General features: G+C 45.3%; 3 protein-coding genes and 1 pseudogene across 4 annotated transcripts; 2 read left to right on the top strand and 2 right to left on the bottom strand.

The window, feature by feature from the left end:
* Positions 1 to 12,516: 12,516 nt before the first annotated feature.
* Positions 12,517 to 13,994, top strand: LOC123040285 (acyl-CoA--sterol O-acyltransferase 1). The gene has a single exon (XM_044463171.1). The coding sequence runs from the start codon at positions 12,635 to 12,637 to the stop codon at positions 13,676 to 13,678; it is 1,044 nt and encodes a 347-aa protein (XP_044319106.1). The 5' UTR covers positions 12,517 to 12,634; the 3' UTR covers positions 13,679 to 13,994.
* Positions 13,995 to 14,898: 904 nt separating this feature from the next.
* LOC123043359 (receptor-like protein 15) lies at positions 14,899 to 20,276 on the bottom strand. Its single transcript, XM_044465773.1, has 3 exons — positions 17,414 to 20,276; positions 17,176 to 17,322; positions 14,899 to 17,092 (listed from the first exon to the last, which is right to left on the bottom strand). The coding sequence occupies exons 1-3, from the start codon at positions 17,796 to 17,798 to the stop codon at positions 15,003 to 15,005; spliced, it is 2,622 nt and encodes an 873-aa protein (XP_044321708.1). The 5' UTR covers positions 17,799 to 20,276; the 3' UTR covers positions 14,899 to 15,002.
* A 12,203-nt stretch (positions 20,277 to 32,479) lies between these two features.
* LOC123040284 (uncharacterized) lies at positions 32,480 to 34,991 on the top strand. 2 transcript variants are annotated; one of them, XM_044463170.1, is made up of 2 exons: positions 32,480 to 33,721; positions 34,372 to 34,991. In XM_044463170.1, the coding sequence occupies exon 1, from the start codon at positions 32,533 to 32,535 to the stop codon at positions 32,926 to 32,928; it is 396 nt and encodes a 131-aa protein (XP_044319105.1). In that variant the 5' UTR covers positions 32,480 to 32,532; the 3' UTR covers positions 32,929 to 33,721; positions 34,372 to 34,991. The 2 variants fall into 2 exon arrangements, with proteins under 2 accessions (XP_044319105.1, XP_044319104.1); XM_044463169.1 differs by having other exon boundaries at positions 34,372 to 34,987.
* A 3,960-nt stretch (positions 34,992 to 38,951) lies between these two features.
* Positions 38,952 to 49,122, bottom strand: LOC123038906 (xaa-Pro dipeptidase-like; annotated as a pseudogene).
* Positions 49,123 to 58,129: the final 9,007 nt, after the last annotated feature.

Here is a 58,129-nt window from a genome sequence, read left to right as displayed (position 1 = left end):
CTGCCGCCCTCCTCCTGGGCGTCTAGCTCGTACCGCTCCTCGGCCGCCTTGAAACGACCGATGATTTCCTCGATCGACGTCGTGTCCAGGTCGACCAGGTTGTCGATGAAGACCGCGAGCTGCGAGTACTGCTTGGGGACGATTCGCAGCCATTTCTAGATCACACGCTTGTCGTTGATCGCATCTCCGAGTTCGCCGAGACGCGCGCACAGCCATGTAAGGCGCATGGCCAGATCATCAATGGACTCACCGGGTTTGTGGCGCAGCTGATCGAACTCCCCCCGCAGGGTCTGGGCCTTTGCGTCTCGGACACGCGCGGAGCCCGTGCGCATGGCGCGGATCGCCTCCCACAGCTCCTGGGAGGTCTGGTGCTTGCGCAACATGGGCAGCATCTCAGGCGGAACCGATTGGAGGATGAACTCCATCGCGCCCTTGTCGTTGCGGTACCCGTACTCATCATCGAGATCTTCCGCGCCCAGGATCGCGCGCCACATCCCGCTCGCCTGCATCCCGACCTCCATGAGGAGGCTCCACTCGGGGTAGTTCGTGCGGGTCAATGATGACACATTGGCGTGACCCGACACGACCGGAGCGAACTGCCTCGCCACCGCCAGCTCGCGCCCTTGGCCGGCTGCGGCTTTTGGCGAGCCTTTGCTGCCGTCATCGTCGGCGTCCCCCGCCATCTTCTTGCCATCATCACCAACCATCACAAGACCTAACAACGGGGCTCTGATGCCACTTGACAGACCTAAACGCTCGAGCTCACATGAGAGAGGAAGACGAAGATGTTTGTGCCGCGTGCAAAAACTGCAGCTTTTCTGCTCTTTTCCTTCCTTCTTATTCAGTCGTTACAGAAGCTAACATAAACCAAAAAACAGGGCACGAACGGGTCATGAGCGCTGCCATCCCAACGCTCCCCGCACGTCACCCGTGATGCGGCCGTGACCATCTCCCTCGTGTCATCCCACGATCAGGTCAAGGCCACTAAACGAGCTAACCAATCTACGCCCGAGTCGCAGCTCAGATTATTTGCAAACTGAAGAGAAAAGATAAACTCTGACGAAACTGACAGAGACTAACCTACACTAGAATCTCACGAAACTGAAAGTGCAGCAGCAGCTGGTTAACTAACACTCCCCCCTGCATCGCGGCCGCCGGCGGCGCGCTCAGCATGGAGATGGAGCCGCAGTTCCACCGGCCGTACCTGGCCGCGTCGCTGCGCGACTTCTGGGGCCGGCGGTGGAACCTCATGGTGTCCGCCATCCTTCGGCCGTCGGTGTACGACCCCGTGCGCGCGCGGGGAACGCCGCAGGCGTCCTGGCCTCGTTCGTGGTGTCCGGGCTGATGCACGAGGCCTTGGTGTGCTACCTCAGAGCCTGTGGTGGCCGCCCAGCGGCGGGATGGCCGCGTTCTTCGTCCTCCACGGCGTCTGCTGCGTCGCCGATGGGTGGTGCGCGCGGCGGTGGGCGACGAGGGGGTGGCCGCCCCTGCCGCGCCCCGTGGCCACGGCGCTGGTGGGGCTGTTCGTGACGGCCACGTCTTCCCGGCTCTTCTTCCCGGGGTCGAGGAGAAGCTGATGGAGGAGTAGGCCGCAGTGGGGGCTTTCTTCCTCCACGCCGGCGGGAAAGTTCAACGGAGCAAAAGTTAGAAAAGTCAACCCCATGTAATACTAATCGAATGGTCGACTTTTGTTGCATGGAGAAAAGCAATTCTGGGAGATCGATCCCATGCTTGCAGTAGTATTTTGTGTGTATATTCTATTATTTATTCTTTGTGAGTAAATCTCAAGAAATCATCATGGAGTATTTGTGGATCCTTGATAAGGAAAACCATCATGTTTCGTTTTTTGTGTGCAGAAACCCGTTATTATTGTGCTGACAATTTGTCGAACACTCATCGGTCACTAAACCCACGTTAACACCGTTCTTAAAGGATGGTGCCGGCTATAGGGGCTGATGTGGCAAAAAAATGTAAATCGTTTCCCTGGGTCATTAAATAGGGTGTAGGGCAAAGTTTTAAATAGCGCGCTAAGCATCTTAGCGCCGGACCTCTTTCAAATGCTATAGCGTGCTATAGCGGAGCTATAGCGCGCTATTTAAAATGTTTGTTCATTTGTTTGGACCAAAGTCTCTTAGCGCAAGGCCTTTTGTAAACGCTATAGCGTGCTATAGCGGAGCTATAGCGGGCTATTTGAAACAGTGGTGTAGGGCCCATCCGTCAGCGCGTGCGCACACACTCGTCTCCTCTTTGTACATTCGGCCGACCACCTCATGTGTTATAGCCCCTTGGGCGATGAGCAAGGGTCCATCTGGCTCTGCCGCCAGCTGGGAGAAGCAGCTCCCAATCCCACCCGACCTTGTTGCCGTGCTGCCGGAGCTCTACTCACCTCCTCTTGACTCTTGTCGTCGAGCTCCCCTTGCGTGCCGGTCATCCGTGGCCATGGTGTCGCCCGCCGCAACCCCTCACCCATCCAGCCACCGCGATACCTCAGTGTCAGCGAGGCCCTGACACCGCCCGACCTCTCCTCTCCTCCTCACATCCCGCAGGCACCCGCTGGTCGTCTCGAGCCGCCATGGCATGGCTGCCACGAGGCCCAGCTCGGAAAGCACAATGTTGTCGTTGTCCGGCTAACCAGCCACCATCGTTTCATCTATGCACTGTTCTAGTTGTCTTACGCAGCAGCCGAGGATAGAAACATCGAGTATTAGTCACCTGAGATTTATTCATGATGTTACCCTTCATCCATGCGACGATGCAAACGCCTCTTCTTAATTACATGTGCACTATACACGATGGGAGCGACCGGAACAAGAAGATCATCGTGATTGACACTGTTCTTCGCTCATTTTTGCGGGTCTTTTTTTTTCCATCAGTTTCCAAGTCATCCGAGTTGCTCGGTCGTTGGGTGCGGCGGATGCTGCTGGGGTGGACGCGACAGACTCCAAGTCGATAACCTCCTTCTCGACCTTCTTGAGGGTGCGCTTCCGGGCATGCAAGTTTTCCCGGGCAACGCTCGTCGTGTTCACTGCCGCAATGGCTGAGACCCCATTAACTCTGCAACCCAGGGGTCCATGGCGGTGAGCGGACGTCGATGGCTAGGACGGAGGAGCAGGGCAATGTCGAAGACGCAAAAAAAAGAGGACTTATGCAGTGAGGGAGGAGTGAGGGAGGCCGTCGATTGGGCAATTTGGGGTGGCCTTGGCTTGCCAGGTCCGACGTAGCGGACGCGGTTTGGGGTTTACGAGGTGCTAAACCGGATAAGTAAGTTGTGTTTGGAAGACATGATTATTATTTTTTGTCCGAGCAACGTTCGGCCTCTTCGCCCGGACAAAATGGTGGCTTTGATGGTTGAGTTTGCGATTATTCAACCCACCCACCCCCGCGTCGCCTCCTTTACCGGCTCGGGGGCAGCCCCGTCGCGCCGCCGCCGGGCCACCCACCCACACACCCATCCGCTTCGCCGCCGCCGGAGAGGACGCCGACGAAGCCGCGCGTGCCCCGGGGATGGTGGCGGCAGGGCTCCTTTGTGTCGGCGCTCGCCAGCTAGCGGCGGATCCATTCGACGGCGCTGCAAGATTCGGTACGGTGGGCCTCTTTGCCGGCGTCGGGGAGTGGATCCGGGGCTGCTCAGTCGGGATCCGGTGCGTGGTGGTGCGGGGCTGGTGGCGACGGGGTCGGGCGCGCAAGGTCTTCCTGCTGGTCCGGTCGTGCGGGGCTCGATCCAGCGAGGCTGGTGAGGTGTCTCGGTGGTCGGCTCGTCAAGGCTCGGTGGTGGGTGCTGGCTGGAAGAGGAGAGGCCCGGCACAGCTAGTTGGGTTCTCACGGGCAGGTTGGTGGCGGCGCTGTGATGGCTCGGCCAAGATGGAGTCTTGCAAGCAGCGAGCGGTCGGTCATCCCTGTGCGGCGTGGCGAGCGGCGGTGCTTTCCTGGTGGTGCTGGCCTGGGATTTTACCGTGGAGAGGCGGGTCTGATTGTCGCAAGGCAATCCCTTGGAGTGGGCGACGCCGTCGCGGGCAGTCCTGGACCTGGCTGGAGGTGGTGGTTGGCTGCAGACCCTCGTGCAGGCTGGGAGTGGATGGTGTGGCCGCGGTTTCCCTGCCGTGTGGTCGGCCGTTGGTCCTCGTCTATGCAGCTACATCGGCAAGTGTTGCGGTGGCGGCGGTGTGAAGCTTCTTGGCAGTGCTGCCAATCCCATGGAGGTGTGGAGATGGGCGAAGCACAGATGAAAATATTGCACGGCTTCTGCTAGGCCGGCGGTGATGGCACCCGTGGATGTCATTCCCCTCCTTGGAGGCATCGTCGAGCGTGTTCACCTCATCCCTCGCGCTCTTGGTGTTGGTGGATGTCTCCGGGCGAAAGCCTAGATTCGAGGTTCGGATCGGCACGATGGCGGTGTCCTCGACGCCGCTCCTCTGTTGGGAGCATTGTGTTTGGAGACACGACTAGTTCCTCATTCCTCTCCTCATGTGTTCGCCGCTATCCTTTTATGATCCTAGTGGCGCTATGTGTGTTTGTCATCGGTGAGTCCAAGGTGGTGTCTTCCCGAATTGGATCGAGTCCTGCCATTCATCTGCCACTTTCTCTTAGGCGCTCAGGGTGGATGGTGCGTCGTTCTGCGGAAGTGTGGTCTTCGGAGGTGTCCGGCGTCGGTCGAGACGCGGTTTTGTGTATCAATTTAGGATATGCTTTTTGCATTGTAGTTGGCCTAGTGGTGGTGTTTGTTTGTGGTCTTGCCAGGTGTGGTGTTGTTGCTACACTCGTTGTTCGCATCCAGCGGTAGCTTTCTTGTAACTAAATTCTGTCTTCTATAAAAAGCTATGATACACCTAGGCATACTCTCGAAAAAAAAATGATTGAGTTTACGAATGCACTTACCTTTTCGCACTTAGCGAGTGATTATACTATTTTCTCGACAGAGATTTATAAGGATAATTTTCTGGAGAGCAGCGATGCGGCGGACGAGCTCGCGTGCTCCTGGTTTTTGAACCAATAGTACAAAATAGTACAAGGTCACGTGGAAGAGGCAATTATGGACAGGGGGGCAATACGGCTTCGTATAGGAGGCGGAAAAGGTGAGATACGGGCGTGGGCCAGGAGGGACGTCGCGACGGAGCTGACTGTCGCCGTGACGGCCGCATGGATGGTTGGTGTGTGATTTGGCAGACCGCTAACCTGACGGGATAGCTAGCGAGGAGCAGCACGCAACGGTTCAGACTCTGAATATGGTTCAGAGTGAGTAGCTTCGGTCTCCCGTCTGCCTAATTCGTTTGCATGCGAACTAATTAAATGTTTTTCCCTGAATATGGTTCAGATTGCCAGCTGATCCCTCCCCGCAAAAAAGAGGCTCACACTTTGTTAGGCACAAATATGACATGCCCAGTTGCTTGCCTTGGGTGAACCAAGAATACTGTTATTTGGGCAACTTCATCGCGGATCATCAAATTTCTCGCAAATGTTACGATCAAACGGTCTGAACATTTTTTTATTACATCACATAGGTTTCTGAAAATGATTCTTGCCACGGGAGCTTTCATCACAATGCATATTTTTTGATAGTGAGTTTTGCCATGGCAAGTATATGTTACAACATGTTAGGTCTTGAACAAAATTTTCCATGGAACTTTTATTAGAGGCATATATGTTTCAAAAAAAAATCCATGGCAACTTTATCACTTTGAATATGTTTTCAAAATAAAATTTTGCCGTGAATACTTCACATATGTTTTATAAATGAATTTTTGCGACGACACGGATTTTTTAAACATGGTTCCACGCGCACTTTTTATGAATAGTAAATTTGAAAAAAATACTAGAAAAGACCAAAAAGTCTGTTTGTTTGTAATATACATAGTCAGCGTTATACTCGCATATGAAGTTTCACGAAGAAATCATAAACATGGTAATCTGGGCAAAAACGAGAAAATCGAACATATATTAAGAAACACTTTGATGAATAGTACGGTATCTATATGCATTTTCTTCACTAAGAATACCATGGGATTCAATACCATACAAACTTCACACAAGAATAGAATAGTCGACTAGGTTTGATACACCACGGTTTCAGATTTTTTTAATTTTTTTTCTCAATTCGCCATGTGACCATAATATATTTTCCAAATTTTGCCATTATTTTATAGGCTGAAATTCGTAGTTTTTTGCTATGTGACCATTACAAAGTTTCTAATTTTTCAGTGATCTTTAGAGAAACAATTATATGTTTGTGGCAAATGTTATCATCTAGGCATCACAATTTTTGTGGTAGTTTATTTATGTTAGAGCATGGTTAATTTTTTTTTTGTATTATAGAGATATCGATATATGAAAATTTTATATGTTTGTGGCAAATTTTATCATCTAGGTATGTCTATTTCTATTTTTTTTTTGCTATACGTATGCATTTTGAAATCCTGACTATTTGGTAGTTTACTTCCGCCGGCGCGGCCGTGGCCGGTGGCAGCACCCAGCTGCGCGATTGCATCTGACCCTCCGCGATGGATCAGGAAAAGTGAAGATGTGGTGGCAGCTGACATTCAGTAGAATATTCTGGTTGGTACATGATGTGGGCTGGCAACGTCGGCCGTTCTGTGCAAACGGCACCGCGCCGTTCCATGGGCCAACACAGTTTTCCCCTCGCACGGAATACTGTTTCATACGGGCCACATACCGCACCATACAGCTGTGCGCTTCGATTCCGATGCGAACTAGCGCATAGAGATAACATGAGCATGTCGCAAGCAAAAACACCACTTTATGTGTTTTTCCCCAAAACCCTAAAGGCTCTGGCGGCGCCCAAGGCGATTAGGGTTTCGGAGTGAAATTGGGATTCTGCCCGAGGACTCGTCGCCGGTGCGAAGAGAGAAGAGAACGAGGGAAGGCTTCGCAGATGGCGGGCCAGGGCGCCGTGGGGAGCGATCCCGAAGCGGGCGCTGATGTGAGGAAGAAGCTAGAGGAAGCCCTAGGAAAGCTTGATATCTCTGAAGAAGAGGCGACTCCTCTAGTTCTTGACGATCGGTTCGATGGAGGTCCGGCGAAGTGGCTGCTGGTGGGCAAGATACTGCACAGAAACCAGTTTCACATCCAGACGATCACCAACGCCCTTCAGCCGGCGTGGGGGAACCTGCGTGGTCTGCAATTCCGATCTACAGGTGTCAACGTCTTCGTAGCTGAGTTTGAAAATCAGCGAGATAAGGATCGAGTATGGGGTGGATCACCATGGCATATAAAGAAAAATGTTGTGGTTCTAGCCGAGCTTGATGAGTGTATGAGGCCGGATGAAGTTAAGTTTGATCGGCTGCAAGTGTGGGCTAGGGTTATAAACTTACCCTACAATTTGAGGGATGAGGCATGGTGGAAGCCAATAGCCCAGCAGATGGATAAGAATGCGCAGATGGTGAAGTTTGATCACAATGGAGGATATCTGCGTGCTAGGGTTTCCATTATGTAGCAAAACCAATCAGGAGATGGATACTAATAGACTCTGGCAGGAGAAAGAAGGTTGATTTGTATGATATCCAGTATGAACAGCTGCCCTACTTCTGCTTCTCCTGTGGTAGATTGGGACATTCAGACCTATACTGCCCAACCCCGGGTTCACGCGATGAGAACGGGGACCTGCCGTTTGGCCCTTCGCTTCGTGCACCGGATGAATTCAAGAAGCAAGCGTCCAATGAAAACTCCTCCGGGATCCAAAAGCAGGTGCCCATAGCAAGGCGACCACCAAAAACTCAAGCACCAATAAGGATTCGGGAGAGGAAGTGGTTTCTCCGCATAAGAGCAAGCAACCGCCAAAACGCAAAGAGGCTCCCACGCAGGTTTATAGGCCTGTGGCAAAGGACTTACTTCTTACTGATGGGAAAACATGTGCTGATGGTGAGGGAACAAGTTTGATCAGAGATGATACAACCTCAACTAGCAATGACACTGAGGGAGATGGACTGTTTCGTGAACCGAAGAAGAAGAAACCCACTCCAGAAAATTCGGCAGAGACCATGCTGCGGTCCTGCCGGGATCAATGAGCTGCTTGAGCTGGAACTGCCGGGGGCTTGGGAACCCCGAGGCGGTTCGTGAACTTCGTAGTATTGTGAAGTTGGAAGGACTCACTCTTCTCTTTGTAATGGAAACAAAAATTAAAGCAAAAAGAGTTGAGGATTTGAAGCATACGCTAGGTTTTAGTGGATGTTTTGCTGTAGACAGTGCCGGCCTTAGTGGCGGCATTGTTCTTTTTTGGTCGCAAGATGTAACAGTCGAGTTAAAGAACTATAGCTAAAGTCATATTGACGTGGTTGTCCAGTGCAATAATCAAGATTTGGCTTGGCGTTTCACTGGTTTTTACGGAGCTCCGCGAGCAGAAGATAGGCACCATTGCTGGCGGTTCTTGCGTACACTCATTCGTTACCACATGCAGCTTGGTTGAGCATGGGGGATTATAGTGAAACTCTGTACTCCTCTGAACACTTTAGTAGATCAGCGAGGTCTGAAAATAAGATGTGTGCGTTCAGGGAGGTCATAGATGAGATCTCTTTCCAAGATTTAGGCTGGTCCGGTACGGCTTATACATGGGACAATCATCAAGTTGGAGAATCGTATGTCAAACCAGATTGGATCGAGCTTTTGCTAATGAAGCTTTCAGGCAGATCTTTCAACATATACATGTCAGGCATATCCCCTCGGTGGAGTCTGATCATTGCTTTGTTTTCGCAGAGATTAAAGAGAGCTTGCCAGCGTCTCCACTGAAAAAGAAGCAGTTTAGATACAAAAACGTTTGGCATACTCATGCAGATTATGACCGCTTGGTTTGTGATACTTGGCAGGGCATACAGCGTACGCCAGGGCTCCGTGGTGTAGCGTCAGTGCTGAGCACCCTACAGGCTACGTTAGAACCCTGGGGAGCCAGGGAGTTCGGTAGTCTGACGCGCTCTGTCAGACAGCTTCAGAAGAGGCTGGATCGCCTTCGTTGCCGGTCTATTGGCACCGGTCCGACGGAGGAGGAGAAATCTGTTGTTAAGAAGTTAAAGGAGGCATTACACCAGGAAGACGTATGGCTTCGGCAACGTTCTCGAGTCCCATGGCTTCGAGACGGAGACCGAAATACTTCCTACTTTCAAGCTCAAGCAGCTCAACGCAAACGAATGAACAGAATATCAGGATTGAGACGTGCTGATGGCTCCACTTGTGCCAATGAAAGTGAGTACAAGGAAGAGGTGCAAACCTTTTATCAAAATCTGTATTGTTCCCAGGGTTTTGGTGACTCCAGCTACCTATTATCACATGTACCAGAAAGAGTCACCCCAGCCATGAACGATGAGTTGAACAAACCATACACGGGTGAGGAGATCAAGGTGGCATTGTTTCAGATGGCACCTTCAAAAGCTCCCGGGGTGGATGGTTTTACAGCAGGGTTTTAACAGCGGCACTGGGATTTATTAGGTAATGAGGTCATCTTGGCTGTTTTGGAATTTCTTAATGGAGGGGAATTACCTACGGGTCTGAATGACACTTCCATCACACTCATACCTAAGGTACTCCACCCCCAATCAATCACACAATATCGTCCCATAGCCTTGTGCCCGGTGCTATATAAGATTGCAGCGAAGGCCATAATGAACCGGTTGCGCAGCATGATGGATATAATCATTAGCGAGGAGCAAAGTGCGTTCGTTCCCGGATGACTCATCACAGACAATGTACTTGTTGCATATGAAAGTATCCACACGATGAAAAGGAGGAAGAAGGGAAAGAATTTTTCTTGCACGGTTAAGCTTGATATGATGAAAGCCTACGACCGTGTCGAGTGGCATTATCTCGAAGCAATATTGTCACGTTTGGGTTTCAGTATGGGCTTTGTCAGGTTGATAATGAAGTGTGTTTCCTCTGTTCGGTTTTCAGTCAGAATCAATGGGGAGCTACTTCCATATTTTACACCTACCAGAGGGTTTCGGCAAGGAGATCCAGTGTCTCCATATCTATTCTTGCTGTGTGCCGAAGGCTTGTCCTCATTGTTGAAATATTACAATGGTGGAACCATTGACAGAGGACTGCGGGTGAGCTACAGATCACCGTCGGTAACCCATTTGCTTTTTGCAGATTATAGCCTCATCTTCATCAATGCAAGTAATCCGAGCGCACTCCGGCTAAATGACATCTTGAGGATTTATGGAGAGGCCTCGGGTCAGTGCATCAATAAGGAAAAAATTTCTATTTATTTCAGTACAAATACACCCACAGATTTGAGGCAACTTTTGAAGACAACCTTGAACATCCAGGTTGAGGCTTTCAATGAGAAATATCTGGGTCTCCCTACCGCTGTGGGTCGGATCACGAGCGGGACATTCGAGCATGTCAGTGAGAGAGCCCGGGCGAGAATGAAGGGATGGTCGGAGAAGTTACTAGCTTGTGCGGGCCGTGATACTTTGTTGAAATCAGTGGTTCAAGCTATCCCCACCTACCCAATGAGTACTTTTTTGTTAACAAAGAAAGTTTGCAAGGGTTTGACGTCTCCAATGGCGAAATTTTTCTGGAGTAGTTCGCTTGACAAACGATCAATGCATTGGGTGTCTTGGAAGGAGCTTTCAACACCCAAGTGTAAAGGTGGGATGGGTTTCAGAGACCCGCATCTGTTTAATCTTGCCTTGTTGGGGAAGCATGGTTGGCGATTTCTGACAAATCCTAATTCCCTCTGTGCGAGAGTTTTGAAGGGGCGTTATTTTCCTGACACTGATTTTATGCATGTTGCTGTACCTAAGTCGGCTTCGGCCACTTGGAAGGCTATTATAGCAGGAAGAGAAGCCTACGATGTGGCTTGATCTCCCGTGTTGGAGATGGCAGCACCATTGACGTCTGGACCGATAAATGGATTCCAGGCACTATATCCATGTCACCTATATTCAGTCCTCAAAACACTGCTATTGAGAGGGAGGCAGATCTCATTGACACATCAAACTGGTCTTGGAAATATGAGGTGGTTAGGGAGACTTTCATTGCCCCGGATGCTGAAGCCATTCTTAATATTACTATTCGGCAAGGGGGAGGTGACGATTATCTTGCTTGGGCATTCGAAAAAACAGGCAACTACACTGTGAAGTCGGCCTACCGTGCTCTTATGAATCAGAACGAGCGTTTGGCTGTAAAGGAGGGGACGGCTACCGGTACCTCAAATGATGATCAACAGATGTGAAAAGCCTTGTGGAAATTGAATGTTATCCCAAAAGTGAGAGTGTTTTGGTGGAGAGTTCTTCGTGAGATTCTTCCAGATGAAGCTACTCTCAACTATCGACACATTGCAGAAATTCGCAGATGCAAAGTATGTCTAGCTATGGATGAGGATCTGGAACATGCATTGATTCATTGCTCGCGTGCTAAACGCTTCTGGGAGGAGGCGTGTGCATGGTTCGGACTCCGGCTACCTCGTCTACACCCGGACTCGTGGGCTCGCGACATCTTATTTGACCCACGTTTTACCGATGATGATCGTGCCAAAGTCACCACTATTGTGTGGTCTATCTGGCACTCAAGGAATCGTATCAAGCATGGTGATCAAGGAAGGGATCCTACAGCGACGATACAAGCTACTCCCTCCGTTCCCAAATAATTGTCTTTCTAGGCATTTTAAATGGACTCAACATACGGATGAATGTAGACATATTTTAAAGTGTAGATTCACTCATTTTGCATCGTATGTAGTCACTTGTTGAAATTTCTAGAAAGACAAGTATTTAGGAACGGAGGGAGTACTAAGGAAGCCATCGCATTACTTCACTTGCCGCGCAAGGACACGCTGGTATTGCCGGGCTTCGGGTGGCGGCCTCCTGATGAGGGTTTTGTAAAGATCACGACCGATGGAGCTCTCAATCTGGCTGATGGCAGGGTAGGAGCGGGAGGCATTGCTCGTTCTTCTTCGGCTCTACTCGGTGCCTGGTGCAAGCCATGTGTGGGGATCTCGGATCCCTTGATCATGGAAGGACTTTCTCTGCGAGATGGAGTTCGGTTCGCGTATCTTCGTGGATTCTCGCACGTGATAATGAAAGTCGACTGCTTGGAGTTGGTGACAGTCTGGACCACTCGCCACAATTTTTCATCTTTTATTATTCAACATGTAAACAGGTCAGCTAATCTTCCGGCTCACTTTGTGTGCAAGGCGTGCTTGCACACTTAACGTGACCGATAGTTGGCTTGACGAGACCCCTAACTTCGTGGTGTCCAGCCTCCTGGCTGATTGTCCCAAGAATGCGTTTACTCAATAAAGCTCTCTGAATTTTCCCGCAAAAAAAAAAGATAACATGAGCATGCGAGGACGAGCACGTCTACGAATTTCTGTAATTTTCTGCCCATTCTCTATGTTTCCCATGTATTATATGATATATTGATATTTCGTAAACTTCCCAAAATGATTATGTGGAGCATTTTTTGATAAGTGTGTGGCCATCTTGTCAAGTTGTCTTATCCAGAATTTAGTAGCTTATCACAACCTCACCTCATGTGGGCACGATCGACACCGTCGTTAAAATACACTGACAACTCCAGACCGCCACAGCGGCCGTGCCACTCAACATTATTGCCAGATCCATTCCTCCCGTGCGAGAGCGACAGGCAGACAGCGGCGGTGCAGTGCCGGTGGCGGCAAGCCACGACGACCATGGAGCTCCTACGGGACAGCATCCCCATGGTGTCCCTGGCCGCCGCGGCCGCCGCACTGTACGCGCGCATGGCCTCGTCGCTCCTCCGCCCCGGCCTCCCGCGCCTCGTCGCGCTGCTCCCGCTCTTCCCATTCCTCGCCGCCGCTCCCCTGGCCCTCACTTCCTCCGCCATCGTCCGGGCCACCGCCGCCTTCTTCCTGGCCTGGCTCTGCGCGTTCAAGCTCGCCCTCCTCGCCGCCGGCCGCGGCCCGCTCGACCCCGCGCTCCCCGTGCTCCCGTTCGTCTTCACCGCCCTGCTCCCCGTCAAGCTCCGCCCCGCCGGCGCCGGAGCGCCCAAAGCCAAGCCGCTGCCGTCGCTCCTCTCTTGCGCGGCCAAGGTCGCCGCCATAGCCGCCATCCTCCGTCTCTACCAGTACAACGCTCGGCTGCACCCCTACGCGCGCCGGGCCCTGTACGGCGTCCACATATACTGCTTCCTCGACCTCTTCTTCCCCTGCATCGCGGCGGCCGCCGGCGCGCTCGGCATGGAGACGGAGCCGCAGTTCGACCGCCCCTACCTGGCCTCCTCGCTGCGCGACTTCTGGGGCCGGCGGTGGAACCTCATGGTGTCGGCCATCCTCCGGCCGTCGGTGTACGACCCCGTGCGCGCGCGCGCCGGGAGCCCCGCCGGCGTGCTGGCCACCTTCCTGGTGTCCGGGCTGATGCACGAGGGCATGGTGTACTACCTCAGCCTCCGGCGGCCGGACGGCCGGATGACCGCCTTCTTCCTGCTCCACGGCGTCTGCTGCGTCGTCGAGGGGTGGTGCGCGCGGCGGTGGGCGGCGAGGGGGTGGCCGTCGCCGCCGCGGGCCGTGGCGACGGTGATTGTGGTGGTGTTCGTCGCGGGCACGTCGTTCTGGCTCTTCTTCCCGCCGCTGTGCAAGGACGGTGGCGAGGAGAAGCTGCTGGAGGAGTGGGCTGCCGTGGCGGCCTTCTTCCTCGACGCCGGCAGAAAGATTAATGGCGTTGTACGTTCAACGGACTCACTAGCAGTAGGAAAATAAATTTCAGATTGATTGGGACTCTAACCAAGCAACCAAACAGGATTGCATTGTCTTGTTTACCATGATAAAGTCTGAGAGATGAAACAATAAACATCGCCAGCTCTGATGATTCCCAGCCAAAAACAAGTCATGATCCACCAACCTTGGGAGTCGTCCTCAAACTGAGATTGTACTTTTACAGTGCCAAGTTTGCCAAAAAAGTTCAGTGTTAAAAGAGCTTTAAACCATAGACTGCCCTGCTATTCACGAAGACAAACTTCCTTCCATCTCATTAGATGGTACATCTTGCAAAAGGAAATCATGGGCTCTCAAGAAATCCAACCATCTCACATCCCCACCACTGACAGTTAGGATGTGTTTGTTAGGGTGCATGAGGGTAAATTTACTACTCAACCCACTTTTGGTTGATTGGTATCCTGCACAGGACCACCTCGTGCTTAGCCCAAATATACTCGTAGAATGCACGAAGAGAGAACACATCGGTAGCCGTTCATTGGTCAGCATGACTGTGCACGAGTGACGCGTGCGACGTCGTGTTTCAAAATATGTTCAGAAATTCAATTTTTTTTAATTATAAAAAATGTTCAGAATTTCAGAAAATGGTCAAATTTTCAAAACTTATTTACATTTTCAAAAAAAATCAAAAAATATGATAATTTCCAAAAAAACTAAATTGTTCAGCATTTCAAATTTTGAATAGATTTCCACAAAAGATTCAATTTCTTTAATTTTTTTAGAAAATGTTCAGATTTTAAAAAAATGGAAAAAAAATCAGAATTTCTCAAAATTTATTTAAAGTTTCAGAAAATGTTCATAATTCCAAAATAATTAAAAATAGAAAATATTCAAAGTTTTTGTTCACTTTTTCAAATTCTGTTCACCATTCAATTTTTTGGGGGGAATTCAAAAGTGTTCAACATGTTTAAACAGATACGGGCTATCAAACAAAGTGTCAGCTCAGCATGTCTCAACACCGCTACTAGACAACAACAAATGCATGTTCAACATGTATAAGGAGAGAACAACCATGCTAGGTTGAGAATGCTAACAAACACACCCTTAAGCACCATTCTACCCCAGAGGGCAGCATCTTCTTACCTCCTCAGCACCCCAGTCTCTTTTCAATAACAGGCTTACTCACATTCATATACAAGAACAAACTGGAAATATTCCTGCTGAGACAAAGCTTCTATAAAGCAACAAATGATAGCATAGTTTAGAACAGAACAGGAAAACATATTATTACAGCATAGTTTACAAATATTTCCGTTGTGTAAATCGTCGCCATTCACCAGTATTCACTAGCCCTCCGTCACTTTGCGTATTACAGTTTGAGTATAACACGCCGTCCAAGTGCGTGGCAAAATACGAATGCGACAGTGGCCCAAAATGCCAAGACGAATGAAACGGCACTGACCACGTAAAGTATCGGGTCAGAATCAACAGCCACACTTCCTGCAACACCATTTGGTGCCATGGGGCCTGAACTTGAAGTGCATGATCTAAGGTTGTTGTTCCCTTTGTAACTGTCCATATCGAATGTGCTAAACTGACCGCTGGCTGGTAGACACCCTGATAAATTGTTGTATGCCACAGAAAACACTGCTAGGGATGACAGCCGAGTTAACTGCCATGGCACTGATCCACTCAGCCTGTTTTCTGATAGGTCTAAGCTCTCAATCTCGCTCAAGTTTGCGAAGGTTGCAGGGATAGAGCCAGTAAAGAAATTGTTCGACAAGTTGAGAGACTTGATGCGGCTCAAATTCCCCATCTCCATCGGAATCTCGCCCGATAGCATGTTTGCAGACAAGTCAATGCCAGACATCGACATGAAGAAGTTGTGTCCGTATGTGTATGGGTTCCCTTTAGTGGTGAAGGTGAAGCCTTGCAGGTCATAATGACTATTATATGAGAAGTCCATATCATCGAACATACCAAACCCCCCTCCAAAGAAGTAACCGGAGGTTCTGGGCCAATAAAATGTATAAGCTTCAAGTTCATGGTCTTCAAATGGGATGCCACCAATACACCATGGTACAGAACCCGAGAGTCTATTATGAGAGATGTCAATTATGCTCAAGTATTGGAGACGACACAGATTTGATGAGATCTGTCCCTCAAACTTATTTCTTCCTAACAACAGTAGATCGATTCCAGAAAGATATTGTATCCACTCAAGGTTGCCTGTGAACTGATTCCGGCTGAGATCCAAAGCTCTAATGAAGGAGCTGTTGAAAAATGCATTCGGGGAGCCTGACAGTGAATTCCCAGATAAACTCAGAAACTCGAGTGGTAATGTACTGCTGCAGTGTGGTATAAGCCCTAGAAAATAGTTGTCCGATAGATCTAACAGCCGAAGACTTGTTAATTTGCAAATTTCTGGATGAATGTCACCGGTTAAACTATTTTTAGCTAGGCTCAAAGCTTCCAGTGAAGGAAGATTCCATAATGAAATGTCCAGTGCTCCTGACATATTGTTATCATGTAAATCCATGATTTGGAATTTACCAGACAGATTTCTAGGTAGAGTCCCTTCAAATTTGTTGTTGTCTAGGTATATTGCTGCCACAACTGACAAGTTACTAGCCCCATCAAGTATCACACCCCCGAGGTTATTGTTTGAAAGCTTCAATATCATCAAAGCAGAACAATCAGTGAACAAGCAAGATGGTACCTCTCCAGTAAATTTATTATTTGACAGATCCATAAGTTCAATGCTGCCAATGTTGCACAATGAAGATGGCACAACTCCAGATATATTATTATGAGAAACATTGAGAATCATCAGCTCGGGAAACATTGAACCTATATTGGCAAGCAGCTGTCCTTCAATACGGTTTAGAGCTATGTTCAGCAATCGAAGATTAGTTTGATTTTGCCAAATGGGGTATAATGATCCAACTAACGAGTTATTCGAAAGATCCAGGTAAACTAGTGTCGCTTCATTTGTGAACAGAAAATTGGGCATACTTCCCCGCAAATTATTGTTGGACAAATCAAGAAACTGTAGACGATGTTGTGTGTGTAGGAAATGTGGCTCTGTAATCATGCTCTTATCAAGGTTACACGAAGAAAGCATTAGTGTTCTCAACTGAAATTTAGGTGCCCAACCATGCATTTTCACTAGAACAACCAAATCAGTGTTCCTGGAAAGATCTATCTGTTTGAGATCAGTATAGTTTCTTAGCCAGAAGAAATCAAATTTACCGCCTAGCTTGTTTTTGGATAACCTGATAGTTTGAAGCAGTGAGGAACACTTCCAAGATGAATTTATAGGTATATGTCCTTCAAAGAGGTTTTCTGAAAGATCCAGGTACTCAAGGCATGGAAGGGCAAATACAGATGCTGGGAGGCTACCATTCAATCGATTGGATCCCAAATGCAATTCTCGCAGGTTCCGGAGATTTTCTAAACCTGCCATGTATACATGATTTATAGCAAGTAAAATTTAATTGCACCAAACTGAAAAGGGATGTTCAACCTATTCGTTTCAGTACCTATATTCTGAAGAGCCCCACTCATGTTATTTCCCTTGAGATTTATGACCTCCAGAGAAACCAAATTGCTGAGAGATTCTGGGATATTCCCTATGAAACTGTTGTCACTGAGGTTGAGATACTTGAGCTTACCCAATCCTTGTAGACCTGTGGAATTGCTTGATTCAAATAAAATTTTGCAATCAAACTTATTGGACGGATACTATAGAGTTGCATGCATGCAACAAATGTCACATACCGTCGAAATTGTGTAAACAAGCAAAATTTTGAGAGAAATCCAACAGCTGAAGCTTTGTCAAGTTCAAGTTCCAGCATGCAACTTCCATAGGTTCAACTGATGTAGAGCCATTACTATTGTGGATAGGGATTTCCTGGTAGAGATAGGAAAGGTCGAGACCCAATATTCGTCGTGTGGTATTGTCGCACGTGATCCTTTCCCACGAGCAGCAATCACCACCATGTCCCCACGAACTGGGAACCTCGGAGTTTGCGCTCATGAACCAAGAGCTAATTTCCATGAGGGCCGCCCTTTCCTCCATGAAGCAGCCTGAAGAACTCGGAAGCATGGAGTGGACTACGCACAGGACAAGGGGCAAGCATTCCCATGGCAAGAAGCGGCCCATTTGTAAGAGAAAAGCTTCTACTATATCTTTGTGTTCTAGGGTGTAGGCTTCAGAGCAAGCTCTTATTTTTCTGCTCCTTTATACACCTGCTATTCGAAATACAATACACTTGCTTGGTAAACAAAGTTGTGGTCCATGGTAGTAGAAGGTATGCTTGGACAGCAACTTTACCTATGGCCAAGGGCACTGTGTTGACTCACCGAGTAGCATTTTGTTCAAGTCTCCTTTGATCGGTAGCCATAGACATCAAATTAATGACAAAACATGGACCATGGATGCCAGCCAATAGGGGCAGAAACGCGCTATTTTGGAATTGAACGCTCTGGGTTGTCAGTCATGAAAAGAAAAGTTGCTGATGTGAACGTTTCTGAAAGAATATCATACGGAAACTAACATTCGGTGGAAACCGTTGAAAACCATATGAAGAAGATGTTTTGATGTTTCAAAATATTCTGAAAAAATACGGGATGTTACGAGGATGATGTTTTATTGGCACACAAAAATTCAAGTTGAAACACATTACGAGATGTGAGCTATGAAAAAGACAAATTCAGCCCTGAATAGTGACACACATCTCATAATGTGTTTATACTTCAAATTTTGCATGGCAATAAAACATCACCCTCTTAACATCTCGTATTATTTTTAGATTTTTTTAGAACTTTCATATATGGTTTTCACGAAGTTTTCGTTGAATATTGGTTTCCGTATGATCAGTGGCGGAGCTTAAACGAAAAAGTTGGGCGGGCCAGACTAAAGAAGAACACATTTTTTTCTAAATTCTGACACATAAGGACATATTACAAGCACCAAAGTACAGTTCAACCATGAGTCACTACTATTGGGCAAGCTAATACAAAAGTGTCTGCGACATTAGACATGGACCTACTCACATACAATGAACTCAACGATCCTTCTTGCTTATAAAATCTGCAATGACATCTTCGTGGTTGTAGTTTTCTAGAATTCCACCATTTATGTGAACTAACAAGTTATTAGCCAGATTCTCACCTTCCATCTTATTGTGCAATCTTGTCTTACTGATCTTCATACTAGATCAATTCTTTTCGGAGTCTTACTGATCTTCATACTAGATCAGGCTATTATTTATCACTAATCACTGCGTGTATGGAAATGAACAAAATCAGGTAATTGCTTAACAAATTCAGAATTTGCGGGGCAAATTTTACATGTGAAGTGTGCCTACGGCAAGGGGCTAAGTCATGGGGGCGCCAGCGACAGAATACAAAAGGAGAAGGGGCTGGCCCAGGTCATGCGCCAGATTTGGAGACTTGGAGTTGGAGGAGAACAAACGCAGGAATGGATGGCCGGCAGCACGCACGGCGCACTGGATCCCGGCGGATGACGGACGGCGGGAGGGAGCATTTACAGGGGCGAGACGAGATCCGGGCGGGCGTCGCCGCGGCGGTTGCTCCGAGAGATGGCGATCGGCGCGCTCAGGTGGACCGTGTTCCCTGTCCACGGCGGTGGTCGTCGGCAGCGTGGCTACATCCTACATGAGTCTCTTGGACTGAGAGGATGGGGAATTGGGGAAGGCACGAGTGTGCTTGTGCATGCAGCGTCCGTGAGACGAGGAGACGATGGCCAGTGCGTGTGTGGGCTAGTGGGCTGGGCTAAGACGACTAGTAGTAAAAAAATTTTTGTCAAATTCCTGGGCGGGCCATGGCCCGGGTCTGCCCCTACAGAGCTCCGCCCCTGCGTATGATATTCTCCCTTCTTGTTCAGTCAGTGTGAGCATTTTCTAAGTTTCAGTAGGACATACTAGCTGAATGCATGAGTGTGGCTAACTTACTGGAGCAGTATTCAAAATAATTTAGGCAGCACGATAATAACGATCTTAGCATGTTTTTTACTATGCACAAGCATCTGCCAGTTCAGGTACTGCTTCAGGCGTAGCTGCAAACGTCCTCCCCACATTACGATCCGGTGTAGAGCGTACTTACACGCCCCTGGAAGCCTGGATGGATTAAAAGGCCGGATTGTTCGCTGACACTCTGCGAATCTGCTGTTGCGAAATTTCATAACTCAATCCTGCAACTTGTTGGTCACATCAGATGGTGATAGAGAGGTGGAAGTGGCATATATACCAGCTAAGCAAGTCGTCCTTCTGCTCAGTCCGCTGTGGACTTTCTTCAGAAGCTTCAGTCCACCGTGACCTCCTGATGTGGCGTGGTGACCACCCGCTGCGAGAGATGATACTGAGGGCGGGCACTGGCGAGGGCGAGTGCGAGGGCGGGCAGTCGCCATGGTGCAGCTGGTGCTGAGGTCCGGCCAGGGCAGCGGCGACCGTCCACCCCGGCCGGCAGCTTTCCCCCCAGTCTTCATGACGATGGGATGCGGCTCTGTGAGGCACTGGCGGTGGCAGAGGCCAGAGCCATGGCGCCGGGGGGAAGCCGGGAAGGGGAAGGAGGTGAGCTGGGAAATCGGATGGGGAAGAGGGGATTGGTCTGGTGCGGCGCCATGGCTCCTTTTTTTAGATAGATAGAAATGGCAAACAGTGCTCCTGTGTACTTGCACGCCCGTCGTTGCGGCCAAACCTGGCCAGATGGGCCACAGGCCAGCCCGTGAGAACGCGTACTCGGCCCATCACGGGTCTGCCCTGGCACGTGTATAAACGGGCTTGTCTAAAAAAACGCATATAAACAGGCGGCATGAGGCGCGGGAGCTATATCTCAAAATCACTAACTTATTAATTAAGGTGTGTGATGGAAGGTGTCAGCCGTCTATAGACGACCCTCTCGCTTAGGGTTTTTGGCTCTGGCGGCGATTCCATCGCCGTCTAGAGATCTCATCGGATTACCTACCGCCGGCTGATTCCCTCGCTTAGATCATCTTCCTGATCGGCAGGGGGGAGTTGGGCGCGGTCCTCTGGCGTACTTTTTCCTGGACGACGAACCATAGATGGCGGACCGAGCGGAGTCATCAGCGGCGGGCGGAATGGGAAAAAATCTTGAGGAATTGCTGCAGCACCTGGATCTCCAGGATGACGAACTTGATGATATGGTTGTAGGGGAAGAAGAGGTGAAGAAGTATGAAGCGGATGCTAGGTGGCTGGCGATTGCGAAGGTGAACACTGTTGAAAATATGCCCTAGGGGCAATAATAAATAAGTTATTATTATATTTCCTTGTTCATGATAATCGTTTATTATCCATACTATAATTGTATTGATAGGAAACTCAGATACATGTGTGGGTACATAGACAACACCATGTCCGTAGTAAGCCTCTAGTTGACTAGCTCGTTGATCAATAGATGGTTACGGTTTCCTGACCATGGACATTGGATGTCATTGATAACGGGATCACATCATTAGGAGAATGATGTGATGGACAAGACCCAATCCTAAGCCTAGCACAAAGATCGTGTAGTTCGTATGCTAAAGCTTTTCTAATGTCAAGTATCTTTTCCTTAGACCATGAGATTGTGCAACTCCCGGATACCGTAGGAATACTTTGGGTGTACCAAACGTCACAACGTAACTGGGTGGCTATAAAGGTGCATTACAGGTATCTCCGAAAGTGTCTGTTGGGTTGGCACGAATCGACACTGGGATTTGTCACTCCGTGTAAACGGAGAGGTATCTCTGGGCCCACTCGGTAGGACATCATCATAATGTGCACAATGTGACCAAGGGGTTGATCACGGGATGATGTGTTATGAAACGAGTAAAGAGACTTGCCGGTAACGAGATTGAACAAGGTATTGGTATACCGACGATCGAATCTCGGGCAAGTACAATACCGTTGGACAAAGGGAATTGTATACGGGATCGATTGAGTCCTTGGCATCGTGGTTCATCCGATGAGATCATCGTGGAACATGTGGGAGCCAACATGGGTATCCAGATCCCGCTGTTGGTTATTGACCGGAGAACGTCTCGGTCATGTCTACATGTCTCCCGAACCCGTAGGGTCTACACACTTAAGGTTCGATGACGCTAGGGTTGTAAAGGAAGTTTGTATGTGCTTACCGAATGTTGTTCGGAGTCCCGGATGAGATCCCGGACGTCACGAGGAGTTCCGGAATGGTCCGGAGGTAAATATTTATATATGGGAAGTCTTATTTTGGTCGCCGGAAAAGTTTCACACTTTATCGGTATTGTACCGGGAGTGCCGAAAGGGGTCCGGGGGTCCACCGGGGGGGGGGTCCACCTGCCCCGGGGGGTCACATGGGCTGTAGGGGATGCGCCTTGGCCTATATGGGCCAAGGGCACCAGCCCCAAGAGGCCCATGCGCCAAGGAAACTTGGGGAGGGAAGAGTCCTCAAGGGGGAAGGCACCTCCGAGGTGCCTTGGGGAGGATGGACTCCTCCCCCCCCCCTCTTGGCCGCACCCCTTCCTTGAAGGAAGGGGCAAGGCTGCGCCTCCCCCCTCTCCCTTGCCCCTATATATAGTGGAGGGGAGGGAGGGCAGCAACACCTGAGGCCCTGGTGCCTCCCTCCCTCCCGTGACACCTCCTCCTCTCCCGCAGGTGCTTGGCGAAGCCCTGCAGGATTGCCACGCTCCTCCACCACCACCACGCCGTTGTGCTGCTGCTGGATGGAGTCTTCCTCAACCTCTCCCTCTCTCCTTGCTGGATCAAGGCGTGGGAGACGTCATCGGGCTGTAGTGTGTTGAACGCAGAGGTGCCGTCCGTTCGGCACTAGGATCTCCGGTGATTTGGATCACGACGAGTACGACTCCTTCAACCCCGTTCTCTTGAACGCTTCCGCTTAGCGATCTACAAGGGTATGTAGATGCACTCTCTTTCCCTCGTTGCTGGTTTCTCCATAGATAGATCTTGGTGACACGTAGGAAAATTTTGAATTTCTGCTACGTTCCCCAACAGTGGCATCATGAGCTAGGTCTATTGCGTAGATTCTTTGCACGAGTAGAACACAAAGTAGTTGTGGGCATTGATTTTGTTCAATATGCTTACCGTTACTAGTCCAATCTTGTTTCGACGGTATTGTGGGATGAATCGGCCCGGACCGACCTTACACGTACTCTTACGTGAGACAGATTCCACCGACTGACATGCACTTGGTGCATAAGGTGGCTAGTGGGTGCCAGTCTCTCCCACTTTAGTCAGAACGGATTCGATGAAAAGGGTCCTTATGAAGGGTAAATAGCAATTGACATATCACGTTGTGGTTTTGCGTAGGTAAGAAACGTTCTTGCTAGAAACCCATAGCAGCCACGTAAAACATGCAAACAACAATTAGAGGACGTCTAACTTGTTTTTGCAGGGTATGCTATGTGATGTGATATGGCCAAGAAGAATGTGATGAATATAAGTGATGTATGAGATTGATCATGTTCTTGTAATAGGAATCATGACTTGCATGTCGATGAGTATGACAACCGGCAGGAGCCATAGGAGTTGTCTTAATTTATTGTATGACCTGCGTGTCATTAAACAACGCCATGTAATTACTTTACTTTATTGCTAACCGGTAGCCATAGTAGTAGAAGTAATAGTTGGCGAGACAACTTCATGAAGACACGATGATGGAGATCATGATGATGGAGATCATGGTTTCATGCCGGTGACGATGATGATCATGGAGCCCCGAAGATGGAGATCAAAAGGAGCAATATGATATTGGCCATATCATGTCACTATTTGATTGCATGTGATGTTTATCATGTTTATGCATCTTATTTGCTTAGAACGACGGTAGTAAATAAGATGATCCCTTATAACAATTTCAAGAAGTGTTCTCCCCTAACTGTGCACCGTTGCTAAAGTTCGTCGTTTCGAAGCACCACGTGATGATCGGGTGTGATAGATCCTTACGTTCACATACAACGGGTGTAAGACAGTTTTACACATGCAAAACACTTAGGGTTAACTTGACGAGCCTAGCATGTACAGACATGGCCTCGGAACACAGAGACCGAAAGGTCGAGCATGAGTCGTATAGTAGATACGATCAACATGAAGATGTTCACCGATGATGACTAGTCCGTCTCACGTGATGATCGGACACGGCCTGGTTGACTCGGATCATGTAATCACTTAGATGACTAGAGGGATGTCTATCTGAGTGGGAGTTCATAAGATGAACTTAATTATCCTGAACATAGTCAAAAGATCTTTGCAAATTATGTCGTAAGCTCGCGCTTTAGTTCCACCGTTTAAATATGTTCCTAGAGAAAATATAGTTGAAAGTTGACAGTAGCAGTTATGCAGACAATAGAAAGCTTATGTCCTTGATGCACCGCTCAGTGCGCTGAACCCCAAACGTCGTCTGTGGATGCTGCGAACATCGGACATACATGTTTTGATAACTATGTGATAGTTCAGTTAAATGGTTTAGAGTAGAGGCACCAAAGACGTTTTTCGAAACGTCGCGGAACATATGAGATGTTTTGAGGGCTGAAATTGGGATTTCAGCTTCGTGCCCACGTCAAGAGGTATGAGACCTCCGACGATTTTTTAGCCTGCAAACTAAGGGAGAAAATCTCAATCGTTGAGCTTGTGCTTAGATTGTCTGAGTGCAACAATCACTTGAAGCGAGTGGGAGTTGATCTTCCAGATGAGATAGTGATGTTTCTCCAAAGTCATTGCCACCAAGCTGCTAGAGCTTCGTGATGAACTATAACATATCAGGGATAGAGATGATGATCCTTGAGGTATTCGCGATGTTTGACACCGCGAAAGTAGAAATCAAGAAGGAGCATCAATTGTTGATGGTTGGTGAAACCACTAGTTTCAAGAAGGGCAAGGGCAAGAAGGGATACTTCATGAAACGGCAAATCAGCTGTTGCTCTAGTGAAGAAACCCAAGGTTGAACCCAAACCCGAGACTAAGTGCTTCTGTAATAAGGGGAATAACCCCTGGAGCAGAATTACCCTAGATACTTGGTAGATGAGAAGGCTGGCAAAGTCGATAGAAGTATATTGGATATACATTATGTTAATGTGTACTTTACTAGTACTCCTAGTAGCACCAGGGTATTAAGATACCGGTTCAGTTGCTAAGTGTTAGTAACTTGAAATAAAAGAGCTACGGAATAAACGGAGACTAGCTAAAGGTGAGCTGACGATATGTGTTGGAAGTGTTTCCAAGTTTGATGTGATCAAACATCGCACGCTCCCTCTACCATCAAGATTAGTATTAAACCTGAATAATTGTCATTTGGTGTTTGCGTTGAGCATAGACATGATTGGATTATGTCTATCGCAATACGGTTATTCATTTAAGGAGAATAATGGTTACTCTATTTATTTGAATAATACCTTCAATGGTCTTGCACCTAAAGGAATGGTTTATTGAATCTCGATCGTAGTGATACATATTTTCATGCCAAAAGATATAAGATAGTAATTATAGTACCACTTACTTGTGGCACTGCCATGTAAGTCATATTGGTATAAAACGCATGAAGAAGCTCCATGTTGATGGATCTTTGGACTCACTCATTTTGAAAAGTTTGAGACATGCGAACCATGTCTATTGGTGTATACGCATGAAGAAACTCCATGCAGATGGATCGTTTGGACTCACTTGATTTTGAATCACTTGAGATATGCAAATCATACCACATGGGCAAGATGACTGAAAAGCCTCGTTTTCAGTAAGATGGAACAAGATAGCAACTTGTTGGAAGTAACACATCTTGATGTGAGCAGTCCAATGAGTGCTGAGGCATGCAGTGAATATCGTTATGTTCTTACTTCACAGATGATTCGAGTAGATGTTTACTTGATGAAACACAAGTCTGAATTATTGAATGGTTCAAGTAATTTCAGAGTGGAGTTGAAGATCATTGTGACAAGAGGATAAAATGTCTATGATATGATCATAGAAATGAGTATCTGAGTTATGAGCTTTGGCACGCAATTAAGACATTGTGGAAATTGTTTCACAATTAATACCGCCTGGAACACCATAGAGTGATGGTGTGTCCGAACATCATAGTTGCACCCTATTGGATATGGTGCATACCATGATGTCTCTTATCGAATTACCACTATCATTCATGGGTTAGGCATTAGAGACAACTGCACCCACTTTAAATAGGGCACCATGTAATTCCGTTGAGACGACACCGTTTGAATTATGGTTTGGAGAAACCTAAGTTGTCGTTTCTTAAAAGTTTGGGGCTGCGATGCTTATGTGAAAAAGTTTCAGGTTGATAAGCTCGAACCCAAAGCGGACAAAATGCATCTTCATAGGACACCCAAAACAGTTGGGCATACCTCCTAATTCAGATCCGAAAGCAATAGGGATTGTTTCTTGAATCGGGTCCTTTCTCGAGAAAAGTTTGTCTCGAAAAGTTGAGTGGGAGGATGGTGGAGACTTGATGAGGTTATTGAACCATCACTTCAACCAGTGTGTATCAGGGCACAGGAAGTTGTTCCTGTGGCACCTACACCAATTGAAGTGGAAGCTTATGATAGTGATCATGAAGTTTCGGATCAAGTCACTACCGTACCTCGTAGGGTGACAAGGATACGTACTACTTTAGAGTAGTACAGTAATCCTGTCTTGAAGGTCATGTTGCTGGACAACAATGAACCTATGAGCTATGGAGAAGCGATGGTGGGCCCATATTCCGACAAATGGTTAGAAGCCATGAAATCCGAGATAGGATCCATGTATCATAACAAAGCATGGACTTTGGTGGACTTGCCCAATGATCGGCAAGCCATTAAGATAAATGGATCTTTAAGAAGAAGACGGACGTGGATGGTAATGTCACCATCTATGAAGCTCGACTTGTGGCGAAGAGTTTTTCACAAGTTCAAGGAGTTGACTACGATGAGATTTTCTCATCCGTAGCGATGCTTAAAGTCCGTCGGAATCATGTTAGCATTAGCTGCATTTATGAAATCTGGTAGATGGATGTCAAAACGAGTTTCCTTACCAGTTTTCGTAAGGAAAGGTTGTATGTGATACAATCAGAAAGTTTTTGTCGATCCTAAGGATGCTAAAAGGTATGCTAGCTCCAGCGATCCTTCCTTGGACTGGAGTAAGCATCTCGGAGTTGGAATATGCACTTTGATAAGATGATCAAAGATTTTAGGTTTATACAAAGTTTATGAGAAACTTGTATTTCCAAAGAAGTGAGTGGGAGCACTATAGAATTTCTGATGAGTATATGTTGTTGACATATTGTTGATCAGAAATGATCTAGAATTTCTGGAAAGCATATAGGGTTATTTGAAAGGTGTTTTTCAATAGAAAACCTGGATTAAGCTACTTGAACATTGAGCATCAAGATCTATGAGGATAGATCAAAAAACGCTCAATAGTACTTTCAAATGAGCACATACCTTGACGTGATCTTGAAGGAGTTCAAGATGGATCAGTCAAAGAAGGAGTTCTTGCCTGAGTTGTAAGGTATGAAGTTAAAGAGTTAAAGCTTGACCACGGTAGAAAAGAGAGAAAGGATGAAGGTCGTCCCCTATGTTTCAGACATAGGCTCTATAGTATGCTATGTTGTGTACCGCACCGGAAGTGTGCCTTGCCATGAGTTAGTCAAGGGGTACAAGAATGATCCAGGAATGGATCATTGGACAGCGGTCAAAATTGTCTTTGGAGTAAATAAGGACATGTATCTCGATTATGGAGGTGATAAAGAGTTCGGCGTAAAGGGTTACGTCGATGCAAGATTTAACACCTATCCGAGTGACTCTGAGTAGCAAACCGGATACGTATAGTGGAACAACCATTTGGAATAGCTCCAAGTGGAGCGTGGAAGCAGCATTTACAATATGACATAGAGAATTGCGAAGTACATACGGATCTGATTGTTGCAGACCCGTTGACTAAAACCTCTCTCACAAGCAAAACATGATCAAACCCCAGAACTCATTGAGTCTTAATCACATGATGATGTGAACTAGTTTAATGACACTAGTAAACTCTTTGGATGTTGGTCACATGGCGATGTGACCTATCAGTGTTAATCACATGGTGATGTGAACTAGATTATTGACTCTAGTGCAAGTGGGAGACTGTTGGAAATATGCCCTAGAGGCAATAATAAATAAGTTATTATTATATTTCCTTGTTCATGATAATCGTTTATTATCCATGCTATAATTGTATTGATAGGAAACTCAGATACATGTGTGGGTACATAGACAACACCATGTCCCTAGTAAGCCTCTAGTTGACTAGCTCGTTGATCAATAGATGGTTACGGTTTCCTGACCATGGACATTGGATGTCATTGATAACGGGATCACATCATTAGGAGAATGATGTGATGGACAAGACCCAATCCTAAGCCTAGCACAAAGATCGTGTAGTTAGTATGCTAAAGCTTTTCTAATGTCAAGTATCTTTTCCTTAGACCATGAGATTGTGCAACTCCCGGATACCGTAGGAATGCTTTGGGTGTACCAAACGTCACAACGTAACTGGGTGGCTATAAAGGTGCATTACAGGTATCTCCGAAAGTGTCTGTTGGGTTGGCACGAATCAAGACTGGGATTTGTCACTCCGTGTAAACGGAGAGGTATCTCTGGGCCCACTCGGTAGGACATCATCATAATGTGCACAATGTGACCAAGGGGTTGATCACGGGATGATGTGTTATGGAATGAGTAAAGAGACTTGCCGGTAATGAGATTGAACAAGGGATCGGTATACCGACGATCGAATCTCGGGCAAGTACAATACCGTTGGACAAAGGGAATTGTATACGGGATCGATTGAGTCCTTGACATCGTGGTTCATCCATGAGATCATCGTGGAACATGTGGGAGCCAACATGGGTATCCAGATCCCACTGTTGGTTATTGACCGGAGAACGTCTCGGTCATGTCTACATGTCTCCCGAACCCGTAGGGTCTACACACTTAAGGTTCGATGACGCTAGGGTTATAAAGGAAGTTTGTATGTGGTTACCGAATGTTGTTCGGAGTCCCGGATGAGATCCCGGACGTCACGAGGAGTTCCGAATGGTCCGGAGGTAAAGATTTATATATGGGAAGTCTTATTTTGGTCGCCGGAAAAGTTTCGCACTTTATCGGTATTGTACCGGGAGTGCCGAAAGGGGTCCGGGGGTCCACCGGGGGGTCCACCTACCTCGGGGGGCCACATGGGCTGTAGGGGGTGCGCCTTGGCCTATATGGGCCAAGGGAACCAGCCCCAAGAGGCCCATGCGCCAAGGAAACTTGGGGAGGGAAGAGTCCTCAAGGGGGAAGGCACCTCCGAGGTGCCTTGGGGAGGATGGACTCCTCCCCCCCCTCTTGGCCGCACCCCTTCCTTGGAGGAAGGGGCAAGGCTGCGCCTCTCCCCTCTCCCTTGCCCCTATATATAGTGGAGGGAAGGGAGGGCAGCAACACCTGAGGCCCTGGCGCCTCCCTCCCTCCCGTGACACCTCCTCCTCTCCCGCAGGTGCTTGGCGAAGCCCTGTAGGATTGCCACGCTCCTCCACCACCACCACGCCATTGTGCTGCTGCTGGATGGAGTCTTCCTCAACCTCTCCCTCTCTCCTTGCTGGATCAAGGCGTGGGAGACGTCACCGGGCTGTACGTGTGTTGAACGCGGAGGTGCCGTCCGTTCGGCACTAGGATCTCCGGTGATTTGGATCACGACGAGTACGACTCCTTCAACCCCGTTCTCTTGAACGCTTCCGCTTAGCGATCTACAAGGGTATGTAGATGCACTCTCCTTCCCTCGTTGCTGGTTTCTCCATAGATAGATCTTGGTGACACGTAGGAAAATTTTGAATTTCTGCTACGTTCCCCAACAAACACTACTCGCACTTTCAGTTCATCGGCGATGTTCGAGTGCATGAAATCGATCTGGTCACAGGCACACGTCCCGACGTACAGAGAGGCAGGAGAAAATCTGTTCATCTTTCAGATGTTTTGTCTTGGGGATTGGAAGAAGGTAGTGCATGGAGGCCCATGGCTTTTCAGGGGGATGGGGATGCTGATAGAAGACTACGATGGGAAGAAGGAGCCAACATGTTTTGAATTTGATGGTTTATACGTGTGGGCTCAGATCCATAACATACCAGAGCTCTACCGCAAAGCGGAGGTTGTTGATCAACTCGCCCGTCGTATTGGAAGGGTAAAAGAAGTGCAGCTCGCGCCTCGCTTGTTTGATGAGGGAGATTATGTGAGGGTTCGAGCTAGGGTTCTTGTCAGCAAACCTCTAACACGGGTCACGCCGCTAAATGTCGCGGGAGAAGGAAGACTTCGCCTCCTGGTGAAGTATGAGAAGATCCCGTATTTTTGCAAGGTTTGTGGTTTCATGGGCCATAACCACGAGGAGTGTGGCGATGGTGTTTGGGAGGAGAAAGATAAGCAGTGGGGGAGCTGGATGCTGGCACAAAGAAGGGACGTTGCACCGGAGCAGCATGGTGGATGGGCTCCTCGAGGGGGTCGTTCAGGCGGTAGAGGAAGAGGTAGAACAGGTCGGGCTAACAATACACGCCAGCGGTCTCCACCACGCAAGCGCTCATCCCAGGACGCAGGTTTTGATTCGGCTGCGGAAGAACCAGAAGTTACTAGCCCCCTTAAGGCTGGAGAGGCAAGGCAGGAAGTGCAAGCTACTGAATCTGTTCGTCGTAACCTTAATCTTGTGTTGAAGGACAACAGAGTTGATGTTGAAGGGCTGGAGAGGAGCAAGGCTCTAGTCACTATTGATGCGTCCACAGCGGCAGTCCCACCGCCGCCTCCAGCATATGTTTCTCCTAGGGATGCCAAGAAAGCAAAGAAGACAGGGTCACCAGTGAAGCAAGGAACTAACAAGATGGTGTTGTTGGCGGGCTCCTCCTCGGAGCACCGCCAAGCCCAATGAAACTTTTAAGCTGGAACTGTCACGGGATAGGCGATCCTGCGACAGTTCATGAACTCCGCGACCTGGTGGAGCTTAGTTCGCCGTCTATTCTTTGCTTAGTTGAAACTCAGTTACAAAAAAATCATGTGGAAGGTCTTCGTTTTTCTTTAGGTTTTTATTTCAGTTTTGCTGTTGGTAGTCATGGTTGCAGTGGAGGTGTCTGTATCTTCTGGAAAAACTCGGTGGATGTTGAAATAAAGAATTTTTCGGAGTATCATGTGGACACATGGGTGCTTGAACCAGGAAGGGAACAATGGCGTCTTTCATGCTTTTACGGAGAAGCAACAAGATCTCTCCGATACAAAACCTGGAACACAATGACAAGGTTGAGAGGAGAGAGCACGCTTCCATGGATGTGCATTGGGGACTTCAATAAAATTTTGCGGCCTGAGGAACAATTTGGCCCAAATGAGCGTGACAGTGCACAGATTGACGCTTTCAGAGAGGCTGTGGATATTTGTGGACTGGCTGATTTGGATTACCATGGTTTGGATTGGACTTGGGAGAAGAAAGTGTCAGGAGGTTATTTTTGCAGGGTAAGGTTGGACAGAGCTCTGGGTACGGCTGAATGGCCGGCCCTCTTTCCGTTTGCCTCGGTGGAACACCTAACAGCGGCTAAATCTAACCACTTCCCTATCTTATTACAAACGGATTTTGTGGACTCGAGTGTGAGAGCAAAGCAGAAGCAGTTTCCGTATGAATGCATGTGGGAGCGTGATCCAAGTTTTGGGGATGTGGTAGCTGAAGCTTGGAACACTTCTGGAAAGGCCAATACTGTTGCGGCTCTGTCCGACAAACTTGCTTTTGTGGCCGGTACGCTGCGCAAGTGGGGCCGAACCACCTTTGGTGCTATCAAAACCGAGCAGCGGTCGCTTCGAACAAAGCTTGCAGAACTACGAGCTCTTCCCGACCATGGGGGTCCATCGCCGGAAGAGGAACGTGTAGAAGCCCGCATGTCCGAGCTTTGTTTATGTGAGGAGATCATGTGGCATCAACGGGCTCACATTCAGTGGTTGGCGGAGGGAGACAACAATACCAAATTTTTCCATCGGAAGGCCAGTGCTCGCAAAGCAAGGAACCGTATCTGTGAATTGCAACGTGCAGATGGCACGGTCTGTGTGGATGATCAAGAGATGCCAAGCATGACAACAAATTTCTACATCAATCTGTATGCTTCTGAAAACACGATCTACATTGATGAAGTACTATCTCATATACCACCTAGGGTGGATGCTGCCATGAATGACATGCTTAACGCTCAATATACCAACGCCGAGGTGAAAGCGGCTTTGTTCCAAATGTTTCCTACCAAGGCTCCAGGGCCCGATGGCTTTCCTGCACACTTCTTTCAGAGGCACTAGGAGTTGTGCGGCGATGAGGTGACTGATATGATGCTAGTGTTCTAAAGGGAGAGGATTTCCCGGAGGAGATAAACAAAACGTTCATTGTTTTAATCCCCAAGATTGCAAGTCCAAAAGATTTAGGACAATTTAGACCGATAAGCCTCTACAATGTGATCTTCAAGATTGCGTCAAAGGTTCTAGCTAATCGGCTTAAGCTCATTCTCCCCGATATCAACTCTGAGGAACAATCAGCATTCGTACCGGGACGTCTTATCACGGATAATTTCATCTCTGCTTATGAATGTCTCCACTACATGAAAACGAGGAAGGTAAAGAGTAACAGATTCTATGCTTTGAAACTTGATATGATGAAAGCATATGATAGAATTGAGTGGAATTATCTTGAACGGGTGATGCTAAAACTAGGCATAAGTGCACCACACAGTGAGGTACATGGGCCTGGCCCATCTGGCCCAAACTTGCGGCATTTTTTAGTAGTAGCTCTCTACAGTGAAGTGAGAGCGAGCGGAATGGAGTGGAATATTCTGGAACAGAGAAACCCTCCTCCATCTCCATCTCCATGGCCTGCCGCCGCCCCACCCCGCCGTCGCCGTCGCCGGCGCCGGCGCCGGTGCCTCCGCTCGAGGACGACGACCTCCTCGAGGAGATCCTCCTCCGCCTCCCCCCGCAGCCATCCTCCCTCCTCCGCGCCTCCCTCGTCAGCAAGCGCTGGCGCGGCCTCGTCAAGCGCCGCCGCTTCCTCCGCCTCTTCCGCGCCCGCCACGGGAGCCTCCCCCTCCTCGTCGTCTTCCCCGGTGAGGTCGACATGAGCCACCCCTTATTCACGCCCTCCCTCGACCCGCCCGACAGGGTACCCGCCGCGCGCTTCCCCATGCCGCTCGCCCCCCTCGCCTTCCCCCTCGTCCTCGACTGCCGCCACGGCCACGCCCTCCTCCTCAACCGGCGGGTCAGATAGCTCCTGGCGTGGGATCCGGTGACCGGAGACAAGCGCCCTGTGGACCTCCCCCCGGCCTTCAAGGGGCGGCAGGTGATGCTCCACAATGGGTCAGTGCTCTGCGCCAGCGCCGCCGCCGCGGAAGGCCGCCTGCACGGCAGCTTCAATTCCAGCCCATTCAAGGTGGTGCTGCTGGCCTCTGGCAGAACACATGAGCGATCCTTCTCGGTCTGCGTCTACTCATCGCAGACAGGCGCATGGGGCGATGTGATTTCAGCAGAGTTTCAACCTGCCGCAATGGAGCCTCTGTATACTGCATCCGAGCTGTACATGTACGTCCCCAGTACCTTGGTTGGGAGCTCCATCTACTGGCTGCTTCGTGGCAATGGCGACACCATCGTCGAGTTCGATATGGGTAGCCGGAGCCTGGCTATGATAGAGATGCCACTAGATCTGTATGACCATGATAAATCCAGCTCCTTCATGACTATGCCAGCGCAGGATGGTGGGCTTGGCTTGATCCTTGTGAATGACTTCTATGCCAAATTATGGAAGAGGGGGGCTGATTGCAATGGTGTCGCTATATGGGTGCCGGGGATAACTATTCAACTGGGCAAGCTTCTTTCACTGAATGCTGAGCACAACAGAGGTCCACTGTCTTTGCTGGGATTTTCCGAGGACAGCAATGCGTTCGTGGCTGGGGCATCTAGGATCGGTATCTTCGTGGTCTATCTCAACCCTCTGAGGTTTAAGAAGATTCATGAAAGGAGGGATCTCTGTATCTTTCATCCATTTGAGAGTTTCTGTGTTGCAGGTAATGTCATGCATAACTAAACACATTTGCTTTTTGATAATGGGACAATAGGATGCTGGAATTAGTGCCTTTTATATCCTTATTAGTGTTATCCTGGTGGTTCAATCATCCATTAAATCTTTGTTTCTTTCTTATATTCATATGTGTATATCGTAGTACTATTTGGTAATATTATGTGCATAGCTGCAGCATTGATCTCTTTGACTGCTTTAGTAATTCTTTGAATGCAGTGCCGTAATTTTAATCATAGATATACTTGCAACATGTTATGGAGTTCATAGATATATGGTTGTTGAGAATTTTTGGCGTTCTATGCATCGATGTCATAGGAGGGAAGCCAAGATAATCACTAGATCCATACTATATCATAGTAGTTGCAATAAGTGTCCAGCCAACACTAGCTGCAATAAGTGTCCGTAGTAGTTGATTGCTAAAACACGTCAAGAATAGAAATGTTCCAATAAAAATAATCCATTCTCGTGTTGTTCTATCTCTACTCTGTTTGAAATGTTGTCTCTGTCTAATGGTATGAAAAGACTCTATTTTCAAGTTGAACAATGGCAATGATTTCCACTTACCATTTCTTGGAATGGCGTGCATTGAATGGATAATACAGTTTAGTTTGGCTGATTAACTTATTTTTCCTGCAGGTATCTAGAGTTATGTTCCGGTAGCTGAGATGTAGCGATGTCGTCTTACTATTGCAGGTTCTTCCATCTTCCATGCTGTGGGCTGTGGTCCGTGTAGAAACTAGTCGGAATGAATTTGTATCCGCTTCTGATAACTGCTGCTGCCGTTATTTCAGCAATCTGTGTGGAACTAGTCAAATCGACATCGCTTGCATTTGTGCTGTGTACTCCCTCCGTTTTTAAATATAAGTCTTTATAGAGATTCCACTATGAACTACATACGGAGCAAAATGAGTGAATCTACACTTTAAAATGCATCTATATACATCCGTATGTGGTCCATAGTGAAATGTCTATAAAGACTTATATTTAGGAACGGAGGGAGTAGTATCTACTGTTGACTCTCATATTTGATTCGAACTAATGTTCTTGTGGGCACATCTTGTTATCAGGTAGTGTATTCGGGACGTCGTCATTTCCTTGCCCTTTCACTCTTCTTTCTAATTGCCTCCCCTGCGACCCCGGCCTTCTTCCGCCACTTCCCTTGCATGGCACTATAATTAGCCAATTTTTTGTGATATTGTGATGTTTACAAGAATGTTTTGTAAGATCTCTTATTTTGGTAATATTATTTGCTTGGCGATGACTACCATGGTGGCATTGTGCGCTAATGGGCAGCATTTTTTTATTATTTAACAAATACAGTTAGAGAAAGGTTCAGGAATCAGGAGCGGGTGAATTAGCACACTTATCCCAGCACTTTAGGTTACGATGTCCACTATTTGATGGAGCATGTAATTAGCAGTGAATAGCATTGCTGGCTGGATTTAGTGAAGGGCATAACCTGAAGCATTTCATGCACCTTGGCATTTCAGAAGTTGCATTCAGAAGATAACCTGGAAATTATGCTTGCCTTGCCAGGCCCTGTCCCAGGCAGCCCAAAGCCAAGATTGTTTAGTTGCTGAATGCTACTCCCTCCGTCCGGAAATACTTGTCATCAAAATGGATTATCCATTTTGATGACAAGTATTTTCGGACGGAGGGAGTATGTAGAGCAGCAGTTCGGAAGATCTTTTGGGGGCAATGCTGGGAAATATCTTTCTCGCTGATCAGGAGGATTGGGTTGTGAAGAAGCTCACTGGTCACTGCTAACAAAATTTACACTGCCAAGTCGATACATATGTTTGTCTTTTTGGGTACATATGTTGGTCTCGAGCATAAGTGACTTTATACTGTTGCAAAAACGTCCGAGGGGAAATTACTCCTTCCTGTGTTGGGGAGCTACTATTTGGCGCGTGAGGAGTTGGCGAACATGCCAGCGCGCACCCTCTCTCCTCCCGCGCGCCCCTATTGGGCCGGCCCATGAGCCGGGCTGGACGCCCCAGTTTTTTTATTTTTTCTTCTTTACAATTATTCTGAATTGAAAAAAAGTTCCTAATTTTTTTAAAAAGTGGATTTTCGATTTTTTTCCATAAATCATAAGATGTTCCTTGTTTAAAAAATGTTCATGATTTAGAAAAAAATGGCTGCGTATTTGAAAAAATGTTCGTGAATTCAAAAATATTCATGAATTTCACAAAAACCATTCATTGATTCAAAAAATGTCCGTGGTTTCAAAAAATTGCGCGTTGATGTACGATATTTAAATTTGAGAACATTTTGAGAATCCGATGAACATTTTTTGAGTTTGATGAAAAAAATTGTTTTTTTTGAAATTTTTTCAACTTATTTTAGAAGTTTCATGAACATGTTTAAAATATGATGAATTTTTTTAATTCAATGACCAAAAATTGATTTTAAGAAAATGTTCATCGATTTGATTTTTTTTCAATATTTTAGTAAAATACTCACAACTTTGGAAAAACCGAAAAATAAAAAATAAAAAAGATAATAAAAAACAAAAATTAGAAGAGAAAGGAAAAGAAGAAGAAGAAGGAAAAAAAAGAAAAATCCGGGGAGTAAATATGGGCAGACCCACTTGCTCGCACGGGGGAGCAGGGGTGGGGGGGGTGCGTGCGTTCCCACTGGCACGCGACCTAGACGCTGAATAGGAGAACCCCCTCTGATAGCTATTGATGCTACTGGTTATTGGAATTATTGGGTTGAGCCCATTTATTACATATTTTTAAATAATTACCAAGGAAAAATCCCAAAGGCTCATATGGCCCATTCATGCATGACAAGTGAGTGTGTAAAGTTTAGTCCCACCCTGGTTGTGGAGGATGTGTCAGACCAACATATAAGGTAGGCTTGCTTGCCTCGACATGCCATGCCATGTATCCTCGTGGTGGACTGTTCCTCACTGTCTCCTTGAAAGGTTTTTGTACTAGTGGAAAATAATACCTAATAGTTGTAGACTATTCCCTTTTGTCTCCTCGTGTTTCAGTTTCTCTTCTCAGGGCCTATTAGAGGTCTCTCATCCTCCATAGATAGATGCATGCCAATTCATCTCCTATGTATTTGCCTCCCAGTTCTAGATCTTTGCACTGCCTACATCTTTCCCACTCCGCTTCAAGGTGTGCACCGCGAAGTGGAACAATAGGCTTTCGGGGCCATCTAGCAGAATAAAACCTCCCACCCCATGAGGGGCTTTAAGGATTTTGGGGAGCGCTCTCGTGCGACTACTGGATCTTTCTTCATCGTGGATGTGCATGACACCTACCCCAACGATGATTACTTCCATAACCTCGATAATCTCCTCGTTGAAATGGCGACTGATGCACCCGGCTCTTCTTCCACCACACTGTACGTGTTATTCACACTTCTGTTAGAAATTGCGTTAGGTCCACTACTAGTAACAATCGATATGTGTATGATGTTTGTCCTTTTATGTACCTGAGTGATGATTAGTTTCATCGCTTTGCTACTTGATGATTCTGTTATCATGTCCATTACGGTTATCATGGTTTATCTACCTTTTTCTGTACTAAGCTTAATGGGGCATTGCTTAATTATTTAACACTTCCTGCATGCAGCACTACCATTGCAAAGAGTAGGAAGAATAGGACCAGTAACTTTATGCCAATATGAGAAATCCAAAGCATCCACCCACGACACCTAGACAACCGAACACACTCAGGAGTCAGGACAAGGCCCCATGGCCCCCCTCCATCATCACTGTCGGAGCAGCCAACGGAGGTGACGGAACTCCTGTAACGAGACGCCTGCTCCCTCCTCTCGCTAGATCTCTTCTGGGCAACTAGGGTTGAAGGGTTGGGGGCGTGCCTATTTTTTATAACTATTTTTCTCTAAACACGCATGTGCGCAGGAACGCCCGCCCACCTATGAGGCTGAACTTCTACAACTTCTAACCTATAACACAAATCAATTACTTTCCTAATCTAATCACACGGCAAAACAAAAATAGATGCTAGTTGATTGGAGAGGGGCCAACAACATTGGTTAAGACTTGTGCAAAATTATCTCGAAGAGGTCGAATATATGACATTTACATGGGAAAAGTGACTAAACCTTTAGAACATGTATGACTTTGAGAATTATTGTAGTAAAAATTCCATCAAGATTCATAAGTTCTAAATTTTGTGCAACAAACCCCACATAAGAACTACTCCCTCCATCTCATAATATAAGAACGTTTTTAACACTAGTGTAATGTTGAGAACATTCTTATATTTTGGGACAGAGGGAGTATCTTTTTTTGTCAGTCGAATAAAAATTATCATAAGACTAATTAACCACAAGGACCTTGAACCTTATATTTATGATGATACAAAACAAATTGTTGCATGATCATTCACTTGATTTTCATGCCAATAGAGTTGTTGGTTCAGAACAGAGATGGTTCAACTAACTGCAAGGACCTTGAACCCTCTAGTCCACATAGAGGAGACACAACAAGTGACTAACATCACTGGATCTATAAGGGTGTGTTTGGTAGCCTGCATGATCCTGTCATAGTGTTCCCTCCTGAGACATGTTAAGTACAGACATGCTGAATACATACAACTGCAGTTGTTTGGTAGCCTGCATGTGTACGGACATGCTGAGTTGAGACTTTGTTTGGTAGCATGTATCTGTCAGAACATGTTGGGCTTAGACTTTGTTTGGTAGGCTGTATCTGAGATGGTGAGGATACCATAGTTACAAATACATGATAAAAATTCATGTGCACAATTCAAAGGGTTCTTGGCGGCATACATCATTTGACCAACATTTTATTACGTAAATATGAAGAAAAAAATAACACTTAAAATATTTAGACATATATATTTGTCGGCAATTATTAATTTATTTTTTAATAATAAATACATAATATTGTTCATTCTTAAAAAAAATCTGTGAATCAACACGACATCTCGCAAACATAAAGAATGAACATGTGAAAATTGGTAGGTGTATTTTATATAGAGGCAAAATTGCATAGCATGCGTGCATGATTTTTGTGAGACAGATACAAATACACTTAAAGAAATCTTGTGGCATCGAACGACAACAGACATGTTGAACCATTTAAGCACCAAGTTATTAAGAAAAGTAACTTGGTTGAACCAATAAATCTTTAGATCCATATTACATATAGTCTCATTCCAAATTCAACTTATTAAAGGGATAGTTCTAAAAATGCACCAACTAACATCAACTCAAACAAGATCAGGATTCTTCTCCAAGATACGCTTGAATGATGCTTTGCGGACTTCCTCATCCATCTTCACAAAATTAAGGCCTTTTTCCTTATGTTCAGTTAGATAATCTAAAACAGCCAACCTCTCAGCGAGATCATACTCAACAAGGTCCATTACAGCCTTGTACAACTCAGGGTGTGTTTCGGTATGACATGTGTTGTTGATAGCACTTGCAATCTCACGCACAACATCAGACATGTTGTTAACCTGGATTGAGTCTTCTTCAGTCATAACAGATGTCCTCTTCCTCTTCTTAGTTGTACTAGGAGAAGGATCATTAGTTTCACTAGCACCAACAAATACGAACTCAGCCCCAACAGGACCATTCACAAATCGCTCGCCACTTGTTCCTTGCCCCTCCACAACAATGGGTTTTCCTTTGCCCTCCACATCAACAGGTTTTCCCAATGGCACACCAGAGCCCATTGAAAACCTCCCAGTGGCGAGCTTATCAGCGAAGCAAAGTTCCATATAATTGTAGTGCTCAAGTGGTGTGTTCAGTAATTCAGCATCCGTTGGATGGTCCTACAGAATAAAACAACATTTCAACATTTAAGCAATAGAAGTAACTAATTTCAGCACAAAGAGTAACTCATTTCAGCACCATTTCATCAATTAAGTAATCCATTTGAGCATTTAAAAAAATATTTGCAACTCTCCAACAGCACAAAGGGTGGCATCGATTGGAGGGTGGCCGAATCATCTCATCTCGCAACTCTCCAACAGCATAAAGCACCGCTTTAAAACACCTACTAATTACTTCAATAGATCTTCTAAAGATCGGTTGTAGTGTCCTAAACCTTTGGTTGTGCCCGACCACTAGAAGAAACATGGCTACTTGTTCCTCAATAGAAGTATGGATGCTATCCACCAACAATTCTCTCTCTCTAAACAAAGTACATAAACGGAAAAAGGGAGTTTTTCTCATTCTAAGCTGATTTGAGCAATTTATGTCGCTAGAGTGATAAATGTATCTCAAGTTGGACTCCCTAGCTACGGCACGTTCAGCCATAGTACCCACAATTATCCCCGGGGTTTGTTCCCTAGCTCTTCTTAACGCAAATGTCATATAAGCACACAATGCAGCTGCTAGACTGGCTCCTCTCACAATTAGTTGGGGTCGTTTTCTAGCCAAGTCATCCATCTAAACAAATAGAAATACATGAGTGTTCCATGTTTGAAGAAAATAAATGGTAGATAAAGAAAAAAATTGTGATATCTTGCAAATTATACCAACTAAAAAATAAGCATGATTCACAAAATAATAACAAATAAGAAAATCAACACAAACTGTGATGAATGGGAAACATGATCTGCGTTTAGAAAAAAAATCAGTGCTATATAAACTAGCACCATCTCTCTCAAATGATACAACCTGGGCATCTAGCAGTCATGTCGTACTAGGAAAAGACATCTAGCAAAACAACTTGGACATCTACTGTATTTAAAAGATCAGTCTGTTATTAGTAAAAGAGTATGCCGATGCAACCTGGACATCTAGCAGTCATGACGTACTAGGAAAAGCCATCTAGCAAATCAACTACATCTATCGTATATGTCAAAGATCATTCTTTTCAATCGAAAAGAATAGTGCAGATGCAACCTGGGCATCTAGCACCGAGTGCAGTTTTTCTAAGGTCAGGCGCATTGTACCTATTATCTGAGCCATGCAATTACGTCGAGGTGTGTGTCTGACACAGGGCGTGACACAGAGATTAGAGGCTATGTCATGGCTGTCCCGTCTGTGGGGGCAACGCCTGGACCCGTGACTCAAAGCAATATATATCTCCTGACCTTTTTTCTTCAGGAATCTCTACTCACGCCCTGTCTCTCATGAAAGCTTCTGACATGCAAATGGAATCTGCATGCACATATGCACAAGCACAAGCAGCTCTCTCTTGTACAGTCTCTCTCTCACTCCAGACCAATGGCTTTTTTGTTCTTGACCTGCTAAAAATATTATCTCTCTCGTCTTAGCAAATAAGAGCTCTCTTACAGGAATGTTTTCTCTCTCTCTCTCTCTCTTGAAAAAAGAGGAGATCTCTCTATCTTTTTTTCCCGCAGAAGTTCTCTCTCACAGTCCCACCATTATCACTATTCAATCCTACAAGAAAAAAAATTCTCTGAATCCCCCACATAGCTCCTCCCAACACTTTCCTCACTAGCTCTTTATTTCTCTCTCTCAGGTCAACTCAGGATGCACTGTTCCTTCTTTTCTTACTAGAGGCAGCTGTGCATGTGAAGCAAAAAGGGGACCAGCCACTGTGCGCAGCAGGCTACTGCCTACAAACGTACCAGCTACACCTACTGCATGCCTACTGCTAAACCGGTGCACTAGTGCTAAGTACCATGTGTGGCCTCAAAAGGTGTTGTCACAAGCACGAATCTCGGAGAAGCTGAATGGATGGGATAGAAGGGTGCAGTGCGCTCGACCTTAGCTACAACTTTCCCTCTAGCACCAAACATCAAAGGACAAACAAAAGAGAGGATAGTTTTTTTTTCTTCAAACATCAAACGCAGACATCTTCTAATCTACTTTCTCTCTCAAGGTCAATCTATTTCTCATTACGTGCTAGCTGATTATAAGCAGGAGGGTGGAAGATTGAGGAAGGAGTAGGAACGGGAGGGAGGACAGTAGAACGAGGAACAAGAGGTACGAGGGAATACCTTGCTAGGCGATGGCGATGGCGAGTTGGAGCAGCGGCGGCGCGCGGCGACCAGAAGATGACGAGGCGGCGAGGAGAGAACGGGATCGCTGGGGAGTCGGGAGAGTTGGGGTAACCCTAGCATTCGTGGGTCCAGATGGGAACCGGTGGGTTGGGCTCAGATTTTTTCGTGGGTTCGACCCATGCATGCTGACCAGCGAACCTCCTTTCACAGGTTCTCTCCTGAGCGTGGCTACAGGGGTATTCGGGGTGAGCAGAGCATAGTTGAGGAGACCCTGCGCAGGCTACCAAACAACGAAAAGTGGGTCGAGTAGGGAACATACAGGCTTATGCAGGCTACCAAACACATCCTAAGTGAACATATGAGATGCCACTTATAATCAAACTTAAACCAAACCAACAGCTTGTGAGAGGCTTGCTGTTTATCAAAGCACCCTATATTTCATAAAATTGTCACTGTTATGTTTTTTTCTCTCAAGGGCATGGCAAATTGAAGTGCTTAGGCCTTGGGAAGGCCATCCTCTGTTGTAGTCGCACTGGAACAGTCATCGCGTGAAGGCCATGGCGCACCAGCCATTACCGCTTCGATTTCCCAGGTCTCTCGGGGGCAGTTTGTCAGGTTCTTGCATCCTTGCGCCGTCGCATATTGAAATCATACACTGCATTATTAGTGTGGAAATGAAGAACAACAGGTAAAGGTAAATGCAATGTGGATGGTACAAAAATTAATGTTGAGCTTGGCTCATGTAACTTTTGATAAAGAGAACATCTGCATTAGAATTGGGTGTTTGCGGTACAATTCAATTACATGGAAATCGATAATGTGGAATCTATACTAACTTCTAGAAAATCCTTCTATATCACTATGAGCATAAAATAGATGTGAAGTTGAGTTTAGCTCCTGTAACTTTTACTCGAGAAAGAGAACTAGTAGTTAACATATCTGCATTAGAATAGGGGTTGTTTGCAGTACATTTTGATTTACTTGGAAACCAACAATGAAGATGACCAATTACACCCTTCCTCTACAACGACACAATATCAAGACCAAAATTGTGACATCGTGGAAGCACACAGCCAAAAGTATTAAAAATAATAAGAAGGAAAAACAAAGAGAGTTGATGCAGGTAACGACTTGAAACATTTTTTTTTTACATCAACGACTTGAAACAGATATAATATAATGTATTTGCATTATTTTCTATGTACTACAAGTTAGCCATTACAAATAGGAGTGCAACAACAACAACAACAACAAAGCCTTTAGTACCAAACAAGTTGGGGTAGGCTAGAGGTGAAACCCATAAGATCTCGCAACCAACTCATGGCTCTGGCACATGGATAGCAAGCTTCCACGCATCCCTGTCCATAGCTAGCTCTTTGTCGATACTCCAATCCTTCAGGTCTCTCTTAACGGACTCCTCCCATGTCAAAATCGGTCGACCCCGCCCTCTCTTGACATAAAGTGTTATTGTGCAATGCCTTTCTTAAGTTGTATTGTTATGTATCAGAAAAGAGCAACCAAGACATACCGCATTACTTTCAATGCGAACACCGCCAAAGCTTTTGTACATTTCTATCTTTTCCCAGTTGAAGAACTTTGAGGAAATTGGGTCATCCTTGGCATGCCTCAGCAAAGCACCAATGAAATAACAGCCTGGCTCGACCGTAATAACCTGCAATACAGACCACAGGAGCTCAAATGTTTTGTTATAACTATAGATTAGATTCCCACCCACCCTTCTGAACACGGGGGCACAAAATATGTCCTTCTATTGTTTCATTACACAATTATGTTTTCCTTCATTTTGTTCGCTCCAGTTTTTACGGACATAAATATACCAAAAAAATAGGAGGATAGGTACATTACAACATTTGAGATTAGGTTAGGAAACTTCTATTAAGTTGAAGACCATCAAAGTAGAGAGTGTCTCGTGCACATGCAAGTGTGAGTCCATTAAGTTTAGAGAAAAGTCTACTTTTCGTCCCTCAATTCTTTGGTCTGCTCATTTTTGGTTCCTCAACTCTAAAACCGGACAGATTGCACCACAAACTCTCGAAATCAGCCATTTTTCGTCCCTGCGAAGTTTCACTACCGAGTCAACCCGGATTTGACCATGACTTGAACAGTGCTCCGATGAACAGTAAATTAAAAAAAAAGCTAATCAAATAAAAAAAATCTGAAATTTTATGACATCGAAGATACTCAAGTGCGCTAGGTGTGTGCCAATTTTCGTCATGTTTGGACGTTCGAGGAGCTCGCGGCAAAAAAAAAGAACAAAAGTTGGCACGCACCTTGCGCATTTGAGTATATTCTATGTCATAAAATTTCATATTTTATTGTTTTTTTTGCTATTGTTCGGGGACCAAAAGTAAGCCGACCAAAGAATTGAGGGACGAAAAGTGGACTTTTCTCTTAAGTTTATTATATGACAAGTAGAAAGACGGCAAGCTGACTGGATCTCAGGGCCTTTATGCCCAATGCTTTCACAAAAGTAGTTCGCCTATGAATAATTGACAAGAACACAAAAGGGAATAACTTTCAGAAGTGTGAATTCCATAGACAGCAGAACACACAAACTGAGAAAAACGAATTTAACTATACATGATTATGTACAATTAAATTATATCCACGAGATTATGTATAAGTGAGACAAATAATTAAAATATTTGAATACCGAAATGGGGAACAAGAAATTTCATTAGCCTGTGCAAAAGAGAATATATTAACACAACAGCTTGTGAATTTATGGAGTTATTACCATAAATTCACAAGCTGAAATATGTAAAGCTTGATCCTAGTAACTTCTCAAACATGTGCGCATAACATAGAAAGAGCGTTGTGTGATACTAAATGTTAATAAATTAATCATAAAGGTAATTACTTACCATGCCTTCTTTAAGTTCTCTTATTGTCCGCAAGGATCTCAATCGTGGCTCCTTTGGCCTCTCTAAGCCCTATGGTCGAGAAACAAGCATTAGTCTAAGTTGAATGGAGGTAAGTATGGCATGATTAAAATGAAAGCATGGATATTGATATAGTCAAAATCTAACCTCGGGGTAGCCTCCGGGATCGTGGGTGTCAATTCCAAGTAAGTGCCCAAGACCATGAGGCATGAAAACAGCGCCCAACCTTTGATTCATCATGTCACCAATATCACTGAAATAAATGGTTATAGAAAACTGATAAGTTAGCATCAAGCTTTACATATCATCATATTGAAATTCAATAAGCAGAAATAATTATCTCTCACACGCACCCATGGATAATATTATCTTTCTTTAGAGATTCAAGTATTCTCTGCTCTGCCAGCCTGCAAAAATGTTCATATGACGCTTAAACAATTGAAGACAATATGATTTTTTTAGGGGAAGGTCTTATTGAAGACAGTATGATAGACAAACAGAGGGAGAAACGATGTGAGTTGGTTAAACTTAAGCAGATTGACACATTAGGCGAAAAGATCTGAAAATTTGCTTCCAAGTATTTATCAGGAACCCAATTTGACAACACGGATACAAATGTGAATAATCTTTAGATCAAGCACACTTATAATTGTATGCTAATTGTAAATTGTATTCTGTTAAAGCACAATTATTTCTCAGAAACCCAATTTGACAACACTAAAAAAATAACATTAAAAGTTGCATGGTCTACAAGTGACGACAAAGAATTCTTACTTGTGCATATCGATCCATTTTACTCCAGGCTGCATATGTGATATCACATCATTATGAGCCCTAAGGACAGCCTGTGAAATACAGTTAGTCTTGCATCAATAAAAAAATAAAAATAAAAGCAAAGTGGGTAGTTTTACCACCAGGGTACTTACATTGTATACAATCGTCTGGTTTCTTTTGAATTTTCCATTTATCTAAAAACACATAAACTCATTCAGATAACATTACAAGACAAACACTCTATTAAAATGTGATAAACGGAAGAATGCGACAGTTTATATCGAGGTTAATGAGTTCCATGCAAGAATTACATTAGCTATGATTTGATGTCAGTAAAAAATTGCTTAATAAAAATAATCCTAACATATCATTGGACTGAAGTGAAAAGGAAAGGGCCCGAAGGTATAAATAACACTTTTAACAATAAATAACAAAATTTGATATTGTTTTTGTAAAAAAAGTACTTCAAAATAGAAGTATGAATATTCCAAATGACTTACAGGGTATGAACATGTGATGTCAGAACCATAGAAATTGTATTCAGCTCCCATGTCCATTAGAGCCATGTCTCCATCATTCAACGTCTGAAGATATACTAGATATAAGTATGTCCAGAGAGAAAAGGCAAAACCGCGCACTCCTCCCCTAAAGAAGTCATGAACACACAACAATACTTCAAGACCCTCCATAGCTATTCCTTCATTCGATTTCTATCCTCTGCTTCATATGTTTGGTATTATTGTTTTCCCTTACTTGATTAATTGGTCCTACATAACATTAAAGTTGGCTAAATTATGGTCCCTAGCCCCTCCAACTGTACAAGTTTCGTACAAAATTGAAACTCTCACTGTGAACATTATCACCCAATGCTGACACACACATGCTTCAATTAGAGATTATTTTCTTCTGACACGCTAATCAATGGTAGCAGACATCATATGACATTCAGTTCATGAATGACATAGGCTATTTGATTAATTCAATGATATACTAACTAACCTATGATCCTTTCATCACAGTTTTCATTTTTCCAATATGCATGAATTCTGAACACATACAACAACGAGAGCAAAAACTATTGATCAAACTTACAAATTTCAAGATCTCATGGTACTCAACAACTATACAGTTGACAAATATTTTCTTAAGGAAAAAGCAGTTAACAAAGAAAAAGGTACATGAACTCTACTGCCTGAAACTAAAATAAAGCATGCCCTTTTCCAAATAGCTAGTATGCATTGAAAACTAATCATTCCTAAGATATTTGAGCTCGTGCTATCGCCAAGATAATCTGAATTTTGTCGCTGGTGCGATTTACAAGCTCGAGCAAGTAAAACTAACACCAACAAGTAAGCTGCAGGCCATAAGCATCATAAAAAGCGTACCTGGTCATTTGGAGCTCCCGCATGTCCATAATGAAGAGTAGAACTGCAAGATAAGCAATAGAGTTATATAGCACACAAGATAGTCCAACTCGAAACAAACTCATATACGATAGGCATGGGGCTATTATTTTTTAACTACCTAAGAAAACAATCCTACATAACTTTCCATAGCTACTGATCTAATCACAGAAGTCAACAAATAGGCAGTGTTATGCATATAAATAAGTGAACTTGAAAAGAGAGACCTACTGAAATTACATAAAGTGAGTAGTTCATTCAGACGCTAAGAAACTCTATACTAAGATGTTTATCTCCATTTTTTATCTCATACTACCAGAAGTTCATGGAGTTAAGAATTTGAAGTTTTTTTTCTCTAAGCTTCATCTAGAAACAATGCATAAAACTACATAAACTATTGGCACTGGGAAGGTGATTTGGTATTACGATATCCGTTTGTTACCTCAAGTGACAACTTTTACATATATGTTACACGAAAATGATTAGTAAAACAATTAGTAACTATTCCACCATATTTGCAACTACTCATTACTTGCTTCACATATTAGACATAATATTTAAACTCGCCTGTTGTGTCCAGTAGCACATATACATGTGTAGGAGCAATGTCGACAGCCTTCGTGCATAGATGCATGATGAATAAAGATGCTTTCTAACTGAGATTCCTTCATGCCTGGTTTTATCTGCCTCATAACCTTGTAAAGTGCAAGCTAACAATCAGATGTGTTTAATTCAACTCTAAAAAGGTCTAAGTATGTGAGTTAGAAGTAGTAACACCTAAATGATAGATAGACATAGTGAATATTTCTGCGAATAGGATGTCTAAAATAATGCCAGAAGTGAAGTTGGAAACAAACTATTAGCATTGATAACTCTTTATATCTCAATATGTGCTTTGGAGCTGACATCATTAGCATATTGAATGAAGGCAAGCTCCATGTCAGATTTTATAACACGACATTCAGTTAAGATAGGATGAAGCTTGCTTAAATCAGTGTCAAACTTCTCTATCCCCTGGCATGAACAAAGAAAATGCATGGTAAGTTAGTAACCCAAATACATAACAACAAAGACAAAAGGTGTGGGAGATATTTACTTCTTTATACTTATTAGGTATGTATACCATGTCAGAAAATGTAGATTTTACTTCAAGATGTAGTTGTAGTCCAAAAGAACATAGTAATGCAATATTAATGTGAGTGATTGCGCTTTCCAGTGACAGTATTTGACAAAACTATAAAACTAAGCATTGAGGTTCAAAAGAACATGGCAATGCAATATTAACACGAATGATTGTGCTTTCCAGTGATAGTGTTTGGCAAAACTACAAGACTAAACATCTTAACTTGTTTCATGTTAGTGTGGCTAATTATACATCACATACCTCAAAACTCGCAGGCTTTGAGTAATTTCCGCTGTCAGTATTTTTTCCATATAAGAGAAGGAGAAGGGGTTCTCCATGCTCACTAAATTGAGACAGGAGAACCTGTGCAAGCTCGTCAACATAGAAGACATAATCGACCTTGTACCTATCCTGTCCAGATTTAATGAAATATTAGGAAAATCGGAGTGTAGCGGCACATGCACAATATGGTCTCTAGAATATTAAATACCTTAAAAAAAGACAAATCTTTTTCACCATTCCAAACTGCGTTGTCAAGTGTCAACCTTGGAGCAAATAACATAGATTGTCCAGATGCAATGTCCTTGGTGAACAATAGAAGGACAAGTTAAAAACATGGCATCAAATAAGCAAGAATTCACATCATAAGTAATTAACCATCGAAACTACACGTACGTATGTGTCGTGGAGCTCAAGAAAGAAAACTTACGACTGCACCGTAGAACCCCGGCTCTCGCACACCGAAGAGATAGGCGAAATAGCTCTCCTGCCTGGAGACATTACCAATGATGGACGTATCAATTCAAATGCATGCAGATGCAAGAAACATACGGCAAAGGGGAAGTAGGGAAACGGCAAAAGGAAAGGCGCATCGTTCACCTGAAGAGCGGGACGCGGTCGGTGCAGTATAGAGTCTGCTCCTCGCCGCCCTTGAGAGTTGAGACAGCAGTAGACATACCAGATTAACGGAGGGACCCAAATGGGATAGGGAGAGATTGACGGGGAGGGAGCGTGGAACGAACCTTGAGAAGGACGAGGCCGCGGAGAGGGCGGCCAGAGGCGGAGAGGTGGGCTGTGAGCGCGGCAACGAGGCGCTCGCGGTTGCCGGCGTGCAGCTCCATGGACATCCCGGGTGGAGCAACGGGGGACTCAGACTCACTCATATTGCACGCCAGGGCCAGGGGTGCGCCTGCACGTCCAACTGGTACGCACGTTGGCGATCAATCGAGATGGCTCCCGGCCGTAGTGAAACCCCGCGCGTGTGCAACTTTGGATCCATGGTGGACGCGGCCCCCGGCCCGAATATATAGGTAGATTGTTGGAACGTCCGGCTCGGACATGAACAAGTCATCAAGCCGGATTAGGATATGTTAGCTATTGACTGATTCTAGCCGGACTATCTACGTGTGTGTGTGTCCCGGCAAGAGCAATCAATCTATGATCTACGTTCATGAAGAAGGGCACAAGTCAAATCAAAATGCCCTTTCCTTTTGCATTGCATGGACGATTTGCAAGTTTTTGATGACTGTTCATCATGCATACACATACGCTCATCCCTGCAAACGCGCACATGTAAGTTATGCTCATAAATCAAGAGTCAGAAGTGTCATTATACACAAGACATCGTTTCTGCTGATGTCACATACTCGAATGAGATCATGTCCAAAAGAAAGGTACTCGGCCAAGATGGTGAGGAGGATGGCTCTCGCAACGGCTCCTCGCGACACAAGGGCGGACACGTTGGTGAGCCAAGATCTCCGCCGCGTGGGGGACCAAGGAGGCCCTCTGTCGCCAGTGTGTGCAGCAAGACGAAAGGGCGCCAGTGGTGTAGCTTGGCGATTTTCTCGACGGAGCCTTGCAGGTGTGTGCAACGAGATGAAGGGGCGGCTTGGGTCTAGTCTCCTACTCCGGCTGAGGCATAAGGGGAAACATCCTCCATAGGCGGTTTCGACATTGGCGCCCTGGGCGCTAGGGTTGAAGTGTGCTTCTCATATGAGCTTGCCAGGGCTGGCTTAGGTGGCGGCGGACTCCCCGGGCCTGGTCCCTCCTAGCATGGATGTACGCCACGCCCCCCTGTTCAATTGGATGGTGTTCCTGCCCCGCACCGCGAACCGACAATTAGGGTGGATTTGGACATGGGTGCAGTCTGTCAGCCTATCGTTTTCCAGCCAGCCGTGTTGGTGCCAACTGAAGGAAATATGCCCTAGAGGCAATAATAAAGTTATTATTTATTTCCTTATATCATGATAAATGTTTATTATTCATGCTAGAATTGTATTAACCGGAAACATAATACATGTGTGAATACATAGACAAACATAGTGTCACTAGTATGCCTCTACTTGACTAGCTCGTTGAATCAATGATGGTTAAGTTTCCTAGCCATGGACAAAAGAGTTGTCATTTGATTAACGGGATCACATCATTAGGAGAATGATATGATTGACATGACCCATTCCGTTAGCCTAGCACTTGATCGTTTAGTATGTTGCTATTGCTTTCTTCATGACTTATACATGTTCCTGTAACTATGAGATTATGCAACTCCCGTTTACCGGAGGAACACTTTGGGTGCTACCAAACGTCACAACGTAACTGGGTGATTATAAAGGAGTACTACAGGTGTCTCCAAAGGTACATGTTGGGTTGGCGTATTTCGAGATTAGGTTTTGTCACTCCGATTGTCGGAGAGGTATCTCTGGGCCCTCTCGGTAATGCACATCACTATAAGCCTTGCAAGCAATGTAGCTAATGAGTTAGTTACGGAATGATGTATTACATCACGAGTAAACAGACTTGCCGGTAACGAGATTGAACTAGGTATTGGATACCGACGATCGAATCTCGGGTAAGTAACATACCGATGACAAAGGGAACAATGTATGTTGTTATGCGGTTTGACCGATAAAGATCTTCGTAGAATATGTAGGAGCCAATATGAGCATCCAGGTTCCGCTATTGGTTATTGACCGAGAATAGTTCTAGGTCATGTCTACATAGTTCTCGAACCCGTAGGGTCCGCACGCTTAAGGTTTCAATGACAGTTTTATTATGAGTTTATGAGTTTTGATGTACCGAAGGAGTTCGGAGTCCCGGATGAGATCGGGGACATGACGAGGAGTCTCGAAATGGTCGAGACGTAAAGATCGATATATTGGACGACTATATTCGGAGTTCGGAAAGGTTCCGAGTGATTCGGGTATTTTTCGGAGTACCGGAGAGTTACGGGAATTCGCCGGGGAGTATATGGGCCTTATTGGGCCATACAGGAATAGAGGAGAGAGACCAAAAGGAAGGAGGCCTGCGCCCCCCCTCTGGTCCGAATTGGACAAGGGGCGCAGCCCCCCTTTCCTTCTCCCTCTCCCCCTCTTTCCCCTTCCCTACTCCAACAAGGAAGGGGGGGGGGGGAGTCCTACTCCCGGTGGGAGGAGGACTCCTCCTGGCGCGCCCCTCCTGGCCGGCCGAACCCCTCCCCCTGGCTCCTTTATATACGGGGGCAGGGGGGCACCTCTAGAACATAACACAAGTTGATCTACGGATCGTTCCTTAGCCGTGTGCGGTGTCCCTCTCCACCATATTCCACCTCGGTCATATCATCGCAGAGTTTAGGCGAAGCCCTGCGCCGGTAGAACATCATCATCGTCACCACGCCGTCGTGCTGACAGAACTCATCCCCGAAGCTTTGCTGGATCGGAGCCCGGGGATCGTCATCGAGCTGAACGTGTGCTGAACTCGGAGGTGCCGTACGTTCGGTACTTGGATCGGTCAGATCGTGAAGACGTACGACTACACCAATCGCGTTGTCATAACGCTTCCGCTAACGGTCTACGAGTGTACGTGGACATACACTCTCCCCTCTCGTTGCTATGCCATCACCATGATCTTGCGTGTGCGTAGGAATTTTTTTGAAATTACTACGTTCCCCAACAGTGGCATCCGAGCCTAGGTTTTATGCGTTGATGTTATATGCACGAGTAGAACACAAGTGAGTTGTGGGCGATACAAGTCATACTGCTTACCAGCATGTCATACTTTGGTTCAGCGGTATTGTGAGATGAAGCGGCCCGGACCGACATTACGCGTACGCTTACGCGAGACTGGTTTCACCGTTACGAGCACTCGTGCTTAAAGGTGGCTGGCGGGTGTCTGTCTCTCTCACTTTAGCTGAATCGAGTGTGGCTACGCCCGGTCCTTGCGAAGGATAAAACAGCACCAACTTGACGAACTATCGTTGTGGTTTTTATGCGTAGGTAAGAACGGTTCTTGTTAAAGCCCGTAGCAGCCACGTAAAATTTGCAACAACAAAGTAGAGGACGTCTAACTTGTTTTTGCAGGGCATGTTGTGATGTGATATGGTCAAGACGTGATGCTATATTTTATTGTATGAGATGCTCATGTTTTGTAACCGAAGTTATCGGCAACTGGCAGGAGCCATATGGTTGTCGCTTTATTGTATGAAATGCAAACGCCCTGTAATTTCTTTACTTTATCACCAAGTGGTAGCGATAGTCGTAGAAGCAATAGATGGCGTAACGACAATGATGCTACGATGGAGATCAAGGTGTCGCGCCGGTGACGATGGTGATCACGACGGTGCTTCGAAGATGGAGATCACAAGCACAAGATGATGATGGCCATATCATATCACTTATATTGATTGCATGTGATGTTTATCCTTTATGCATCTTATCTTGCTTTGATTGACGGTAGCATTTTAAGATGATCTCTCACTAATAATCAAGAAGTGTTCTCCCTGAGTATGCACCGTTGCGAAAGTTCTTCGTGCTGAGACACCACGTGATGATCGGGTATGACAGGCTCTACGTTCAAATACAACGGGTGCAAAACAGTTGCACACGCGGAATACTCAGGTTAAACTTGATGTGCCTAGCATATACAGATATGGCCTCGGAACACGGAGACCGAAAGGTCGAGCGTGAATCATATAGTAGATATGATCAACATAGTGATGTTCACCATTGAAACTACTCCATCTCACGTGATGATCGGACATGGTTTAGTTGATTTGGATCACGTGATCACTTAGATGACTAGAGAGATGTCTGTCTAAGTGGGAGTTCTTTAGTAATATGATTAATTGAACTTAAATTTATCATGAACTTAGTCCTGATAGTATTTTGCAAATTATGTTGTAGATCAATAGCTCGCGTTGTTGCTTTCACATGTTTATTTTGATATGTTTCTAGAGAAAACTGTGTGTTGAAAAATGTTAGTAGCAATGATGCGAATTGGATCCGTGATCTGAGGTTTATCCTCATTGCTGCACAGAAGTATTATGTCCTTAATGCACCGCTAGGTGACAGACCTATTGCAGGAGCAGATGCAGACGTTATGAACGTCTGGCTAACTCAATATGATGACTACTTGATAGTTTAGTGCACCATGCTTAACGGCTTAGAATCGGGACTTCAAAGACGTTTTGAACGTCATGGATCATATGAGATGTTCCAGGAACTGAAGTTAATATTTCAAGCAAATGCCCGAGTTGAGAGATATGAAGTCTCCAACAAGTTCTATGGCTAAAAGATGGAGGAGAATCGCTCAACTAGTGAGCATGTGCTCAGATTGTCTGGGTACTACAATCGCTTGAATCAAGTGGGAGTTAATCTTCCAGATAAGATAGTGATTGACAGAATTCTCTAGTCACCACCATCAAGTTAGTAGAACTTCGTGATGAACTATAGTATGCAAGGGATGACGAAAACGATTCCCGAGCTCTTCGTGATGTTGAAATTGACGAAGGTAGAAATCAAGAAAGAGCATCAAGTGTTGATGATTGACAAGACCACTAGTTTCAAGAAAAGGGCAAAGGGAAAGAAAGGGAAACTTCAAGTAGAATGGCAAACAAGTTGTCACTCAAGTGAAGAAGCCCAAGTCTGGACCTAAGCCTAAGACTAAGTGATTCTACTGCAAAGGGACTGGTCACTGGAAGTGGAACTACCCCAAGTATTTGGCGGATAAGAAGGATGGCAAAGTGAACATAGGTATATTTGATATATATGTTATTGATGTGTACTTTAATAGTGTTTATAGCAACCCTTGGTATTTGATACTAGTTCAGTTGCTAAGAATAGTAACTCGAAACGGGGGTTGCAGAATAAACAAAGAGTAGTTGAAGGGGAAGTGACGATGAGTGTTGGAAGTAGTTCCAAGATTGATATGATCATCATCGCACACTCCCTATACTTTCGGGAGTAGTGTTGAAACTAAGTAAGTGTTATTTGGTGTTTGCGTTGAGCATGAATATGATTTGATCATGTTTATTGCAATACAGTTATTCATTTAAGTAAGAGAATAAACTGTTGTTCTATTTACATGAATAAAACCTTATATGGTTACACACCCAATGAAAATGGTTCATTGGATCTCGATCGTAGTGATACACATATTCATAATATTGAAACCAAAAGATGCAAAGTTAATAATGATAGTGCAACTTATTTGTGGCACTGCCGTTTCGGTCATATCGGTGTAAAGCGCATGAAGATACTCCATAAAGATGGATTTTTGAAATCACTTGGTTATGAATCATTTGATGCTTGCGAACCGTGCCTTTTGGGCAAGATGACTAAAACTCCGTTCTTCGGAACAATGGAACGAGCTACTGACTTGTTGGAAATAATACATACTGATGTATGCAGACCAATGAGTATGAAGGCTCGTGGCAAGTATCGTTATTTTCTGACCTTCACAAGATGATTTGAGCATATATGGGTATATCTACTTGATGAAACATAAGTCTGAAATAATTGAAAGGTTCAAAGAATTTCAGAGTGAAGTGGAAAAATCATGGTAACGAGAAAATAAAGTTTCTGCGATCTGATCGCGGAGACGAATATTTGAGTTACGAGTTTGGTCTTCAATTAAAACAATGTGGAATAGTTTCACAGCTCACGCCACCTGGAGCACCACAACGTTATGGTGTGTCCGAACATCGTAACCGCACTTTATTGGATATGGTGCGATCTATGATGTCTCTTACTGATTTACCAATATTGTTTTGGGGTTATGCATTAGAGACAACTGCATTCACGTTAAAAGGGCACCATCAAAATCCGTTGAGATGACGCCTTATGAACTGTGGTTTGACAAGAAACCAAAGTTGTCGTTTCTTAAAGTTTGGGGCTACGATGCTTATGTGAAAAAGTTTCATCCTGATAAGCTCAAACCCAAATCGGAGAAGTGCGTCTTCATAGAATACCCAAAGGAAACTGTTGGGTACACCTTCTATCACAGATCCGAAGGCAAAACATTTGTTGCTAAGAATGGATCCTTTCTAGAGAAGGAGTTTCTCTCGAAAGAAGTGAGTGGGAGCAAAGTAGAACTTGATAAGGTAATTGTACCTTCTCCTGAATTGGAAAATCGTTTATCCCTGAAATCAGTTCCAGTGATTCCTACACCAATTAGTGAGGAAGCTAATGATGATGATCATGAAACTTCAGATCAAGTTACTACAGAACCTCGTAGGTCTTCCAAAGTACAGTCCGCACCAGAATGGTACAGTAATTCTGTTCTGGAAGTCATGTTACTAGATCATGATGAACCTACGAACTATAAGGAAGCGATGATGAGCCCAGATTCCGCGAAATGGCTTGAGGCCATGAAATATGAGATGTGATCCATGTATGAGAACAAAGTGTGGACTTTGGTGGAGTTGCCCGATGATCGGCAAGCCATATTGTATAAATAGATCTTCAAGAGGAAGACAGATGCTGATAGTAGTGTTACTATCTACAAAGCTCGACTTGTCGCAAAAAGGTTTTTGACAAGTTCAAGGTGTTGACTACAATGAGATTTTCTCAACTGTAGCGATGCTTAAGTCTGTCCGAATCATGTTAGCAATTGCCACAATTTATGAAATCTGACAAATGGATGTCAAAACTGCATTCCTTAATGGTTTTCTTAAAGGACAGTTGTATATGATACAACCAGAAGGTTTTGTCGATCCGAAAGGTGCTAACAAAATGTGCAAGCTCCAGCAATCCATCTATGGACTGGTGCAAGCATCTCAGAGTTGGAATATACGCTTTGATAAGTTGATCAAAGCATATAGTTTTATACAGACTAGCAATGAAGCCTGTATTTACAAGAAAGTGAGTGGGAGCACTACAACATTTCTGATAAGTATATGTGAATGACATATTGTTGATCGGAAATAATGTAGAATTATTCTGCAAAGCATAAAGGAGTGTTTGAAAGGAGTTCTTTAAAAGAAAGACCTCAGTAAAGCTACTTACATATTGAGCATCAAGATCTATTGAGATAGATCAAGACGCTTGATAAGTTTTTTAATAAGTATATACCCTGTCAAGATTTTGAAGTAGTTCAAAATGAAACAGTAAAAGAAAAAAAGGTTCTTGCTTGTGTTGCAAAGGTGTGAAATTGAGTAAGACTCAAATCCCGACCACGGCAAAAAATAGAAAAGAGAATGAAAAGTCATTCCCTATGCCTCAGTCATAGGTTCTATAAAGTACGCTATGCTGTGAACCAGACCTATTGTATACCTTGCTCTGAGTTTGACAAAGGAATACAATTTTGATCTAATAGTAGATCACTGGACAGCGGTCAAGAATATCCTTAGTAAGGACTAAGGAGATGTTTCTCGATTATGGAGGTGATAAAAGAGTTTGTTGTAAAAGTTACATCGGTGCAAACTTTTACACTGATCCAGATGACTCTAAGTCTCAATCTGGATACATATTGAAAGTGGGAGCAATTAAGCTAGAGTAGCTCCATCCAGAGCATTGAAGACATAGAATATTTGCAAAATACATACGGCTCTGAATGTGACAGACCCGTTGATTAAGCTTCTCTTACAAGCAAAACATGATCATATCTTAGTACTCTTTGGGTGTTAATCACATAGCGATGTGAACTAGATTATTGACTCTAGTAAACCCTTTGGGTGTTGATCACATGATGATGTGAACTATGGGTATTAATCACATACAGATGTGAATATTAGTGTTAAAACACATGGAGATGTGAACTAGATTATTGACTCTAGTGGAAGTGGGAGACTGAAGGAAATATGCCCTAGAGGCAATAATAAAGTTATTATTTATTTCCTTATATCATGATAAATGTTTATTATTCATGCTAGAATTGTATTAACCGGAAACATAATACATGTATGAATACATAGACAAACATAGTGTCACTAGTATGCCTCTACTTGACTAGCTCGTTGAATCAAAGATGGTTAAGTTTCCTAGCCATGGACAAAAGAGTTGCCATTTGATTAACGGGATCACATCATTAGGAGAATGATGTGATTGACATGACCCATTCCGTTAGCCTAGCACTTGATCGTTTAGTATGTTGCTATTGCTTTCTTCATGACTTATACATGTTCATGTAACTATGAGATTATGCAACTCCCGTTTACCGGAGGAACACTTTGGGTGCTACCAAACGTCACAACGTAACTGGGTGATTATAAAGGAGTAGTATAGGTGTCTCCAAAGGTACATGTTGTGTCGGCGTATTTTGAGATTAGGTTTTGTCATTCCGATTGTCGGAGAGGTATCTCTGGGCCCTCTCGGTAATGCACATCATTATAAGCCTTGCAAGCAATGTAGCTAATGAGTTAGTTACGGAATGATGCATTACATAACGAGTAAAGAGACTTGCCGGTAAGGAGATTGAACTAGGTATTGGATACCGACGATCGAATCTCGGGTAAGTAACATACCGATGACAAAGGGAACAACATATGTTGTTATGCGGTTTGACCGATAAAGATCTTCGTAGAATATGTAGGAGCCAATATGAGCATCCAGGTTCCGCTATTGGTTATTGACCGAGAATAGTTCTAGGTCATGTCTACATAGTTCTCGAACCCGTAGGGTCCGCACGCTTAAGGTTTCGATGACAGTTTTATTATGAGTTTATGAGTTTTGATGTACCGAAGGAGTTCGGAGTCCCGGATGAGATCGGGGACATGACGAGGAGTCTCGAAATGGTCGAGACGTAAAGATCGATATATTGGACGACTATATTCGGAGTTCGGAAAGGTTCCGAGTGATTCGGGTATTTTTCGGAGTACCGGAGAGTTACGGGAATTCGCCGGGGAGTATATGGGCCTTATTGGGCCATACGGGAATAGAGGAGAGAGACCAAAAGGAAGGAGGCCTGCGCCCCCCCTCTGGTCCGAATTGGACAAGGGGCGCAGCCCCCCTTTCCTTCTCCCTCTCCCCCTCTTTCCCCTTCTCCTACTCCAACAAGGAAGGGGGGGGGGGG

Source organism: Triticum aestivum, chromosome 2B (genome assembly GCF_018294505.1).
Source record: "Triticum aestivum cultivar Chinese Spring chromosome 2B, IWGSC CS RefSeq v2.1, whole genome shotgun sequence".
NCBI classification, from domain to species: domain Eukaryota; kingdom Viridiplantae; phylum Streptophyta; class Magnoliopsida; order Poales; family Poaceae; genus Triticum; species Triticum aestivum.
Note: the sequence above shows the minus strand (reverse complement) of the source record. Positions and strands in the feature narration are given on the sequence as shown.

Excerpts from the sequence above, each read along its gene's own strand:
- LOC123040285 (XM_044463171.1), top strand. The coding sequence starts at position 12,635 with ATGGAGCTCCTACGGGACAGCATCCCCATGGTGTCCCTGGCCGCCGCG.
- LOC123043359 (XM_044465773.1), bottom strand. The coding sequence starts at position 17,798 with ATGGGCCGCTTCTTGCCATGGGAATGCTTGCCCCTTGTCCTGTGCGTA. Across the intron at positions 17,323-17,413 it reads TTGTTTACACAATTTCGACG|GTCTACAAGGATTGGGTAAG; the intron begins GTATGTGACATT and ends GCAATTCCACAG. Across the intron at positions 17,093-17,175 it reads TGGGGCTCTTCAGAATATAG|GTTTAGAAAATCTCCGGAAC; the intron begins GTACTGAAACGA and ends TATACATGGCAG.
- LOC123040284 (XM_044463169.1), top strand. The coding sequence starts at position 33,004 with ATGCTCCACAATGGGTCAGTGCTCTGCGCCAGCGCCGCCGCCGCGGAA.